General features: G+C 34.6%; 1 protein-coding gene across 1 annotated transcript; it reads right to left on the reverse strand.

The window, feature by feature from the left end:
* Positions 1–5,005: 5,005 nt before the first annotated feature.
* Positions 5,006–52,525, reverse strand: LOC117318267 (nonsense-mediated mRNA decay protein 2-like). Its single transcript, XM_033873272.1, has 3 exons — positions 51,823–52,525; positions 51,555–51,702; positions 5,006–5,219 (listed from the first exon to the last, which is right to left on the reverse strand). Exons 1-3 carry the CDS (start codon positions 52,424–52,426, stop codon positions 5,006–5,008), a joined length of 966 nt encoding a protein of 321 aa, XP_033729163.1. The 5' UTR covers positions 52,427–52,525.
* Between the last annotated feature and the right edge of the window lie 19,564 nt (positions 52,526–72,089).

Raw genomic sequence — 72,089 nt, forward strand, 5'->3', positions numbered from 1 at the left:
ATATGGCCGACAGGCAGCCATCTTGGATTTTGTCAATTGAAGTTTGTTATTGCTATTTCTCAGAAAGTGCTGAAGGGATCTTTCTCAAATTTGATATGTAGGTTCCCCTTGGTGGGTGGTTATGCATATTGCATTTTGAGACCAATCGGAAGGAAAACAATATGGCCGACAGGCAGCCATCTTAGGTTTTGACAATTGAAGTTTGTTATTGCTATTTCTCAGAAAGCACTGAATTGATCTTTCTCAAATTTCATATGTAGGTTCCTCTTGGTGCTTACATTAGTTATGCATATTGCATTTTGAGACCAATCGGAAAACAATATGGCCGACAGGCAGCCATATTGGATTTGGACAATTGAAGTTTGTTATTGCTATTTCTCAGAAAGTGCTGAAGGGATCTTTCTCAAATTTTATATGTAGGTTCCCCTTGTTCCCTAGGTATGGATATTGAATTTTGAGACTAATCGGAAAACAAAATGGCCGACAGGCAGCCATATTGTATTTTGACAATTGAAGTTTGTTATCGCTATTTTACAGAAGGTACTGAAGGGATAGAACAATCTGCCACAAAATATCATTCAAAACCTTGACATTACATCATTCAAACCAGGGCTCACACACACGATAAAATCCTAAAACAATCACACAAGAGTTTTTAACCTGAGCTCTCTCTTATCTAAAAGCTGGTAGCTAGATGGGGCGCTACATCAAATGTATAAAGATCTTTTCAATGGCTAATGATAATGATAATTTGTGAAACGCTTATAGGCATGGGATCCTCAAAAGTTTGAAAAGAAAGGCCTCATTAATTTTACAGGTAATCTAGGACCTTCATATTACATCTACAACTACGTATACATTAACCCATTGAAGATGTCAAATAAGATTACCTGAGTACCTATTCTGACAATTAGCTGCCAAGATGCACTTGCAATCAAAAGTAGATATGAATTTCTTTTCTTGCCAATATTTTGTCCTAGTCCTAATCAGGTATTGGTGATGTTCCATACAAAGTTGACCATGTTTCCACTAAACAAAAGCAGTTAAAATAATTTGTTTTCGTTTGTGTCTTCAGGACTTTCAGTACTTTGATTTCTATTTTTTCTTGCCAATTTTGTTCTAACATGTTTTTTGTTTGAAGCCCAAAGAAAATCCCTAATGCTTTAATTGATGATTCACACCATTCAATATTTTCAAATTTGTCATTTATTGTTGTTTGGTTCCCTAGTCTTAACTCTTTAGATTTTTCCCTATTTAATATTAGTCCTGAGTATGTACCAAAAGTTTCAATTATATTTAAGGCTTTCTTTATGTCATCTTTAGATCTTAGAAAAAGTGTCGTGTCATCTGCTAGTTGTGATATCTTGTGTGGCCTTTTTTGTTTATTGCTTATTTTTATTCCTTCTATCTCTCTATGTTGTCTTATATTAATTGCCATTATTTGTACAGTAATGACGAAGATCAATGCGGATGCGGGGCAACCTTGGCGTATTCCGCGGCTTATATTGATCTGTTCTGAAATCCAGCCATTGTTACATATTGAGCAAGTAATATCTTTATAGAGTAGCTTAATCCAGTCAATAAATATTTTATCAAAGCCAAATTTTTCTAAAGTATCATAAGTGAAATTCCATTCAATAGTATCGAATGCTTTTTCAAAATCTAGGAATAGGATTGCACTATTAATATTTAACTTCTCTACATTATCTAAAATATCTTGGATCTGTCGAATATTATATCCTATGTATCTATTTTTTAAAAAACCATTGATCTGAATAAAATAATTGATCTGAGTTGATAATTTTTGGTAAAACTTTTTTTAGTCTCTCAGCTAGGCATTTAGCAATTATTTTATAATCAACATTGAGGAGCGTAATTGGACGCCAGCTTTTTAAAATCTAATGGATCATCTTTTTTATAAATAAGGGAGAACATACCTTCTCGTTGAGATTTTATCATTTTTCCATTTTTGTAACATTCATTTATACATTTTGGTAGAAGAAGTTTGATATATGTCCAAAATGTTCTGTAAAATTCTACAGTCAGTCCATCTGACCCCGGTGATGTGTTGAGTTTCATAGAGTTTATAGCCTGCATGCATTCATTTTCAGTAATTGGGCCATTACATGATTGACTTTCCTCAAGTGTTAGGTTTTTTTTCTAATTTTGTTTGCTTTAAGTAGTTTTTTTTATTTCTGATGGTTTGATATTTTTTGATCTATATAACTTACCGTAGAATTGTTTGAGTCTGTCTAGGATATCTCCCTGTTCATCAAGTACATTTCCATTTCCATTTTTTATTTTTGATATAAGTTTTTGTGATTGTTTTTTATTTTCTAGTGAGAGGAAGAATTTAGTATTTTTTCGCCTTCTAACCATTTGGCTCGATACCTTATTTGTGCACCATGTGCTTTTATTTTATATAGGTTTTCAAGTTTGTTTTCAGTTTCAGTTATTTCTTCATAGTTATTATGAATATACAACTGTTTTAGTTTTTCTTCAAGTTCTTCTATTTCATCTTTTCTTTCTTTTGCTATTTGTTTACTAAAGGAGATACTTTTTTCTCTTATTTCTATTTTACATAATTCCCAAGCTTTCTCAATGTTATAGTCATTTGTCTCAGTTAGTGTTGTGCATTTATTGAAGATATTTTCTATGATCTTTTTTATACCTTTCATTTTGTAGAAGGCTATTGTTAATTTTCCAGCAGCCAGGACCCCTATTGGTTCCTGTATCCATTGTAAATGAGGCTGCTTGGTGGTCTGTGTGTTTTATAATTGTTGGTCTAATATCAGACTTAGAGACTTTGGGTATTATTTCTTTAGAGATCAAGAAGTAATCTATTCTGCTTGCTTCTCTATTAGAGTTTTTTCTTCTCCATGTATATTGTAGTGTATTTGGATTTTTTAAGCGCAAAGGATCAACTAATTTATGTTCTCTTCGTAATAATTTCAGGTTATGAATAGGTTTTAAGGGTTTAGATTTCTTAAATGTTTTTCTGTCAAGATTATTGTCTTGGATTTCATTCCAGTCCCCTCCAGCTATTATGAGTCCTTGTGAAAATTCTGTTATTTTTAATTTGAGTTTGTTAATGAACGTGTTTTTTTATGTCTGTCATTTGGTGCGTATATGTTAACTAATGTGAATGTATTATTATTTATTTTTGTATTAATCATTGCAATTCTTCCATCTTTATCTACCCAGGTGTTGATGATATCATGGTTTAGACAGTTTCTAATTAGAATTGCAACTCCTCTACTTTGACTCGTTCCAAAACTTTGTATTGTGTAACTTTCCATGTCTATGTGTGATTGTGTACTTTCAGTAAGATGTGTTTCTTGTAAAAATATAATGTTTGGTCTCTGTTGTTTGATCCTTTGTTGTAGCTTTCTGCATTTTTGTTTATCCCCAATTCCTTGAGTATTTAGTGTTATACAGTGTATTTTGTTCATTTGGTGTGTCCTTGATTAAATGTATACATTTACTTATAATATATATACTATTTGCATTATTGTAAAAAAACGTCTTGTAAATATATATGATAGCGATATAGCCTATGTATATATATACATATAACATTTGTATTGCATGTAAAATATGCAGTGTAAATGTGTATATCAACTTAGATATATAATAACAATATTTGTCTGAAGTATTTGAGTATTCCATGTATATACCTGTATATATATGTAATATATATATGGGGCAAAGAAGTAATTCAAACAGTGTAAACAGTAAGGTTTGTTAAATTTTCGAGGCAATCCGCCCCTTTATCAAAACACAAAGAAAATACAAATACAATCACATAATATATACAAGAAGCACCGGAAATACAGTAAAATACAACAAGAATAATGTTTTAGTAACCGGAGAAACCACAATGAACCCCTCGGCAAACGTAGGCTGAAGGCGGATACTAGTGTGACTGCATCATGTTCAACACTAAAACGCTATGCGACCAACGGCAGAGATATTTTGAATTCCCCAGCACGTGAATAATTCAAAATATCTCTGCCGTTGGTCGCATAGCGTTCTAGTGTTGAACATGATGCAGTCACACTAGTATCCGCCTTCGGCCCACGTTTGCCGAGGGGTTCATTGTGGTTTCTCCAGTTACTAAAACATTATTCTTGTTGTATTTTACTGTATTTCCGGTGCTTCTTGTATATATTATGTGATTGTATTTGTAATTTTTTGTGTTTTGATAAAGGGGCGGATTGCCTCAAAAATTTTACAAACCTTACTGTTTACACTGTTTGAATTACTTCTTTGCCCCATATACATTGTAATCATTACAAGTAATTCGTATCCTCCATACATTTATGTGAGGATCCAGTGTTATCTGGATTATACTGTTCATATTACGTCGTTGACACTTATGTAATATATATATATATATATAGATATTATTTGCTAAAGTACTAAAGTATTTCTTCATGTATACATATATAATACATTTGTATATGCAATTGTTGCATCATACTCTTTATATTTACAGGTATACTTTTTACCTAAAGTACTTAAGTATTCCATGGATATATACATATATAATATATAAATCATTTGCCTCGTACCTTTCATAGTCATAGGTATATGTCTACATATAGTTTTAGGTATATGTCTACTTAAATATTCCATGCATACATACATACATACATGTATATAATATAAATATATTATTTGCATCATGCTCTTTATAGTTGTAGATATACTTACATACATTGTACCATGCATATATACATATGTTATATACATATATTATATATAATATTTTTTATCATTGTATGTTATTGTTTGTTTCCTCAATAAATGTCACTTTATTTATTTTTTTGTGTCATATTTTTACTTACTCTTCTTTGGAGGATTTTTAATGTCCTCCAGAGGGGATCGAATACTTGGACACAACTGACTAGATTTCCGTGATGGAGTTCCTTTCAGAAAAGTGTCAATGCGTCTTTGATTATCTTGATTTTGTCCTTTCACTGTCTCATCATCCGCGTTCTTTTTAATGTTCTTGTTTTTCTTTGGGGGCACTTCTTCGTTTGGGAGGTTTTGAATTATCATGATCTTTTATATCAGCTGTGACCCGGGTGGCTGGAGGCGCTGACGCACTTTCCTCGCGTTGCTGTTCATCATCCTGTTTCTCGGTGGATTTTTGCGCGTCTTCATCAGCTTCATCAGAATCTTCATCAGAGTCTGAGGTTTCACTGTCGTCATTGCTTTGCCATAATTGTGGGCAATTTGTTTTTAACAAAATGACGGATTAAAAAAAGACACCAAATGAAATATATTCCGTGCAAACAAGCACTGCTCGGAAATATGATCCTTATATCAAACAACACTCATACACCGGGTTTAAGGAGTACAGAGAACGTTTTTAAAAGTTTCTACATTAATCAAAATTATACTATACAATTATAGCAGTCTGTCTTACTTGCAAATGTGTACATAATTCATCTTTCCTTGTCTGGTATGTAGAGGTAAATTCATATATTTTATATATTTGATTGATTTTTGTAGTTATTTCACAGGAGAAATGAACTTTTTAGTTCCACATCGGTTTTTAAAGTTGAGTATAGCTCAACTCTGTTTTATCTCTGTCAATGCCGGATTAATGTACAAAAAAAAATGTAGTGTCCAAATAAATTCTAAATACCATGGGTATGTTTCTGACAGGTTTTTAACGTCCTACTTTAGATTTCTTAAGATTTAAGTTGGACTTAGAGATTTTTTTGATAATTTTAGAATTTGGTTTTTTGCTGTTCATAACATGATTGTCTATAGATGATATTTATTATTAAGGACATCAATTCCATTTTAAATGTGTATGCTCATTATATACCGTATTTGTTCTTACTGTGCATTTTATTACTCTTATGATATACATTTTTAACTTGTTATCAATTCTGCAATTGGACCTTTTGGTCTGTTGAAATTGAAATAGTTTAGAAATAACTCAATAGAAATAGATCTCAATGGCATCTCCATTAAAGTTTGAAGTTTTATGAAGAAGTATATAGCCTTACCTGTAATTATCTCCTGTTGTTCCACCTTTCACACCTTGTATCACTTGGCGAAAAAAAACCTTATCTGTATACCTCAAACTTCAGAATGTTGGCTAAGTGACAAGACCCCATTAGTGTATGTTGCGTATTTGCTGATGACCAGCTACATACGGTATACCAAGGTACACTGTATATACACACTTGGACTCGTCAGGAAGCAGGGGTGATTACTTCTCTGGGTCTATTTTCGGACTAACTGTGCTTTCATGGCTGTATATTGTGATGCCAGATAATAAGTAATATAGTTGTTGTGTTGATAACAATTAAAATTATTCAATGTCAACTGGAACTCTTCTAATATAAGCAAATTTAAGACTTAATGTCTATTTTTAGTAACAACGGGAAAGAAAGAATGTATACCAGTGTATGTACACGTAGCCGCAGCCAACCCTAGTAATATACGGTGTTATGAACATACACCTAATTGATAATTACAAACAATTATTTCCGATATAGTATAGATTCATTCTCACTTAGCCAACATTCTGAAATTTACCTGTATTACATGGCAAACATGTCAAATTAAACACCCGAGTAAGTTTCAGCTTTAGTCTGATCTTGCTTTTGGTGAAAGGAAATATGAAATGACAAGTTGAATATGACTTACATGTATATAATAAATATTTAAATTAATTAATGTAAGCTACTTATCATGATAAATCTTAAATGTTTGCGGTAAATACTTAAACTATACCCAATTTTATTTATTCGACATAATATTATGAAACCTAGCTTCATCTCTAGTTTCAAGTTTAAACTGTGCTTTTAATAATATACGTTTTGAGTACAATTTTCTTTAATCACTGTTACTTAAATCTGTGTGAAAATTTCTTTTTTGTTTCTGTTTTTAACAAAATGACGGATTTAGAAAAGACACCACATGAAATATATTCCGTACATACCAGTACTACTCTGGAATATACACCAGGTTGAAATAGTACATACAAATGTAGAACGTTTTTAAAAGTTTCTGCATTAAATCAAAATTATACTCTACTACTGTAGCAGTCTATCTTACTTGCAAATGTGTAGACAGTTCAACTTTCCTAGTCTGGTATGTAGAGGTAAATTCTTATATTTTATATGTTAAAAGGAGAAATGAATTTTTTAGTTCAACATCGATTAAAACTCGTTTATAACGAACTCCAAGGGACCTTGAAATTGAATTCCTTATACAAGTAGTTCGTTGTATAAATAAAACGAAGGGGAATAAAAGTTGATAAAATATTCGTTATACGTGTCAATCCTACTGTAACTAGCGAATTTGTAGACTAGTACTGTAAAAACAAACAAGTGAACAAACAGGTAAATTAACGGTCCTTTAATTACAGAAAATACATTTTTACTATTTCGTAAAAACAGTCCAAAATGGACTTTTACTCGACGAAACATCGCAATTGTCCACGTTTTCGACTTGGTGAGGCCAAATTAAAATTCATTTATTATCTCAACACCTGTACAAAAAAGGTATACAGAGATAGACTACAAAATGCAATACATGTAAATTTACAGTAATGTGAAATTTGGTGAACATGCGTGGATATACAGAGGGATGAAAGTATCATAAAGATGTAAACCTATATTTGAATTAAAATATCTACTCAGGGGAACATACGAAATCGATTTTGTTGATAAAGTTACATAACTTTTTTAAGGAAGAGAGTCTTTTGGACATGATGATATCTTTTAATGAAATTACCCTATGTCGGATGATTAATTTTTCAGGTAAAAAACTTCTCCTTTCAATATCTAAGGTCGAACATAAAAAAAATATAGTGATATTCGTCTCCAATATCTCTTTTGTTGTAATATATCTAGATGTTCTATCATGCTGTTGATTTTTTCCACACATATGGCACTAACAAACTCGGCCTTTTTAGTGTTATCCCATGGTTTAAGAACCTCTGGGTAATCATTGTTTTGAGTTGGTGAATAATCTATAGGTACATGTGATTGGATAGACAATGTAATTGGTGAATGTACATCTGAGAAAAGTATATCTATACAGACATATTTGATATATGTTGTAAAAGATTATAGCTAGAGATAAAATAGTCAACTACGCTTGTACTTTTACATGTTAGATTTCCACTTGTGGCGTCGCAAATACGACCATTTACTATATATAAGTATAGTATATACTGGACACATTTCCAGTAGTAGTTTTTCAAACGGATTTATGGTATTGTTTGAAGTGTTTCTGTGTTTGTTCACTCCTATAGTTTCAAGATCAAAAGACTGAGGGAAAAAATCAACATCATTTTCATCTTGGTTAAAATTATAAAAATAATTTGCTGTATCGGTTCTAGCATTAAAGTCTCCAAATAGTAACACATAACTTTCTGAATTCATTAGATGCATTTCCGTTTCAATACTGTTAAAAGCATATCTACTACTGTACTTTGAATTTTCCAGTGGGATGTATACTGTACCAACAATAAGCTTTTTATCTAGGCTTATCACATTTTTGACAATTCAATCCATAAAACAAAGCTATTTTCATTTTCATGTAAATGTAAATACTGCTTCATCTCAGATTTATAACCTAATACAATTCCTTCCGACCTTTTCTTTTACTATATTTTGTTCTGTTTTTCATGACAAATTCATAACCCTCTAGTTCCAGTATATCAATATCATCAGTTTTAGTTTCGTGGAAACATATCAAATCATACTGTGTAACTAAGTTTTGAAATTCAGGATAATGCAGTGTGCGTTTTATTCCGCAGCAGTTGAGCGAAAGTACCTTTAAACATTTTAATTGGGGGCTAGTCTTAGAGCTCATGCTGTTCCCCACGCGTCCCTAGCGATTTTTGGTGGTGGAGTCAAAACCGCCTCGTTTTGGACACCGACGTCGATTGGGTGTTTCATACACATCACGCGTACGTTGAACGTTTCCTGTAGACTGCGATGTCGGTGATCTTCTTTCTTCGTAGGGACGTCCGTTTACCGATGACCATAATATCATCCTTGTGTTTAAGATTAGTAGTCACCTGCAATGTCTTTCCTACATTCCTTCCCTTCTCCTACAGCTGTCACTATCATACATTTCATCTCCAACGTTAGAGCCTTACGCTTTCTCCACGGCGAAGCCATATCAACACTGACACGACACAGCCTAAGACATACATTCAATTCATTTCATGATACATGTAAATCGTGTACCTACAAAACCGTACCTACTTGTTAACACACTAATAATTCCCCTTGGGGATCCCGGCAAGCTGGCCTGAACCTTCGACGGCTGTGTAAACAAACCCTGTACAGGTACGTCACAGGTGATTTGCGATGCGTTATGTGAGTGCTTATTAGTTGAATTTTTTCCATATTATGGACTGAACTATTTCCCCTGTATTCTTCAGGTTTAAGTATTGTAATGGCTCTCCATTCACTTAATAACGGTATTACTACCATGCTGTGCTATGCAGAATCTTGTTTATATTTCAATCCAAGGCTGTTATTAGCTCACCGGTTACGAGTAACCGAGAGCTAATGCTGTCACCCCTGCGTCGGCGTCGGCGTCGGCGTCGGCGTCTCACCCCAAAACTTTAAAGTTTTTGGAGTAAGTTTTGGAAAGCGTCTAAGTCCAAAAGTATACACCTCATACCCTTTTAATTTGGTTTATACATTTATTAGAGGTCTAGGAGTGATGTTATGGCAAAATAATGCAGAAAAAAATTGTGATTTTTTCGCATTTTACCATTTTGTGGACTTAACTTTTTTGACACCAAAACTCACTTTAAAGTTTTTGGAATAAGTTTTTGGAAAGCTTGTAAGTCCAAAAGTATACAACTCGTGCCCTTCTAAGTTGGTTTATACATTCATTAGAGGTCTAGGAGTGATGTTATGGCAAAATAATGCAGAAAACAAATTGTGATTTTTTCGCATTTTACCATTTTGTGGACTTAACTTTTTTTGACTCCAAAACTCACTTTAAAGTATTAGGGGTAAGTCCAAAAGTATACACCTATCACCCTTCTAATTTGGTTTATACATTCATTAGAGATCCAGGAGTGATGCTGTGGCAAATCATGCAGAAAAAATTGCATTTTGGCATTTTACCATTTTGTGGACTTTGACACAAAAACTCACTTTAAAGATTTTGGGGGTTAGATTTGAAAAGCTTGTAAGTCCACACCCTTCCTATTTGGTTTATACATCCATTAGAGGTCTAGGAGCAATATTATGTGACATACAATTTCAAAATGACATGCTTATGCATACATAAAAAATGAATGCATAGTGTGACTGCTGCCGCCGGTGAGCTTTCGCAATCATTGATTGCACTTGTTACACATTTCACTTTACATTCACTTAAGATTCTTTTACTCTGTACAGTAGAGATACCAAAAGAATAGCTGGATATCTTTTAGGGGCAGGAAACATTGTTTATTCAACCCAATAGAGTTGAATTTACACATTGTTTGGAATGAACTTATTTTCATGAAATGATCATGTTTCAGCTTTGGCTAAACCTTTTTACTCAAATTTAGGCAAAGTTTTAACTTGAGGGCACCGGTAGGGGACATGTATTAGTTTAGCAATACTCACAGAATGCTTGTTTACTAAGACAGAGATGAAGGGACCCAGGAATTAGTTCGTTATGTACATTTGTTATATAAATTTCGCTGTACAAGTGGTTACATTACTAATATTATATAGTACTACAGTCCGGAATTTTTTTCTTTTTCGTTATATGTGAAAATTCGTCCTAACCGATTTCATTAGTTTTATTGTATACAACTTTGATACATCATAATAGCAATTGTTCAAAACAGATCATTCGGTGATCATTTATTGATTTTCTTCAGTTATCATTTTTTTATTGATGATGAAATTTAATCGATTATTCGGTTACAGATTTTACGGTTGCCGACAGAGCGGAAAATTTGTTGTAAAAACTGCGCTATAAAAGATCGTTAACAGTTGAGATGTATGATTTACTATGGTGAGGCTGTCCCCTGCTGTATGCCTTCTATATATAAGATATTTATATATTACTGAATGTTAGATAAATTATGATTGGTTAAATCAATTTAGGATTGCTAATTTTCGACATTTCACTTGGTAAAATCGTAATAAAAGTGATAACAACATTCGCTTTACTGCTCTGCAGCGCTGCTGCTTCCAGAATGACCCCTTTTCCCGAAGTTTCTGACTCTCAGCTTGGTCGTGCTTCAGAATATATACATGCCATAGACACGATAAACCGCCGTCCTTGACATAATGTAAAATAGTCAAATTATTTAGGGCATAAGACAATAGAAATCTTCTAACAATTGCCATGTCCTGTCTCCAATGTTAACGAAAATAAATCAATGTTTAGCTGTATAAGGCAAAATAAAAACAAATTCACATTTATCTTGCTGTATTTTAAACGTTTATGGAATATTAAAATATGGGTTTTAGATATCGTAAAAACAAGTAAATGCAACAATGTTTTCGGTGACATTTAAATAAGAAACCTGATCGTTCTTTCTTTTTGTTTAGAAAACACATGAAAATGTTTACGTGTTTTAAGTATATACAAGTATAATATATACGATTCTACAATGCTATGTCATTAGATATATAAATACCTTTAACGACCAGCTGTCGACTGGGTACGTGTGAAAACATCTATACATGTGTTGACTTGTAAATTGCAAAAAAACATACTCTTTGTCTTTGCTTTAAAACACTACCATCAAAGTTAAAGAATATACCTAGATATGTATAACCTTCAACTTTGTCTAACTCTGTACCACACAATGTAAAATGGTTAATTGGTAGACATTTCCGTTTCGAAAAGATTACAACTTTTGATTTTCTTATATTTAGTTCAAGTTTCCATTTATTAAAATATTGTTCAAATTCATTTAATAATTGTTGTAGACCATCTGGTGTTTCTGATAACAAAACTGTGTCATCAGCGTATAAAATGATAAAAAGTTTTAGATACATCCCGATATTGTCGATACATAATTTGTCTAAAGTTTGAAGACAGTTAACATTTTTTCAACAATACACGTTTCTAAATCATTAAGATAAATTCAAAACAAAAAAGGCGACAAATTTTCCCCTGGTTTTAAACCGATCTTACAATTGAATAAATCTGACTGTTCACATCCATTTTTAACACATGATTTGGCATCTTCATATAACATTTAAAATAACATTAAAAATGTTTCCAGTGACATTGCTCTTGAGTAGCTTGTCCATAGGCCAACTCTCCACACTGTATCGAATGCATTATTTGAAATCAATGAAAGTACAATAAAGCTTCTTTCCTAAGTTAAAGTTAAAGAGTAGAGTACAAATATATTATCTGTTGTTATTTATGACTTGAGGTGAACACCTTTCCGTGACAAGATACTAAGGTGATCGCTCTATAATTATCCGGATCTTTGGGATCACCTTTATTTTTATACACTGGTTTTATAATACCGGTTTTCCAAACATTTGGTATTTATGCTGTATTTAATATAAGATTAAACACATTTTGGTAAATTGGTGTGAAAACATCCATAGTACTCTAAAGGTATTCATGTAAAATGTGATCTACACCTGAAGCTTTGTAATTTTTCAAGTTAGCTAATGTAAACTTAATTTCAGCAGCTGTTATTTCCCCCATTCAAAAAATCATCAAAAATACTATCATTAGGATTCAGTCATCAGAATGAGCGGATTCGTTCAACTTTTTTAAGTATTCGTATAATTTTTAATGCATATATAAGCATTTCCTTTCTTCACTGACCAGTCACATTTATTCAAACTATTCCAAAACTTTTTTGAATCATTTTTAGCGATGTTGAGTAAGTGTGACTGACATGGTCTTTTTGGGCACAACTTTTTCTCTATTTTTGTTTTACATCTATGATTTTGTTTGCCATTTTTTTGCATATTAATGCTAATTTGTTTATTACGTATTAAAGTTTGATAGAAATAATAGAGATAGAGATACATTAGTTCCTTTGTGGTATCTTTGTACTATTTGATATCTTGACCCCATAACTATATACAGAATTGCTCGGCATAAAGATATAAACACAATTATGACGTAAAAAAAGGGACCAGTGGTCGTTTTTCACCACAAGGGATTAAGTTACATAATCATGTTGTAAAAGCAATCCCTGGGGTCTTTTCACAACCTAGGGAGTTTGGCCTTCGTTTCTGGGTTTTAATTTCGAAGCAGTTGATATCCCTTCCCCATAACCATATGTAGTCTTTTTTGACATCAACAAATAATTCCTTAACGAATCGAACATGAACTTATTTCGATATTCTGTCAAGTTCAACCAGATGTCTGTTTTGTTCTGAAAACGATTACCATACGATATGGGAATGCGCTTGTGAACTCTCAGATGGCTGCCAAATGTGTGTATTGTACGAGCAGAGACTGCTGATTGTTTGTATTCGAAAATAATTCGGTAAATGTTATGCCACGTATAGCGATATTAGACTTGTTAAATGAATAATATATATAAATTTTAAAACAAAATCAACACAAATTTATATATTTACATTTGGATGGCAAAGCCATGATATAAACAAACTAAACAAATTTGCAGTCTATGAGAGTATAACTGACACCCAAAGCGTGACACCATTCTATGCATAACTGACACCCAAATCGTGCATTCGGGTGTTATTCATACGCGACCGGATCCCCCGGAACTACTTGCAACCAATGTAAACAAATGGCATCTTATCATTGCTCATCATGCTATCGGATAGAGTACGAGACCAGAAAACAAATCTTAAAATGTAAAACGAAAGTAAAGGTAAGAATGGTTAACAATCACGAAAATGGAAATAAAACAAGATTTAATAAACACATATGTTGACAGATATTTGCTCCGGGGCCAGAGTGGAAAATCATTACACACATTGTTTGCGCGCCACCGCCATCCAGTGTTTGAATGACAAAAATTTTGAAACCCGACACATCATGTTTATGTCAAATCATAAGAACGAGGCTTCTCTCCGGTCGTACAATAGAACAGTTTCTTCTTCACAAAAGAAAGCATCAAGTGGTGCATTATCGTGTCTAACGCATCCTAAACTTGAAACAGCCATGGTACCCGTCACAAGCAACGTTGTCACTGAAGCTCGTCTTACTCCCTCGGCCACTGTCACTTCTCTCATTGGTCGTATCCCTGACACCGGTGCTGTTGTAGCTACTATAAACTGTAATGCTGTTTCCATGCAATCAAAGAACATGTTTACACCTGGTTTTTTGGCGAATTCCACTTCCTCCCACTGCACATTCAACTTTCATAGCTAAACAGTAAACTCTGTCAATGCTGTCAGCCGTTGCGTGCGCGTGGTGACGGGTGAAATTTCCATCCGCATAATTGTTCCGGATGGTAAATTAAAAAAAAAAAATCCGAAATCGTTAACAAACTGAATAATTCATCCGTATATTCTGAAATACTGACTACCAATATTATTGATATTGTTATTAAAATATCTGATGATGTTTTCAGTATTTTTTTTAATTATTTCCACGCACTATTTTTATTTTTTTTTGCCAATCAGCACGTGAATCACAATAGGCTGTTCAATTTCTTGACCTCTGACAATGGAAACGTCGGTAAAAGTAAGATTTTAAATTATAATGAAAATTAAAGTTGAAATCGAAAAGAAACTAATATAGAAAACGTAAATATAAGCATTAAACTGTCTTTTTATGGATTATATGGTGTATATAGATGCCAGAGCTTTGCAGACAATCATTTCATAATGCGCTAGCGCGCATTATGAAGATTGTCTGCAAAGCTCTGGCATCTATATACACCATATAATCCATAAAAAGACAGTTTAATGCTTAAATAAGACATCATATATATGTAGCGTTCCACTCGGGTATACACGAAACTATGGTGTTCCGTTAGGGCCAAATTTCCAATATCGCTCCTGCGTTCTTTCGACCTAAACGCGAAGGAGTGAAGAAGAGAAAACACGATGGCGAAGGAGCGAACGCACGATGGGAAAGGAGCGATGGAACTTCTCTCCTTCGCCATCGTGTTTTCGCTTCTTCACCATCGTATTTTCGCTCCTTCGCGTTCGGAAGTTCGATAGAGATAGTTTCGAAAAGCGTCCGTATTTTCCATTCCCTGATTAATGTTCAGTGGTTTCAGAAATTAGAAAAATGTCTCTAGTACACTATATATTGATATACGACATTTTTCTGATGAATTAAGTTGCACAAAATTGACCTACAGGGACTTCAAATCCATGTGCATACATGTATATTTGAATGTACATAACTTTAAGGTTCAAAATTTATTTTGTGATTGACTCTTTGATTCTGAAGGAAAATAATGTTGCAAAGAACAGGAACAAAATGTAATCGGAAACCACAATGAAATACATACAGCTTTCAAACATTCTGAAATCTTACTTTTCTATCTATGATTGATCCGTAATGAAAGATATTACTCTACTTGTATATATATTAATAACGACCATATATTATATTTCGAAACACTGATATAGCCACGTGACGCCACCAGAAAGCCACAGGAAAACAATCATTTCAGAATAACACCAACTATATAAGTATATATACCCCCTGCAACTATAACGAACTTAGAGTTTTACATAAAAAATAATTACGCAAACACAAAATTTGAGTTAGATATTGTTGTTTTCTCATATAGATTCTACAATTTAAAAAAATGGTTAATCAACACTTTCTATTCAGTGAGTTTTAGTCCTATTTTTCTGTCGACTTTCAGTACAGTTTCCCCAAGACAAAAGAAGTTGTTTTCCAAAACATTCCGTGGTACATGTATGTTCCCAAATGGAAAACAGTAATAAGATAACTACTAAGAATATCAAGATGAAAGAAAAATGAAGTGTGGGCGGAGAGTTTTCATAAATAGTTCGGTTCATTGAGCCACTTTTTCAACTTTAAGATGGATAAGATACATATATACATACTATAGGATCAGTCGAAATACTATAAGACGTGGAACATACTATTGGAGAGATGATATCTTAACCTTAATAGCGGTGACAATTTCACTTAAACTCCAATTTCCCCGTTTCTTGAGACCAACATTCTTTAAACGTCTCTTCAAGGTACGGTAGCTGCAAAATCATTTTGGAATACTTATGCTTACATCACATGAAATACAAGAAATAAATTACTCCCCATCGAACCTCCGAACGCGAACTAAATACTAATACTAAATATAATACTAAACCAAACCAAACAACAACAAAAAACGTTTGTACAACGTGAAGACCTTTTGAAACGATTTCTGTTAAGGAATCACATCTTTAAGTGTTGATACACATGATAAAATGTCCCTATCAGTTTTCAAATAAGTAATTATCTGATAATCCTACTAAACAAAAAGTATTCTGAGCAGAATACACGTAATCAGGTTTCAGGGTATTGCAGAAACGGCACGGTATACTGATCGGTACTTGTGACTTTAAAATGACAATGAGCCAGTGTTCAACCCGAATCTGTTTAAAATCAGCATGGGCACGCTTAGTCCATTCAAGTTTTCTTCAACTGTAACTCAAGAGCAACAAAGGTGACATTAGGAGGACGAAATATGTTTAGAGAGAAAAGAGAAGATACAAATCAATATTAACCTGGATACACGTGTTCATACTACAAAATATTCACTGAATATACGTGATGGTAATTAAAGACATGTTTATTTGCAAGACATCTGACATTTATATAAAAACTGAACTCTCCGGTGTGACATTGGAGTTTGCGTGTTGTCTCTCATTAAAGATAAACCGTCTTGATGATATATAACCTTATTGAAAGGCCATATGTAGCTGGATGTAATGAAGCATATATATATCACTTATGCTTTAGAATTGCTATACTGGACGCCGTAAGTCAGCGACGCATCATCAGGCGTCCTACCTTACCGGGACCGGGGTCATCGTGGACCATAAAGATAGATACCTCGTCTGTACTTAAAGCGATGCATTTTACTTTTTCATTTACATATAAACGTGAAGTCTCTAAGTTTATATCGAACTGATTCTAAGTTGAGTTCTTTATTACCTGAAACCGTTTGGTTATTCAGTACAGTGCACATTCATTTCCAGACAGTAAATTACAGTGTCCACAAAGTGAATTGCAGTATTCAGACAGTGAATTACAGCGTCCATAAAGTGAATTACAGTATTCAGACAGTAAATTACAGTGTCCACAGAGTGAAATACATTATTCAGACAGTGAATTACAGTGTTCAGCTTTTTCTCTACGACCTAAATGTTACAGAATTTATGCACAAACATACAGTACGTGATACGATAATTAATCAATCTCAAATACATGTAATAAATTATGATCGGTAATTAACATCATTAACACTTGTATTGGGTAAACACGGATATCGGCTTTGTAACAACGTTACGTGAAACTACGACTCATTGAAAGATGCATATTATTAATTACATACACATTTACGTATTAAGCAGTGATCACAAGAACTGGGTTGATTACCCACAAATTAGTCAATAGTCGTCTGATACTTAACTAAGCGTCACATTGTTAAGTGAATACGGGTTTAATAATTATCGGACATCTTGGGTAGTTCTCGCTGGTGTCGCGTACTTTTAAATATATAGCTTGGGGTTTCTGGTACGTAAAAATCATAAAAAAACATGGACTGACAGACAATGAATCACAGTGTTCAGACCGTGAATTACAGTGTTCAGACAGTGAATTGTAGTGTCAAGAAAGTGAATTACAGTGTTCAGACAATGATTCACAGTGTTCAGACAGTGAATTATAGTATCCAGCCAGTGAATTACAGTATTCAGACAGTGACTTACAGTGTTCAGACAGTAAATTACAGTGTTCAGACTGTGAACTACAGTATTCAGACAGTGAATTACAGTGTTCAGACAGTGAATTCCAGCGTCCAGACAGTGAATTACAATATTCAGACAGTGAATTGCAGTGTTCAGACAGTGAATTTCAGTGTTCAGACAGTAAATTACAGTGTTAAGACAGTGAATTTCAGCGTCCAGACAGTGAATTACAATATTCAGACAGTGAATTGTAGTGTCAAGACAGTGGATTACAGTGTTCAAACAATGAATTAAAGTGTTCAGACAGTGAATTGCAGTGTTCAGACAGTGAATAACAGTGTCCAGACAGTGAATAACAGTGTCCAGACAGTGAATTACAATATTCAGACAGTGAATTGCAGTGAATGGCAGTGTTCAGACAGTGAATAAGGTATTCAGACAGTACATTACAATATCCAGACAGTGAATTACAGTATTCAGAGAGTGAATAACGGTATTCAGACAGTGAATTGCAGTGTTCAGACAGTGAATTGTAGTGTCCAGACAGTGAATTACAATATTCAGACAGTGAATTGCAGTGAATGGCAGTGTTCAGACAGTGAATAAGGTATTCAGACAGTACATTACAATATCCAGACAGTGAATTACAGTGTTCAGACAGTGAATTACAGTATTCAGACAGTGAATTGTAGTGTCCAGACAGTGAATTACAGTGTTCAGAGAGTGAATTACAGTGTTCAGACAGTGAATTACAGTGTCCAGACAGTGAATTACAGTGTTCAAACAATGAATCACAGTGTTCATACAGTGAATTTGTGTTCAGACAGTAAATTACAGTGTTCAGACAGTAAATTACAGTGTTCAGACAGTGAATAACGGTATTCAGACTGCGAGTTACAGTGTTCAGACAGTGAATTACAATATTCAGACAGTGAATTGCAGCGTCCAGACAGTGAATTACAATATTCAGACAGTGAATTACAATATTCAGACAGCGAGTTACAGTGTTCAGACAGTGAACAACGGTATTCAGACAGCGAGTTACAGTGTTCAGACAGTGAATTACAGTATTCAGACAGTGAATTGTAGTGTCCAGACAGTGAATTACAATATTCAGACAGTGAATTACAGTGTTCAGACAGTGAATTACAGTGTTCAGACAATGAATCATAGTGTTCAGAAAGTGAATTACAGTATTCAGACAGTGAGTTGCAGTGTTCAGACAGTGAATTACAATATTCAGACAGTGAATTACAGTGTTCAGACAGTGAATTACAGTTTCAGACAGTGAATTGCAGTGTTCAGACAGTGAATTCCAGTGTTCAGACAGTGAATTAGTGTTCAGGCAGTGAATTACAGTATTCAGACAGTGAATTACAGTGTTCAGACAGTGAATTGCAGCGTCCAGACAGTGAATTACAATATTCAGACAGTGAATTACAATATTCAGACAGCGAGTTACAGTTGTTCAGACAGTGAATTACAGTGTCCAGACAGTGAATTATAGTGTTCTGACAGTGAATAACGGTATTCAGACAGCGAGTTACAGTGTTCAGACAGTGAATTACAGTATTCAGACAGTGAATTGTAGTGTCCAGACAGTGAATTACAATATTCAGACAATGAATTACAGTGTTCAGACAGTGAATTCCAGCGTCCAGACAGTGAATTACAATATTCAGACAGTGAATTGCAGTGTTCAGACTGTGAATTGCAACATCCAGACAGTGAATTGCAGTGTTCAGACAGTGAATTGCAGTGTTCAGACTGTGAATTGCAGCATCCAGACAGTGAATTACAGTATTCAGACAGTGAATTGCAGTGTTCAGACAGTGAATGCCAGTCTTCAGATAGTACATTTCAATTTCCAGACAGTGAATGACAGTATTAAGACAGTGAATACGGTATTTAGACAGCGAATTACAGTATTCAGACAGTGAATCACAGTATTCAGACAGTGAATTGTAGTGTCCAGACCGTGAATTACAGTGTTCAGAAAATGAATCACAGTGTTCAGACAGTGAATTACAGTGTTCAGACAGTAAATTACAGAATTCAGAGAGTGAATCACAGTATTCAGACAGTGAATTGTAGTGTCAAGACAGTGAATTACAGTGTTCATACCGTGAACTGCAGTGTTCAGACAGTGATTTACAGCGTCCAGACAGTGAATTACAATATTCAGACAGTGAATTGCAGTGTTCAGACAGTGATTTTCAGTGTTCAGACAGTAAATTACAGTGTTCAGACAGTAAATTACAGTGTTCAGACAGTGAATTACAGTATTCAGACAGTGAATTGTAGTGTCCAGACAGTGAATAACAGTATTCAGACAGTGAATTACAGTGTTCAGACAGTGAATTACAGTGTCCAGACAGTGAATTACAGTGTTCAAACAATGAATCACAGTGTTCATACAGTGAATTTGTGTTCAGACAGTAAATTACAGTGTTCAGACAGTAAATTACAGTGTTCAGACAGTGAATAACGGTATTCAGACTGCGAGTTACAGTGTTCAGACAGTGAATTACAATATTCAGACAGTGAATTGCAGCGTCCAGACAGTGAATTACAATATTCAGACAGTGAATTACAATATTCAGACAGCGAGTTACAGTGTTCAGACAGTGAACAACGGTATTCAGACAGTGAATTACAGTGTTCAGACAGTGAATTACAGTGTTCAGACAATGAATCATAGTGTTCAGAAAGTGAATTACAGTATTCAGACAGTGAGTTGCAGTGTTCAGACAGTGAATTACAATATTCAGACAGTGAATTACAGTGTTCAGACAGTGAATTACAGTTTCAGACAGTGAATTGCAGTGTTCAGACAGTGAATTCCAGTGTTCAGACAGTGAATTAGTGTTCAGGCAGTGAATTACAGTATTCAGACAGTGAATTACAGTGTTCAGACAGTGAATTGCAGCGTCCAGACAGTGAATTACAATATTCAGACAGTGAATTACAATATTCAGACAGCGAGTTACAGTGTTCAGACAGTGAACAACGGTATTCAGACAGCGAGTTACAGTGTTCAGACAGTGAATTACAGTATTCAGACAGTGAATTGTAGTGTCCAGACAGTGAATTACAATATTCAGACAGTGAATTACAGTGTTCAGACAGTGAATTACAGTGTTCAGACAATGAATCATAGTGTTCAGAAAGTGAATTACAGTATTCAGACAGTGAGTTGCAGTGTTCAGACAGTGAATTACAATATTCAGACAGTGAATTACAGTGTTCAGGCAGTGAATTACAGTTTCAGACAGTGAATTGCAGTGTTCAGACAGTGAATTCCAGTGTTCAGACAGTGAATTAGTGTTCAGGCAGTGAATTATAGTATTCAGACAGTGAATGACAGTGTTCAGACAGTGAATTGCAGCGTCCAGACAGTGAATTACAATATTCAGACAGTGAATTACAATATTCAGACAGCGAGTTACAGTTGTTCAGACAGTGAATTACAGTATTCAGACAGTGAATTGTAGTGTCCAGACAGTGAATTACAATATTCAGACAATGAATTACAGTGTTCAGACAGTGAATTCCAGCGTACAGACAGTGAATTACAGTATTCAGACAGTGAATTGCAGTGTTCAGACTGTGAATTGCAACATCAGACAGTGAATTGCAGTGTTCAGACAGTAAATTACAGTGTTCAGACTGTAAATTACAGTGCACAGACAGTGAATTGTAGTGTCAAGACAGTGAATTACAGTGTTCAGACAATGAATCACAGTGTTCAGACAGTGAATTATAGTATCCAGCCAGTGAATTACAGTATTTAGACAGTGAATTACAGTGTTCAGACAGTAAATTACAGTGTTCAGACAGTGAACTACAGTATTCAGACAGTGAATTACAGTGTTCCGACAGTGAATTCCAGCGTCCAGACAGTGAATTACAATATTCAGACAGTGAATTGCAGTGTTCAGACAGTGAATTACAGTGTCCAGACAGTGAATTCCAGTGTTCAGACAGTGAATTAATGTTCAGGCAGTGAATTACAGTATTCAGACAGTGAATTACAGTGTTCAGACAGTGAATTGCAGCGTCCAGACAGTGAATTACAATATTCAGACAGTGAATTACAATATTCAGACAGCGAGTTACAGTGTTCAGATAGTGAATTACAGTGTCCAGACAGTGAATTATAGTGTTCTGACAGTGAATAACGGTATTCAGACAGCGAGTTACAGTGTTCAGACAGTGAATTACAGTATTCAGACAGTGAATTGTAGTGTCCAGACAGTGTATTTCAGCGTCCAGACAGTGAATTACAATATTCAGACAGTGAATTGTAGTGTCAAGACAGTGGATTACAGTGTTCAAACAATGAATTAAAGTGTGCAGACAGTGAATTACAATATTCAGACAGTGAATTGCAGTGTTCAGACAGTAAATTACAGTGTCCAGACAGTGAATTACAATATTCAGACAGTGAATTGCAGTGAATGGCAGTGTTCAGACAGTGAATAAGGTATTCAGACAGTAGATTACAATATCCAGACAGTGAATTACAGTATTCAGAGAGTGAATAACGGTATTCAGACAGTGAATTGTAGTGTCCAGACAGTGAATTACTATATTCAGAGGGTGAATTGCAGTGAATGGCAGTGTTCAGACAGTGAATAAGGTATACAGACAGTACATTACAATATCCAGACAATGAATTACAGTGTTCAGACAGTGAATTACAGTATTCAGACAGTGAATTATAGTGCCCAGACAGTGAATTACAGTATTCAGAGAGTGAATTACAGTGTTCAGACAGTGAATCACAGTGTTCAGACAATGAATCACAGTGTTCAGACAGTGAACTACAGTGTTTAGACAGTGACTTACAGTATTAAGACAGTGAATTGCAGTGTTCAGACAGTGCATTCCAGCGTCCAGAAAGTGAATTACAATATTCAGACAGTGAAATACAGTGTTCAGACAGTGAATTACAGTATTCAGACAGTGAATTGCAGTGTTCAGACAGTGAATTCCAGTCTTCAGATAGTACATTTCAATTTCCAGACAGTGAATGACAGTATTAAGACAGTGAATACGGTATTTAGACAGCGAATTACAGTATTCAGACAGTGAATTGTAGTGTCCAGACAGTGAATTACAGTGTTCAGAAAATGAATCACAGTGTTCAGACAGTGAATTACAGTGTTCAGACAGTAAATTACAGAATTCAGACAGTGAATCACAGTATTCAGACAGTGAATTATAGTGTCAAGACAGTGAATTACAGTGTTCATACAGTGAACTGCAGTGTCCAGACAGTGATTTCCAGCGTCCAGACAGTGAATTACAATATTCAGACAGTGAATTGCAGTGTTCAGACAGTGATTTTCAGTGTTCAGACAGTAAATTACAGTGCACAGACATTGAATTGTAGTGTCAAGACAGTGAATTACAGTGTTCAGACAATGAATCACAGTGTTCAGACAGTGAATTATAGTATCCAGCCAGTGAATTACAGTATTTAGACAGTGAATTACAGTGTTCAGACAGTAAATTACAGTGTTCAGACAGTGAACTACAGTATTCAGACAGTGAATTACAGTGTTCCGACAGTGAATTCCAGCGTCCAGACAGTGAATTACAATATTCAGACAGTGAATTGCAGTGTTCAGACAGTGAATTACAGTGTCCAGACAGTGAATTCCAGTGTTCAGACAGTGAATTAGTGTTCAGGCAGTGAATTACAGTATTCAGGCAGTGAATTACAGTGTTCAGACAGTGAATTGCAGCGTCCAGACAGTGAATTACAATATTCAGACAGTGAATTACAATATTCAGACAGCGAGTTACAGTGTTCAGACAGTGAATTACAGTGTCCAGACAGTGAATTATAGTGTTCTGACAGTGAATAACGGTATTCAGACAGCGAGTTACAGTGTTCAGACAGTGAATTACAGTATTCAGACAGTGAATTGTAGTGTTCAGACAGTGAATTACAGTTTCAGACAGTGAATTACAGTGTCCAGACAGTGAATTACAGTGTTCAGACAATGAATCATAGTGTTCAGAAAGTGAATTACAGTATTCAGACAGTGAATTTCAGTATTCAGACAGTGAGTTGCAGTGTTCAGACAGTGAATTACAATATTCAGACAGTGAATTACAGTTTTCAGACAGTGAATTACAGTTTCAGACAGTGAATTGCAGTGTTCAGACAGTGAATTCAGCGTCCAGACAGTGAATTACATTATTCAGAGGTGAATTGCAGTGTTTAGACAGTGAATTGCAGTGTTCAGACTGTGAATTGCAGCATCCAGACAGTGAATTACAGTATTCAGACAGTGAATTGCAGTGTTCAGACAGTGAATAAGGTATTCAGACAGTACATTACAATATCCAGACAGTGAATTACAGTATTCAGAGAGTGAATAACGGTATTCAGACAGTGAATTGTAGTGTCCAGACAGTGAATTACAATATTCAGAGGGTGAATTGCAGTGAATGGCAGTGTTCAGACAGTGAATAAGGTATTCAGACAGTACATTACAATATACAGACAATGAATTACAGTGTTCAGACAGTGAATTACAGTATTCAGACAGTGAATTGTAGTGTCCAGACAGTGAATTACAGTATTCAGAGAGTGAATTCCAGTGTTCAGACAGTGAATCACAGTGTTCAGACAATGAATCACAGTGTTCAGACAGTGAACTACAGTGTTCAGACAGTGACTTACAGTATTAAGACAGTGAATTGCAGTGTTCAGACAGTGCATTCCAGCGTCCAGAAAGTGAATTACAATATTCAGACAGTGAAATACAGTGTTCAGACAGTGAATTACAGTATTCAGACAGTGAATTGCAGTGTTCAGACAGTGAATTCCAGTCTTCAGATAGTACATTTCAATTTCCAGACAGTGAATGACAGTATTAAGACAGTGAATACGGTATTTAGACAGCGAATTACAGTATTCAGACAGTGAATTATAGTGCCCAGACAGTGAATTACAGTATTCAGAGAGTGAATTACAGTGTTCAGACAGTGAATCACAGTGTTCAGACAATGAATCACAGTGTTCAGACAGTGAACTACAGTGTTTAGACAGTGACTTACAGTATTAAGACAGTGAATTGCAGTGTTCAGACAGTGCATTCCAGCGTCCAGAAAGTGAATTACAATATTCAGACAGTGAAATACAGTGTTCAGACAGTGAATTACAGTATTCAGACAGTGAATTGCAGTGTTCAGACAGTGAATTCCAGTCTTCAGATAGTACATTTCAATTTCCAGACAGTAAATGACAGTATTAAGACAGTGAATACGGTATTTAGACAGCGAATTACAGTATTCAGACAGTGAATTGTAGTGTCCAGACAGTGAATTACAGTGTTCAGAAAATGAATCACAGTGTTCAGACAGTGAATTACAGTGTTCAGACAGTAAATTACAGAATTCAGACAGTGAATCACAGTATTCAGACAGTGAATTGTAGTGTCAAGACAGTGAATCACAGTGTTCATACAGTGAACTGCAGTGTTCAGACAGTGATTTCCAGCGTCCAGACAGTGAATTACAATATTCAGACAGTGAATTGCAGTGTTCAGACAGTGATTTTCAGTGTTCAGACAGTAAATTACAGTGCACAGACAGTGAATTGTAGTGTCAAGACAGTGAATTACAGTGTTCAGACAATGAATCACAGTGTTCAGACAGTGAATTATAGTATCCAGCCAGTGAATTACAGTATTTAGACAGTGAATTACAGTGTTCAGACAGTAAATTACAGTGTTCAGACAGTGAACTACAGTATTCAGACAGTGAATTACAGTGTTCCGACAGTGAATTCCAGCGTCCAGACAGTGAATTACAATATTCAGACAGTGAATTGCAGTGTTCAGACAGTGAATTACAGTGTCCAGACAGTGAATTCCAGTGTTCAGACAGTGAATTACAGTATTCAGACAGTGAATTACAGTATTCAGACAGTGAATTACATTGTTCAGACAGTGAATTGCAGCGTCCAGACAGTGAATTACAATATTCAGACAGTGAATTACAATATTCAGACAGCGAGTTACAGTGTTCAGACAGTGAATTACAGTGTCCAGACAGTGAATTATAGTGTTCTGACAGTGAATAACGGTATTCAGACAGCGAGTTACAGTGTTCAGACAGTGAATTACAGTATTCAGACAGTGAATTGTAGTGTCCAGACAGTGAATTACAATATTCAGACAATGAATTACAGTGTTCAGACAGTGAATTACAGTTTCAGACAGTGAATTACAGTGTCCAGACAGTGAATTCCAGTGTTCAGACAGTGAATTAGTGTTCAGACAGTGAATTACAGTGTCCAGACAGTGAATTATAGTGTTCTAACAGTGAATAACGGTATTCAGACAGCGAGTTACAGTGTTCAGACAGTGAATTACAGTATTCAGACAGTGAATTGTAGTGTCCAGACAGTGTATTTCAGCGTCCAGACAGTGAATTACAATATTCAGACAGTGAATTGTAGTGTCAAGACAGTGGATTACAGTGTTCAAACAATGAATTAAAGTGTGCAGACAGTGAATTACAATATTCAGACAGTGAATTGCAGTGTTCAGACAGTGAATTACAGTGTCCAGACAGTGAATTACAATATTCAGACAGTGAATTGCAGTGAATGGCAGTGTTCAGACAGTGAATAAGGTATTCAGACAGTAGATTACAATATCCAGACAGTGAATTACAGTATTCAGAGAGTGAATAACGGTATTCAGACAGTGAATTGTAGTGTCCAGACAGTGAATTACAATATTCAGAGGGTGAATTGCAGTGAATGGCAGTGTTCAGACAGTGAATAAGGTATTCAGACAGTACATTACAATATCCAGACAGTGAATTACAGTGTTCAGACAGTGAATTACAGTATTCAGACAGTGAATTATAGTGCCCAGACAGTGAATTACAGTATTCAGAGAGTGTATTACAGTGTTCAGACAGTGAATCACAGTGTTCAGACAATGAATCACAGTGTTCAGACAGTGAACTACAGTGTTTAGACAGTGACTTACAGTATTAAGACAGTGAATTGCAGTGTTCAGACAGTGCATTCCAGCGTCCAGAAAGTGAATTACAATATTCAGACAGTGAAATACAGTGTTCAGACAGTGAATTACAGTATTCAGACAGTGAATTGCAGTGTTCAGACAGTGAATTCCAGTCTTCAGATAGTACATTTCAATTTCCAGACAGTGAATGACAGTATTAAGACAGTGAATACGGTATTTAGACAGCGAATTACAGTATTCAGACAGTGAATTGTAGTGTCCAGACAGTGAATTACAGTGTTCAGAAAATGAATCACAGTGTTCAGACAGTGAATTACAGTGTTCAGACAGTAAATTACAGAATTCAGACAGTGAATCACAGTATTCAGACAGTGAATTGTAGTGTCAAGACAGTGAATTACAGTGTTCATACAGTGAACTGCAGTGTTCAGACAGTGATTTCCAGCGTCCAGACAGTGAATTACAATATTCAGACAGTGAATTGCAGTGTTCAGACAGTGATTTTCAGTGTTCAGACAGTAAATTACAGTGCACAGACAGTGAATTGTAGTGTCAAGACAGTGAATTACAGTGTTCAGACAATGAATCACAGTGTTCAGACAGTGAATTATAGTATCCAGCCAGTGAATTACAGTATTTAGACAGTGAATTACAGTGTTCAGACAGTAAATTACAGTGTTCAGACAGTGAACTACAGTATTCAGACAGTGAATTACAGTGTTCCGACAGTGAATTCCAGCGTCCAGACAGTGAATTACAATATTCAGACAGTGAATTGCAGTGTTCAGACAGTGAATTACAGTGTCCAGACAGTGAATTCCAGTGTTCAGACAGTGAATTAGTGTTCAGGCAGTGAATTACAGTATTCAGGCAGTGAATTACAGTGTTCAGACAGTGAATTGCAGCGTCCAGACAGTGAATTACAATATTCAGACAGTGAATTACAATATTCAGACAGCGAGTTACAGTGTTCAGACAGTGAATTACAGTGTCCAGACAGTGAATTATAGTGTTCTGACAGTGAATAACGGTATTCAGACAGCGAGTTACAGTGTTCAGACAGTGAATTACAGTATTCAGACAGTGAATTGTAGTGTCCAGACAGTGAATTACAATATTCAGACAATGAATTACAGTGTTCAGACAGTGAATTACAGTTTCAGACAGTGAATTACAGTGTCCAGACAGTGAATTACAGTGTTCAGACAATGAATCATAGTGTTCAGAAAGTGAATTACAGTATTCAGACAGTGAATTTCAGTATTCAGACAGTGAGTTGCAGTGTTCAGACAGTGAATTACAATATTCAGACAGTGAATTACAGTTTTCAGACAGTGAATTACAGTTTCAGACAGTGAATTGCAGTGTTCAGACAGTGAATTCAGCGTCCAGACAGTGAATTACATTATTCAGAGGTGAATTGCAGTGTTCAGACAGTGAATTGCAGTGTTCAGACTGTGAATTGCAGCATCCAGACAGTGAATTACAGTATTCAGACAGTGAATTGCAGTGTTCAGACAGTGAATAAGGTATTCAGACAGTACATTACAATATCCAGACAGTGAATTACAGTATTCAGAGAGTGAATAACGGTATTCAGACAGTGAATTGTAGTGTCCAGACAGTGAATTACAATATTCAGAGGGTGAATTGCAGTGAATGGCAGTGTTCAGACAGTGAATAAGGTATTCAGACAGTACATTACAATATACAGACAATGAATTACAGTGTTCAGACAGTGAATTACAGTATTCAGACAGTGAATTGTAGTGTCCAGACAGTGAATTACAGTATTCAGAGAGTGAATTCCAGTGTTCAGACAGTGAATCACAGTGTTCAGACAATGAATCACAGTGTTCAGACAATGAACTACAGTGTTCAGACAGTGACTTACAGTATTAAGACAGTGAATTGCAGTGTTCAGACAGTGCATTCCAGGGTCCAGAAAGTGAATTACAATATTCAGACAGTGAAATACAGTGTTCAGACAGTGAATTACAGTATTCAGACAGTGAATTGCAGTGTTCAGACAGTGAATTCCAGTCTTCAGATAGTACATTTCAATTTCCAGACAGTGAATGACAGTATTAAGACAGTGAATACGGTATTTAGACAGCGAATTACAGTATTCAGACAGTGAATTGTAGTGTCCAGACAGTGAATTACAGTGTTCAGAAAATGAATCACAGTGTTCAGACAGTGAATTACAGTGTTCAGACAGTAAATTACAGAATTCAGACAGTGAATCACAGTATTCAGACAGTGAATTGTAGTGTCAAGACAGTGAATTACAGTGTTCATACAGTGAACTGCAGTGTTCAGACAGTGATTTCCAGCGTCCAGACAGTGAATTACAATATTCAGACAGTGAATTGCAGTGTTCATACAGTGAACTGCAGTGTTCAGACAGTAAATTACAGTGCACAGACAGTGAATTGTAGTGTCAAGACAGTGAATTACAGTGTTCAGACAATGAATCACAGTGTTCAGACAGTGAATTATAGTATCCAGCCAGTGAATTACAGTATTTAGACAGTGAATTACAGTGTTCAGACAGTAAATTACAGTGTTCAGACAGTGAACTACAGTATTCAGACAGTGAATTACAGTGTTCCGACAGTGAATTCCAGTGTCCAGACAGTGAATTACAATATTCAGACAGTGAATTGCAGTGTTCAGACAGTGAATTACAGTGTCCAGACAGTGAATTCCAGTGTTCAGACAGTGAATTAGTGTTCAGGCAGTGAATTACAGTATTCAGACAGTGAATTACAGTGTTCAGACAGTGAATTGCAGCGTCCAGACAGTGAATTACAATATTCAGACAGTGAATTACAATATTCAGACAGCGAGTTACAGTGTTCAGACAGTGAATTACAGTGTCCAGACAGTGAATTATAGTGTTCTGACAGTGAATAACGGTATTCAGACAGCGAGTTACAGTGTTCAGACAGTGAATTACAGTATTCAGACAGTGAATTGTAGTGTCCAGACAGTGAATTACAATATTCAGACAATGAATTACAGTGTTCAGACAGTGAATTACAGTTTCAGACAGTGAATTACAGTGTCCAGACAGTGAATTACAGTGTTCAGACAATGAATCATAGTGTTCAGAAAGTGAATTACAGTATTCAGACAGTGAATTTCAGTATTCAGACAGTGAGTTGCAGTGTTCAGACAGTGAATTACAATATTCAGACAGTGAATTACAGTTTTCAGACAGTGAATTACAGTTTCAGACAGTGAATTGCAGTGTTCAGACAGTGAATTCAGCGTCCAGACAGTGAATTACATTATTCAGAGGTGAATTGCAGTGTTCAGACAGTGAATTGCAGTGTTCAGACTGTGAATTGCAGCATCCAGACAGTGAATTACAGTATTCAGACAGTGAATTGCAGTTTTCAGACAGTGAATAAGGTATTCAGACAGTACATTACAATATCCAGACAGTGAATTACAGTATTCAGAGAGTGAATAACGGTATTCAGACAGTGAAATACAGTGTTCAGACAGTGAATTACAGTATTCAGGCAGTGAATTGCAGTGTTCAGACAGTGAATTCCAGTCTTCCGATAGTACATTTCAATTTCCAGACAGTGAATGACAGTATTAAGACAGTGAATACGGTATTTAGACAGCGAATTACAGTATTCAGACAGTGAATTATAGTGCCCAGACAGTGAATTACAGTATTCAGAGAGTGAATTACAGTGTTCAGACAGTGAATCACAGTGTTCAGACAATGAATCACAGTGTTCAGACAGTGAACTACAGTGTTTAGACAGTGACTTACAGTATTAAGACAGTGAATTGCAGTGTTCAGACAGTGCATTCCAGCGTCCAGAAAGTGAATTACAATATTCAGACAGTGAAATACAGTGTTCAGACAGTGAATTACAGTATTCAGACAGTGAATTGCAGTGTTCAGACAGTGAATTCCAGTCTTCAGATAGTACATTTCAATTTCCAGACAGTGAATGACAGTATTAAGACAGTGAATACGGTATTTAGACAGCGAATTACAGTATTCAGACAGTGAATTGTAGTGTCCAGACAGTGAATTACAGTGTTCAGAAAATGAATCACAGTGTTCAGACAGTGAATTACAGTGTTCAGACAGTAAATTACAGAATTCAGACAGTGAATCACAGTATTCAGACAGTGAATTGTAGTGTCAAGACAGTGAATTACAGTGTTCATACAGTGAACTGCAGTGTTCAGACAGTGATTTCCAGCGTCCAGACAGTGAATTACAATATTCAGACAGTGAATTGCAGTGTTCATACAGTGAACTGCAGTGTTCAGACAGTAAATTACAGTGCACAGACAGTGAATTGTAGTGTCAAGACAGTGAATTACAGTGTTCAGACAATGAATCACAGTGTTCAGACAGTGAATTATAGTATCCAGCCAGTGAATTACAGTATTTAGACAGTGAATTACAGTGTTCAGACAGTAAATTACAGTGTTCAGACAGTGAACTACAGTATTCAGACAGTGAATTACAGTGTTCCGACAGTGAATTCCAGCGTCCAGACAGTGAATTACAATATTCAGACAGTGAATTGCAGTGTTCAGACAGTGAATTACAGTGTCCAGACAGTGAATTCCAGTGTTCAGACAGTGAATTAGTGTTCAGGCAGTGAATTACAGTATTCAGACAGTGAATTACAGTGTTCAGACAGTGAATTGCAGCGTCCAGACAGTGAATTACAATATCCAGACAATGAATTACAGTGTTCAGACAGTGAATTACAGTTTCAGACAGTGAATTACAGTGTCCAGACAGTGAATTACAGTGTTCAGACAATGAATCATAGTGTTCAGAAAGTGAATTACAGTATTCAGACAGTGAATTTCAGTATTCAGACAGTGAGTTGCAGTGTTCAGACAGTGAATTACAATATTCAGACAGTGAATTACAGTTTTCAGACAGTGAATTACAGTTTCAGACAGTGAATTGCAGTGTTCAGACAGTGAATTCAGCGTCCAGACAGTGAATTACATTATTCATAGGTGAATTGCAGTGTTCAGACAGTGAATTGCAGTGTTCAGACTGTGAATTGCAGCATCCAGACAGTGAATTACAGTATTCAGACAGTGAATTGCAGTGTTCAGACAGTGAATTACAGTATTCAGACAGTAAATTACAGTGTTCAGACAGTGCATTACAGTTTTCAGATGGTATATTTTAATTTCCAGACAATGAATTACAGTATTCAGACAGTGAACTACAGTTTTCAGACAGTGAATTACAGTGTTCAGACAGTGAATTCCAGCGTCCAGAGAGTGAATTACAATATTCAGACAGTGAATTGCAGTGTTCAGACAGTGAATTTCAGTGTTCAGACAGTAAATAACAGTGTTAAGACAGTGAATTTCAGCGTGCAGACAGTGAATTACAATATTCAGACAGTGAATTGCAGTGAATGGCAGTGTTCAGACAGTGAATAAGGTATTCAGACAGTACATTACAATATCCAGACAGTGAATTACAGTATTCAGAGAGTGAATAACGGTATTCAGACAGTGAATTGTAGTGTCCAGACAGTGAATTACAATATTCAGAGGGTGAATTGCAGTGAATGGCAGTGTTCAGACAGTGAATAAGGTATTCAGACAGTACATTACAATATCCAGACAGTGAATTACAGTGTTCAGACAGTGAATTACAGTATTCAGACAGTAAATTACAGTGTTCAGACAGTGATTTACAGTATTCAGGCAGAGAATCTAAGTGTTCAAACAGTGCATTACAGTCTTCAGATAGTATATTTCAATTTCCAGACAGTGAATTACAGTATTCAGACAGTGAACTACAGTATTCAGACAGTGAATTACAGTGTTCAGACAGTGAATTCCAGCGTCCAGAGAGTGAATTACAATATTCAGACAGTGAATTGCAGTGTTCAGACAGTGAATTTCAGTGTTCAGACAGTAAATTACAGTGTTAAGACAGTGAATTTCAGCGTGCAGACAGTGAATTACAATATTCAGACAGTGAATTGCAGTGAATGGCAGTGTTCAGACAGTGAATAAGGTATTCAGACAGTACATTACAATATCCAGACAGTGAATTACAGTATTCAGAGAGTGAATAACGGTATTCAGACAGTGAATTGTAGTTTCCAGACAGTGAATTACAATATTCAGAGGGTGAATTGCAGTGAATGGCAGTGTTCAGACAATGAATAAGGTATTCAGACAGTACATTACAATATTCAGACAATGAATTACAGTGTTCAGACAGTGAATTACAGTATTCAGACAGTGAATTGTAGTGTCCAGACAGTGAATTACAGTATTCAGAGAGTGAATTCCAGTGTTCAGACAGTGAATCACAGTGTTCAGACAATGAATCACAGTGTTCAGACAGTGAACTACAGTGTTCAGACAGTGACTTACAGTATTAAGACAGTGAATTGCAGTGTTCAGACAGTGCATTCCAGCGTCCAGAAAGTGAATTACAATATTCAGACAGTGAAATACAGTGTTCAGACAGTGAATTACAGTATTCAGACAGTGAATTGCAGTGTTCAGACAGTGAATTCCAGTCTTCAGATAGTACATTTCAATTTCCAGACAGTGAATGACAGTTTTAAGACAGTGAATACGGTATTGAGACAGCGAATTACAGTATTCAGACAGTGAATTGTAGTGTCCAGACAGTGAATTACAGTGTTCAGAAAATGAATCACAGTGTTCAGACAGTGAATTACAGTGTTCAGACAGTAAATTACAGAATTCAGACAGTGAATTAGAGTATTCAGACAGTGAATTGTAGTGTCAAGACAGTGAATTACAGTGTTCATACAGTGAACTGCAGTGTTCAGACAGTGATTTCCAGCGTCCAGACAGTGAATTACAATATTCAGACAGTGAATATCAGTGTTCAGACAGTGATTTTCAGTGTTCAGACAGTAAATTACAGTGCACAGACAGTGAATTGTAGTGTCAAGACAGTGAATTACAGTGTTCAGACAATGAATCACAGTGTTCAGACAGTGAATTATAGTGTCAAGACAGTAAATTACAGTGTTCAGACGGTGAACTACAGTATTCAGACAGTGAATACAGTGTTCCGACAGTGAATTCCAGCGTCCAGACAGTGAATTACAATATTCAGACAGTGAATTGCAGTGTTCAGACAGTGAATTACAGTGTCCAGACAGTGAATTCCAGTGTTCAGACAGTGAATTAGTGTTCAGGCAGTGAATTACAGTATTCAGACAGTGAATTACAATGTTCAGACAGTGAATTGCAGCGTCCAGACAGTGAATTACAATATTCCGACAGTGAATTGCAGTGTTCAGACAGTGAATTACAGTATTCAGACAGTGAATAACGGTATTCAGACAGCGAGTTACAGTGTTCAGACAGTGAATTACAGTGTTCAGACAGTGAATTAGTGTTCAGTCAGTGAATTACAGTATTCAGACAGTGAATTACAGTGTTCAGACAGTGAATTGCAGCGTCCAGACAGTGAATTACAATATTCCGACAGTGAATTACAGTATTTAGACAGTGAATTGTAGTGTCAAGACAGTGGGTTACAGTGTTCAAACAATGAATTAAAGTGTTCAGACAGTGAATTACAATATTCAGACAGTGAATTGCAGTGTTCAGACAGTGAATTACAGTGTCCAGACAGTGAATCACAGTGTTCATACAGTGAATTTGTGTTCAGACAGTAAATTACAGTGTTCAGACAGTAAATTACAGTGTTCAGACAGTGAATAACGGTATTCAGACTGCGAGTTACAGTGTTCAGACAGTGAATTACAATATTCAAACAGTGAATTACAGTGTCCAGACAGTGAATTACAGTGTTCAGACAGTGAATTAGTGTTCAGTCAGTGAATTACAGTATTCAGACAGTGAATTACAATGTTCAGACAGTGAATTGCAGCGTCCAGACAGTGAATTACAATATTCCGACAGTGAATTGCAGTGTTCAGACAGTGAATTACAGTATTCAGACAGTGAATAACGGTATTCAGACAGCGAGTTACAGTGTTCAGACAGTGAATTACAGTGTTCAGACAGTGAATTAGTGTTCAGTCAGTGAATTACAGTATTCAGACAGTGAATTACAGTGTTCAGACAGTGAATTGCAGCGTCCAGACAGTGAATTACAATATTCCGACAGTGAATTACAGTATTCAGACAGTGAATTACAGTGTCCAGACAGTGAATTACAGTGTTCAGACAATGAATCATAGTGTTCAGAAAGTGAATTACAGTATTCAGACAGTGAATTTCAGTATTCAGACAGTGAGTTGCAGTGTTCAGACAGTGAATTACAATATTCAGACAATGAATTACAGTGTTCAGACAGTGAATTACAGTTTAAGACAGTGAATTGCAGTGTTCAGACAGTGAATTCAGCGTCCAGACAGTGAATTACATTATTCAGAGGTGAATTGCAGTGTTCAGACAGTGAATTGCAGTGTTCAGACTGTGAATTGCAGCATCCAGACAGTTAATTACAGTATTCAGACAGTGAATTGCAATGTTCAGACAGTGAAATACAGTATTCAGACAGTAAATTACAGTGTTCAGACAGTGATTTACAGTATTCAGGCAGAGAATTTAAGTGTTCAAACAGTGCATTACAGTCTTCAGATAGTATATTTCAATTTCCAGACAGTGAATTACAGTATTCAGACAGTGAATAACGGTATTCAGACAGCGAGTTACAGTGTTCAGACAGTGAATTACAGTATTCAGACAGTGAATTGAAGTGTCTAGACGGTGAATCACAGTGTTCAGAAAGTGAATTACAGTGTTCAGACAGTGAATTACAGTGTTCAGACAGTGAATCAAAGTGTTCAGACAGTGAATTACAGTATTCAGATAGTGAATCACGGTATTCAGACAGTGAAGTGTAGTGTCCAGACAGTGAATTACCGAGTTCAGACAATGAATCACAGTGTTCAGACAGTGAATTACAGTGTTCAGAAAGTAAATTACAGTATTCAGACAGTAAATAACAGTGTTTCTAGAGTGAACTACAGAATTCAGATAGTGAATTACAGCGTCTACAATGACAGTGATCGTTTAAAAAACCCAATGTTAATTATGGTGACAGATATAGACACGGCGCATGGTAGAATTTTTCGGAATGCAATTAATGAAATTAATTCACTTTGCATTCAAAAGATAAAAGACAAAAGTCCCAACTTTTAGAAGGTTTTGTGTTGTATAAAATTACACAGCGGTCAATTCTTTTGTCGGCGACGTAACGTTATTAATATCCTCTTTCCAAAAAGAAAGAAAAAATAAAAAATAAAAAAACAACAAAAATGCAATACATTGATGCTATGAAAAAAATTAGTAGGTGAATCTAAGTGAAATACAAGAAAAAAGAGATAAAGATAAAAAGAACGTACATAAAGAAGAAAATTGGTGATGTTATAATTTCCGTCGTAATGTGGTTACGTCAAAAGCAATTAGTTATGGCTAGAAGAGTTATGTCCCTTCGCAAAAACTGTAGGCCAAAACGTTGATATCGTGCATATGAAAAAGTGTACCCAATAGCTTTGATAAACTTATAATGTAAATATGTAAGTGATATCCTTGATACTCCAGGGGTTATGGTCCCATTCAAGTAAAATATGAACAAAACTTATTCAGAAACTTTATATCCTCTATATTCCTACGAAAATGGACGTAACCCATGGAGTATCGATAATGGAAGTTGTATGCGTTTAATGTTCTTACAGTATGATAATAGATAATGGATGCATGCAGGTACGTTGGTTATGTATGCATATCTCAATATATTGTTAACGTATTCAGAAAAGTTTATTTATTTCCAGAAATTTCTAATTGTTATTGTTTATGTATGACTTTTTATAACATAACAGATAAGTGTTTATACGGGATGTTTCAATTGGCTGTGTTACGATATTCCTTACATAACCCATACTTTCCAACCTGAAAAAAAAATGTTTAGAAATATTCAAATTAATGTATTTCAACGCAAATTGTTCCATTGAGTATCAAAGTCCTTAATTGTTGGTGAGGAAATAACATATTCGGGTATTGTTACAGATTCCCCCTAACGATATTTCCGAATATTATACTTGTTATGTTTTCCCATTTCTTTTCGTTTCAACTTGTTCTAGCTGATGTCTCTACGAAGCTCCAGGAATCCTTTTGTTACGTGCTGGTCATGTCGGTTGACCATTGTCTCAATCTGCGGTATACCAGGGTTCACGAACCTATCCTTTTCGTACGATCTCGGTATCATAACTCTTTTCTGGTGACTATAATTCGCACTTTTTTCTGTACATTCAAGATCCTTTACTTTCCGCAGACTCTATACACTGGCTGTATTTTATAGATGAGGAATTCCTAATGTTTTCAAAAGTTTGAAAGAAATCCTATCTGGACACTATGGGTGCAAAAATGATTTCTTCTGGCATCACAGAGAAATGCGTTTTGATCACATCGAGTTTCCCCATACAATGTTGTGTTGCAGCATGAATACGTATATAGTATTGTGTGGGGACATCCATTATGTTCAATTATGATAATTCCACCCCACCTGTTACTATTGTTAATCTAATGTAACTGTCACGTCACTTTTATTATTTCTCATTTCTTGTTTCAACAATCCTGGCGCCGTTATGACAAAACAATATGAGAAATGATATTTTAATATAGGATTAGATTAAAATAATACATTTACTAAAACAAAAATATGTATCTCTGTATCTTTGTTTTACTGCTCTTACCGGTCCATCGACACAGAATACGCTCATAGGGGTCAATAAATGGTGGGTGGAGATAGAACAAAGGAAAACATTTAACGCCATTCCATAGATATAAGTTTAAAAAAGGGAACAAATATCAACACGGTCACACATAGTTGTTAAATAAGCTTAGAGTTTTGTTTATTTTTTTTCCTCAAAGATATAGATATAAATCTGAGATTTATTTAGTTTTGGCAAAAGAACTGGTATTGGTTGTAGGTCGTTTCAGTCCAATTACAAGTGTTATACTGACAACATATGAACCTTACCACAACTTTTAAAGCTGATCGAATGTCAAGTGGAAAGCAGCATATACCAATAGATATTATCGACCAGGGACAAGAACCTAGCGCCTTCCTCAGGAAGGACGAATCTTCAAAGTCTTTATCACAGGCACGAACACTTAACGGTCAGGGGACATAATCCAAAGCTTCCCCACAGCGGCGAACGCTCAACTAACGGTAATGGGACATAACCCAAAGCTTCCCCACAGCGGCGAATGCTCAACCAACGGTCATGGGATATAAACCAAAGCTTCCCCCACAGCGGCGAACGTTCAATTAAAGGCCAAGGGACATAACCCAAAGCCTTCCTAAGAGGGACAATGTTCAAAGCCGTTCTCATAGGAAGAAATGCTCAACTACAGGCCAAGAGAGAGAACCCAAAGCCTTCCTCATGGAGCCGAACACTGAACTAACGGCCAGGGACAATTCTACCTAAAGCCTTCGTCACAGGGACGAATGTTCAAAGTCTTCTTCATAGCGGCGAACACTCTAATAAAAACCAAGGGACAAACCCCAAAGCCTTTCTCACAGGGACGAACGCTCATTTAACGACCAGGGGACAGAACCAAATGTCTTCCAAATGCTCAATCGATGGCCTACAGTAAGGCAGTGTCAAGGGAGATATTAAGAAGACATGGGTTATTTAGAAAGAAGAGATAAAATTAGCATCGTCATTCCCACGACTTAAATGCAGGAAAACGTAATATGTGTGCCTGATGCATGTAATAGTTGTGTGATTTGGGAGGATGCGGTATATTTGTGTATGTGTCCTTATGGTAGTGTGAACGTGATGTCGACTTTATAGTGCTACCTCACTGACAGACAAAGCAGTCGTCGCACTCTCAAAATCTGAGCGATAAGCGGGAGTATCTACTGCTATTTTTTAAACTGGGAAAAAAGACTGGTATGTCCCGACCAGATGACAGAACCTAACGCCTTCCTCACAGGGGCGAACGCTGAACTAAATGCCAAAAGTGAGGTATTTTCAAGGACACATTACCTAGAGGAAAGTTGTATAGAAAGAAGAGCAAATGTATGATTCCAGTCGCTTCTGTCCACAATGCATTTTGGGCAGCAGTTGCAAGTCTTTCGCACGACCGACAGGGAGAGTTCGGGAGATTTGACCGAGAAATTAGTGTATGGACTTATCATTTATTATATTTGAAATATCTTTCTTTTTTCGGGGAGTCTTTTGTATATTTATAGTGTCTTTTGGTAAAATGTTTTTTTCTTGAAATAAAACATGGCGTTATAATTCACCATTGAACAACGACAAATGGCACAGAAGAACAAGGAAATAAATCTAATTAACAAAAGGAATAAACAACTATAATAACACCATACAAATTATATAACTTTTGACATTTGTGAATTAACAGCCTTTTCGTTGTTCAAGATTACTCTTTATTGCAGTATGGTATACATATTGTATTTTGATATACAGTATTACTGTGAGATCAGATCACAAAAAAACAAAGACACAACGACAAACGACAAACCGTTTAATTATTGCATTTTGATGTCTTGAATCAATGAATACAAAAATGGAAAATGACGTCAAACGTCTCGGATGGAAATTGATGAAATACCAAATTTGGTTGTTAGATAACACATTCTGTTATACAGAAATAATCTCTTTTAAAACAATCACAAAATAGTTCATACCATAACAAAATAGCTAAATCGCATGTCTTCGTTCAATTGACCATATCATAGAAAGCAAATCTACATTTCTAAAGGATTAGTTTAAAATAGACAACACATCATTTAGAAGCATTTGGACGTCTTTGATATCAACATACTATATCATTAAAGGAGCAAAGGATCAAAAGGAAAACAGTTTGGAAAACCTTTTATCTAACCAAGGTAGACAGCGGAGTGTCCATTTTGTCACTCTCTGAGACTTTACGCAAATTCCAAATCCTATGAAATTTCTCATCATCAAGGGGGAAGTAATGTGCAAAATCAAATAATACCTTTGCATTTACTATAAGTAAACGATATGCCCCACCCCCCCATCCCCAAAAAAGTTGAGACGAATAATTCATGATTTTATCAACAGAAAACTTTACAGAGGAAACAACACCGGTACGATGGTTTGGTTGGTTTTCTAGTTAGAAATAATTTAAATATACATTATTCCACATTTAGATATCACAAATGATAATATTGCAACGCTGAAGTTAATACATATAACGCTGCAGGCTCTACTTCATCTTTTCCTTTTGCAGCTTTTATACATATTAAAAACAGCGAGTCAGTAAAATGATTTTATCTAAATCTAACCTTTCTTAGATTTACTAGAGATTTACACTATGATAAATTATTCGTTACTGAACGTGTAATTGTTTAGGTTAGACAGTTATTATAATGATGGCCCATCGTCGTCGTCCCCATGGTTACTGTACTGATGTTATGATTGGTCACTGTAGACGACATTTTCTTTATCACACTTCTTCCTTGTAAATTTATGTATTGAATTTTAAATACAATTTTGAGTGTTTTGTCATTGAAAAGAATCACCAGAAGACGTCGTGATCCGATTGTTTCTACTTATGATGAAGGGGACACTGTCCTGCTCAGCCGAGGAAACGCATCACGTCCTAAAATGTATAAAACAACCTGTCACAGCTTTCTTAACTTCAACGTAGGGTAGTGATGTCGATGACGGTTTTATCGTTTACTAAGAACATATCTCCATTTTTGAGTTCACTATAAAGTGCGATAGAAAAAATACTTCAGAAACTGTAATAGTAAAGATAGTATTGTAAAAACACATACATTTGTGGTCTACATGCTTTGACTTAAATTCTGCCGTGCATAACACCGTAACAATGTAAGTATAGGTATCACGCACCTTTTCAACAATGACAGAAACATTTCACGATTTTGCATTCCACCATAGATATAATTGAATATAAAACTAAGCTTGTATTAAACAAATCTATGCAACCGAGGAGGTTGAATTCACCTGACATTTTAAACAGTAATCGTACGCTACTTGTTTTCGTTTCTTTTGACACTGATCAAGGCGTATAACAGTATAGTATGTACCTGATACGTGTATCCATTCATCTACAAGATCGGCGGGGAACATTTGACGAAGGTGTTGATAAGGATCTGGATAACCTGTCTCCTGTATAGGTAACTTTTCACCTTTTAAAGAAATGCATGCTAAAGATGGAAGATGGAAATAATTACACCGACTGTCCAAAATAGCTCAATTTACACGAACATATCAAAAACAAGTTATGACAGCGTCCTGTTAATGATTAGCCATGACCGTACACAATAAAGACACGGAATACGAAAGAATTTCCTCGAGATGTTATTGTTAATATTTATCTGGGATTGAAATGAAAAGAATAATAAGATTCTCAAAGGTGTTGAGTGTGGTAAATGTGTGAAGTGTGTAACTTTTGTTTTTGTATATCATTCTACAGTAATATTTTTGCGTCTAAGATGTTTTTTGTTTAGATATGTCGGCAAGATAAAATGACATGCTTACCTCCCTGGGAAAACTACAGATATCTTATTACTCAAATATGTCTTCATCTCAGTATATCGTTTACCTGATACTTGTTGTTGTATCCATTCATCCACGAGATCGGCGGGGAATCGTTGTTGCAGGTGTTGATAAGGATCCGGATAGCCAGTCTCCTGTGTTGGTAGCTTGTTACCTTTTGAAGAAAAACATGTTAAAAAATCACATTTACATCGCCGACTGGATGTACAGTCTGTTTTTTTTTTATAGAAAAATACATAAAATAACACCCGCTGAATGGTCATAGATATATAGGCGGAGGATGAACGAATTTTCTTGTGGGGTTATTTATCATTTATCTACAGGAAGTTTTAAAACTGAAAAAAAATCGAGTTGCTGAGGGTGATAATTGTGTAATGTACAGTTGAGTGTAGACTAAAGGTTACACCCAAGTGCACTCCGAGTGCACTCCATTTGGACTTGGAGTGCACTCCGTTTGGACTCGAGGTAAACTTGTAGTGCACTCCAAGTGGACTCCGAGTCTACCTGGAGTCCTATATAAGACACCATGCCTACCCCAGTTCTATAATCAGACTATAATATATATATATATCAATACTTTGATGCTTTTAATATAATTTACATAATATTATAAATAAATAAATACATGATGTATTTACAAATTACTTTTGTTCTGTTAATATTACTATTAACATTTGTTTAGTCTACTAGGAATATTTCTTTTATTGTTAATACATGGTAATGCCTACATGTTAAATTTATATTTATTAAGATCCATAAAAGAGTTATACAATTTATGCTATAATCAGGTTTCTATGAAAGTTAATTGATTATTATTTCATATTTCATTAAGATGTAAGTAAATTATATTTCATTTTATTAAGGAATCGAAAATTAATTCAATTAGAATATTCATTACTGTACATATATTATGACTGTAAAGGAAGTTCAGATAATATATCTATTTTATGTTATTGATTATTCAAAATATTGAAAGTTTACAGTATTTAATGAATTTTGTGTTTTTTTATATAAGACATTATCTACATATGTGTACAAATGTACTCAATTCAGGCAAGTAATTATAAAATAAACAATCATTTTAGCTTATATAGGTTATATTAAATGTATCATTAGAAAAATATACATTTACAACTGTACATATTTACGAGCATTACCTGGTTAAATTAATATTCTGACATAACGTACACCCAAGTATGTAGTTCTGGACTACCCATAATAAATGACAGTATCTGTTTAATTGCTATTATTATTGGCCATGCATGACTGACTCTGGCCTGACACCCCTGATACTGTGCCAGGTGAGTTTTAGGAGCCAGCTACAGGTACTGTCCTGGGTTCACAGAAATACCTGTGTCAATACTGTCACTGTATGGCTTCAAATGATAAAGCTGTGCAAAGCAGGGTCACAGTGTTATAACGTTTAACCTCAGGCCAATTAACAGAACAGTAAGAATATCTCCTGACTTGATGAAGGAAAGGATTGTAGCTGTCCATTTGAGAGGCCATAATCAGACCAAAATTACATGTATAAACGAAATACCAGGGTAATTAAGGTGGAAATGTCAAAATAAGTTGTAAAACCATTAACAAATTGGTTAACAGGTTTAAGAAGACAAACTCTACTGAAATGAAGTCATTCTTTACTGAAATTAGAAAGTAAAAATAAGCTGTTTCTTATTACATTATAACCTGTTTAAACCGTAAGTCATTGAGACCAAACATATTGGCTGGTTTATGCAGGTGTCCGGTATGTAGAGGTACAATGTTGAATGATATAAGTTAAAAGAAAATTAATGCAAATCAAATTAAGAAATGATGCAGTTCTTATCTTGTTATATTCAAAAATATAAAGACATTACTTTAAAAAATTAATTGTAAAGAAAGAGATTAAAATAAAGAAAAACAAAAATTCAGTGAATTCAAAATGGTATAATGAATGTAAATTCACCATTTCCCAAAACCAACCTATAGCCTTATACCCGTATTAAAATTAGTACACATTGTTCTCATCCAGGAAATAAGATTATAGAGCCTGATGTACAAATTGCCTCAGGGCAGTTGGACACGGCAACCAATGTACCATTTACCTGTAAAACTGACCTGTTGGAACTACATCGTTTTCTATCCCCATTCAGTCAATATCTATCATGATGTGTGTCACTCATACATTGTATGTAACAGATACAGGTCATGAATGTACAATGGTTGTTCAAGCCAATTATAAAATCATAAAGTTAAATGTTCAAACTTTAAAAAAAATGCATAAGGCCCGCTGCAATTGGTGTATGGAATGTTTGATAAGTATTTACTTAACTCAAACATGGAAATCATATTTATCTATGTTGATTTATATAGTGACCTCTAATACTGTATACATGCTTCCAATATAACATCAAAGACATAAAGTAATAGTACGAGTTTGAATTTTTTTTTTTTTTTTATATTAATGACTTATAACTGTTTTAATATTATAATACTGTAATAGGAATGAACAATCATATAATTTCAAAAGTGTCAGGTATCGACCGTCACAAGCTTAAGTCTGTACCTATATTCTATATGACCTTAGGTCAGCCTGAGTTTCCTCTAGCCTTGACACCGTACCAGGTGTCAATACCAGAGGAAACTCGGGCTAGGTAAAGGTAAGGTGTGATGACCAGTTTCCATCTAACAATTAAGAGGGTCTTTATCTATGTAGATGACTGTGTGTACACCTGTCCAGATCTTCACACCTTATGAGGTAAACATGGAGGAAGGGGTCATTATTGGGGTCAGTGTAAGTCTGTCTTTTCTCCACACCCCTGTAATCACGCTTGATATACAGGTAAATATTGACCTGGAAGTTGGGGGGGGGGGGGGGGGGGGGGGGGATGTATCTGATATACCTGTTAAAAGAACTCCATGTATGACCTGGATTTAATGAGGCAGGAATAACAAAAAAAGTTGGTTTACCAAATAAAAATGTAAGTCTGATGTTAAACTGCAAATCAAAATTAGACATTAGATCCGGAATATGCTATCATGGTGATAAAAAAAACTTTCTTTTTTGTTGTATGTTAAGATAAATATAAACTGTTGGAAGAAAAGTATTTGAAATATATCTAAAACAGTACTTAGTACTTCGAGTACAAGTTATGTCCAGTACACAATCAAACTCTACATTTTGAGAGACCACAAACAACTTGCCAAATACATTTTTGTTTATTGCCAATTTTCTACTAATTGACATGGCTTGTTAAAACTCTTCAAATCAAAGGAATGCTCTCATACATTTTTTCAACAAAGTGCCAGATCTATTCATTTTATATAGGGTTAACTAATAGAAAAAATCAATTATATTAGATGCTGTTATATAATTAGTTAACCAACGAAAAATGAACCAAAAAAATAAGATGATATATTCAAATATAAAATAGTAACACATATCTTATTGTTACATGTTTAAGGAGTCAAAATGTATAAGATTATACATCTATCTATAAACATTATGTATATATGTACTTGGTTACAGGTACATGTGATACATGTGGACCAAGGTAGGATTGGGGCCTGATAGGACTCCGAGTGCACTCCAAGTCCAAACGGAGTGCACTCGGAGTGCACTTTGTGTAACCTTTAGTCTACACTCAACTGTATGTAACTTATAATTTTGTGTCAAACTACACAGAAACCTACTCTTGTTTACATTCGGTGATAATTGTATAAAGTATGTAACTTATAATTTTGTGTTAAACTACACAGAAACCTACTCTTGTTTACATTCGATGCTATCTTTACATATATCGGTAAGATAACCAATCGATATGATAAAATCGAATGATTACCTCCCTTGAGCCACTACATATCGTATTACTCATAGTATACATTATATACTATTAGAGGTTTACACGACAGGAAACTTTTGACAGGCTGTCATGTAACCTCTAATCACCACCGCAGATAAAACCTGTGGCTGTGACCCACCTAATTAAAGTCGTTTAAAAGTTATCTTTACTCACATTTCATATGATCTGACCTATCTAATTCTATTTATCTATCATAAATACACAAAGTCACACAAAGTGTGTCCATATTTATATCAAAGATCAGTGATTATTAGCCTCTATGGTCATTTAAGCGTAGGTCCCATTTGTATATACCGCCATACTTGTTTTGATTGTGACCTCTCGAGGTTAATTCCGGTTTATCCAAATATGGAGTTGAAATAGACGAAACAAACGAAACGCTGTGAAAACGCTACGTTTTCCGTTTTATTTGAATTCCGTATTTTATAATAACCGGAACAGCAAAGTTGTTTTAGTGACCCAATATTTGAACACAGTAGGTTGCAAGTGAATTATTGTGGATATAATAATATTTAAGAGGTTTCCATCAACAGTTTATGCATAAATGGATTGATACTTCATCAACAAGTAAGCGTACACATATTTGTTAACATGAATTATCGTTTTAGATGGTTTAGGACACTTTTTGTCGCGCCCTAGAATCAGGGCGCTGGCAGCTACAAAAAAAAACACGCTGATGGGATATGAGGTCGCAATATCCACCAATGCAATCAGGTGGAATAAGACCTCATATACGTATAGGAGTAAGTATACATATGATTTGATTGATTGTAAATTATAACATTATTTCATTCATATCTTGAATAATTGATAACAAATCAAGAATGGTATTTTTGTTGCTTGACCCGTGCTAGATTTTTGTTTTTATCAGTTATAAATATACACCAAATACTGCATACAATTTTGATATTTTCGTGAAGTGAATTATTCCAAATATACCGACGACTTTGGTATATAAGTCAATAATTTTATTTCATCTGTTACACTCATTTTCATTGGATGGAAAATTAAGGTTATTTCTTCATAGCCCGAAAAAAATTGCGTCATTTACAATGACGTAATACACGTAGAACTACTTTTGACGTCGTCTGCTTGCGACTATCAATGTGTCGTTCAACGTCGGATATTTTCGGATTGGTTATCGAACAGAATTCAATATCCATTATAAAGTCATCGGAGATACGAAAGCTGTACCAGAAGCTACAGTCGAGAATGTTCTGCAAACCAAAAACGTGTAATCAGCAACACTTTAGCTTCGATAATCAATAAAAACTGCGGCCATAATCAAAATGGCGTAGGCCCACTTGTGGCGGCTGAAAATACAACTTGCCTCTGATACCGTCCAACTCACACGCCTCCTCGATTAGCAATGTTCTGTCATTGGGGATGTTTTCCAATTCATCTTTCAATAACTGAGTGCTTAATTTTCCTCACAAGGCTCTTACATATAAACAAACATTCCGGTGTTTCTGATTTTTTTTTCCATAGATGCGCTTCGCGGGAAATTTTAAAAGCGGCACAGACATCTGCCTCAACGAACCGCTGGTGTAATATCGATGCGTCGCACATCAATCTGTTAATTTGTTAAAATAAATTGAATAAATGATGGTTTATGTCTAATAAGCATTGTTTTTAGTTATAACAATAAAATTATAAGTATTATTCTCAATTTATTTTTGGTTTATGAAGTCATTGACTTCATAAACCAAAAATAAATTGAGAATAATGCTTAAATAATATTTTTGTTTTTGACAAACAGTTATGATCATTTATCACTATTTCCTTTTCATCAACCAATCCTAACTAAACATTTTTACGTTCATTAATCAGTGATGTAGGTAAGACTTCGTATAAACCAAGAATTCTCGGTTTTTGAAAAAATGAACTTTGACTTACAGTAAGGACCTTAGCTTTTAATACGTTGACCTTTTCCCCCGCGATTTATGGTGACGCGTGTTCATGGAGAAATAATCACCGTGTTTCCTGGTGATAGACCAAATTATGCCGATTGATCACCGGGGTTAAATCATCAAAGATCGCGGTGACCACGCGTGCCGCGGTGAACCTCCGCGATCGAGACACTGAGGACCACAGAGGATCACAGAGGATCAACAGGACTCATCGGTGCTGACTCATGCGATAAAATTTACCTGTAATATGAATCGGTATGGAGTAATTACATGTATATAACTGACACCCATCAACGCTATGATCGATGTGACCAGGGACGTACGGTATAACCATTTGCCATTGGTTTTAATTGTTTCCATCTCTTATAAATGCCGTAGAATTAAAAATCAGTTTTACTTAGCTTTTTATTTGTCACTATAGTCGTAGTCTAGCGGGGACATAGATAATGTGTAGTATATTTAGATATATAAAGAACTATAAAAATTCCGCTGTGTGTCGCTGACAGGTAAAAGAAAGTAGATTTGATGGAAATTATTTCTTGAGTAGTAGTTCTAAAAGAATCACTGTGTGATGATCATTTATCATTTCAAACAACTTTGATCCAAGTAAGGATATAATTTGCATACATTTCTGGTGTAGGGCCAGAACGCACTAGCCTACTATATGAAAACATTGAATGTTCAGTCACCGTTTGGTGTCGCTAAGATTATAAGGTGTAAATACAATAAAACCGATGTGAAATCGCACGTATCTTACCAATAGGGATAAATGAGATATTTATTTACCCCAGATCACCCATTTAGTCCCACCTAGGTGTTTTATTCCGTCAGTATAGATCCTTGCTTTACGCTAGTCAAAATTTCACGCTGTTGATCTGCCATTTTGTAAGTGACAGTACGACTAACAACCCGAATCGGAACGCAATGGACCGAAAAGACCACATATAATTTATTGTTTTTCTTCTAACGTAGTTTGAATCAAGAAAACAAAGCTTATTATTTTACAAAACATGTTATATTAAATTCAAAAATTCATAATTTCTTAATTATAAGCGGTAAAATCTATAGAATTAAAAGTTGTAGCATCGCACATGGATTAGGTAATTAGGCCGACCGCGACCTACAATGTATAGTTAGCAACATGGCGTCGCATCCAGAATGAAATATTGACTAGCGTAAAGCGAGGGTCTATAAGGACTGAATTAAACACCTAGATGGGACTAAATGGGTATACTGGGGTAAATAAATATCTCATTTATCCATATATGTAAGTGTTATGTCATTCCCGATTTTATTGTATTAGGACCAAAATCTTAGCGACATGCCACATATCAGCTGTCGGAGAATTTCACGTTTTCATATCGTAGTGTGCCAGAGGAGGCCAATAGAAACTCTGGCTAACTGATCAAAAGTGGGAATAACACTAATTATGTGTAATGATACTGGTTGCATAGTCAAAAACCTGCAATATATCGTATCTTAAATGTACCGGCTGTTTCATGTCTTCACATTAATATCATGTCACTGAGTATTTTTTTTTTACTCTGGCCTATTTTATGGTTACTGTTTCTATCAAAAATGTGATTTCAATGATTTTTATAAAATCATAATACTTGTACATTTTATTACGTAGCGTCTTATAGAATACAACACGTTTTCATTTTGTGATGAATCAACATGATAGCCGTCATTGGTGGATAGTATCCATCTTGGCTGTCTGTCAATCAAACGCAATAGAAATGGGTACCTGGCCGTACACGAATTTCATCGGTTGGATTGTCAAGTCACCTTATACAAAGCAGATGACACTGAAGTTCGTCACACCTCAGTGAGCATTGTTGCGGAAAGGCTTTGCGCGTATTTCATTGGTTGATAAGAATGATTGACAAGTCATTCTCCGTGCACAGGTAAGATTTACAAGACAGTTACGAAATGTCTTGTTGTTACTATGTATCAATCTTTTACAGATAAATATATTTGCAAATAAATGATAACTATTCTTTTAAAGTTTTGCTATCAGAAAGTTAGTTTTATCACGTTTATGACCATAACGAGTTAAATACATGTTTATCAATCCATAATTTTACCATCGATCATTGGAATTGTGGAAGTTATTTAATTCATGTTACGGTGTTTGTCTTGTTGAGTACGGCAATAAGATGCATGTTAAAAGCACACGATTTGTAAATGATCTCCATTTCGATAGTGATACTTCACGTATACTTCTACATATACAGGTTTTATCCCGAGGGTATTTTACATGTCATGGTCTCAGGGACAACGGACGATTACATTCTTGAGAAAGAATTTTTATATGATCGTTGTCATTGAAATTAAATAAAAGTGATTCGCAACAATTATAATATAATTGATACTTTATGTACAGGTACATAGTATAGGTTCTTATTAAAACCATAATTTTCGCTCCGTTTTTTATATATATATAGAAAACAAACAATCACTTAAAACAGGACTTTAGAAGATTAGAAACATGTTCGGAGAATTACGAATTGAGTGGGTTAGTATAACCGCTAAACAATTACCAGGTGTGAAATTATGATCCACAAGCTGGTCACACCTGTCACTGCACTACATGTGTCTGGTGTTCTAATCGGCACACGCCGATAATTCTTGTGAGTTCTCGCGTTTGGTTTCTATGTACTTCAAACAAATTTTCAAATTCAAATTCAAATTGGTTTATTTCTCTTTTCATAACATAATGCATAGAGAAAACATATTTACAATATTATATACAATCATTATTCGTGTAGTGTTCGTTTGAAGATATACAGCACATTCATAATATACATAACTTGTTTTAAGGAGGACAAATAATATTATTGATTATTCTTATTAATGTACACAATTTTTTAAGTGTTTTTATATTAGTAGCATTCATAAGTTCATTAAATTTAATTACATTCGGTCGTAACCAAAAATACTTGTCTATATACAAATTTCTTTCTGTAGCTAAATTTGTACATTCAAGTAAGTAATGAAATTCATCACCAATCTGTTGACTAATGCAATGTGGACATTTTCTATCAATATATTCAATCTGGTGCCATCTGCCTGTTTCAACAATAAATTTATGATTAGTTGTTCGAAATTTACAAAGAGTGATCCTGTCTTTATCATCTAAAATATCTAAATAATCTTCAAAATTAAAATTATTTTTAAAAATTCTATAACATATAGATTTTGATGAGTTATTAACATCACTCTCCCAGTTCTGTAAGTACTGGTCATTTAGTCTTAGCTTAATAACATGTCTAATCCATACAGGATTACATTCGGATGTAAACTGGTTATTCCATAAATAGCTCATTCCACATTCGTTAAGTATAGATTTAACAAAACTGACATATGTAACAGGCCTATTTTCAATATGATGACAGTAACAAAGGAGTTTGTATAAAGTTATATTATATTTACTATCTTTAGAATGTGTCAACTGTGACCAATATGATATTAGTCTTGTTTTAACTGATATTGCAAGTGGGGGTAATACCTAACTCCCCATATATCATGTAATTTGGAGTACTGTTTTTTAATCCAAGTAATAATTTACAAAATTTTAAATGTACACGTTCAATTGATTGAAGATTAGTAAAACCCCAGACTTCACAACCATATAATAGAACTGGTTTAACAATCTTGTCAAATAGATCATATATACAATGGACTGATAAATTGTGTTGTCTACCTTTCTTAATAACATCGTACATGGCTATAGTGGCTTTTTTAATGTTGTATTTTTTTGCGTCGTTAAAAGAACCAGTGCGACTGAAAACCGTGCCTAAATAAGTAAAACTATCCACACACTCTATCCTCTCATTATTGAGTAGAAATTCAACTCTATTACATCTGCGTCCTTTACTAAAGACCATACATTTAGTTTTTTCTATGTTAACTTTCAGTTTCCATTGTTTACAATATTCATTAAAAACATTCAATTGCAGTTGAAAATCGTTTGGACAGTCTGAAAGAATTAAGGTATCATCAGCGTACAGCATCATAAAAAGCTTAAAATAAATATTCAAATCAGTTTGTAATTTGGTACTGATATTATTAAGACCCTGAACATTATTTTGGGCCATAAACTCCTCTAAGTCGTTGAGATATAGACTAAATATAAAGGGTGATAAATTTTCCCCCTGTCTTAAGCCGTTTCCACAAGGGAAATAATCAGAAAATTCACCATTAAAAGATACATTTGATTTAATGCTTTGATACATGTTAAAAATTATATTAAATATTTTCCCATTAATGCCACTCATTAACATTTTATTCCAAAGACCTTTTCGCCATACTCTATCGAAGGCTTTTTCAAAGTCAACGAATATACAGTACAATTTACTTTTCGTCATCGGCAGAGCATTTGATGTATTCATTGGTTATATTGTCATCAGAGCATGATTTGTTGTTTTTCAAAGATCTAATAGCCTTTTCAACCTCATCTTTGGTTATATCAGAATTTAAAAATTCATTAATAGGGCCATCATGACCTTCATGTACATCAGTAATACCATCATGACCTTCATGTACATCAGTAATACCATCATGACCTTCATGTACATCAGTTATACCATCATGACCTTCATGTAAATCAGTAATACCATCATGACCTTCATGTACATCAGTTATACCATCATGACCTTCATGTAAATCAGTAATACCATCATCAACACTTGCGTTGAGGTCTTTATAAAAATTGAAAAAAGTATCTAGAGGAATTTTTCCTTTAGGTTTTCTATTTCCATTACCTTTCAGCAGCTTCCAATAATCTCTTGGATTCTTGCTTTTCATAGTTTTCAACTTTTTTCGTACATCATATTTATAAGTTTTAATACTTTTATTCATAGTATATTTATAAGCTTTTTCAGATTCTTTGTATTTATTATAAAAATACTCGTTACGACGCCGTCTGTACTGACCTTTACATTGTCTGTATGTTTTTCTAGCTTTTTTGCAATTAAGATCAAACCAGGGTTTATTGGAAGCGACTGACTTGTTATTCACATTACGTTTCTTAATATTAATGCCAAGTGAATTTTTAGCTGCATGCAATAATACATTACAACATTTATCTATCAGCTCGTCAATATTAAGTTCCAATGGGTCATTACAGTTATTAATCAAATCAGTAATATATTTGATCGAGTCATCGTCAATATTATTAACGAAATCCACCGCTTTTTCAGCCTTCCATTTGTTAATTCCCTCCTCCATTTTTGTTGGATTATTACATGAAATAGTAGTATTTAAAACATCGTCAAAATGTAAGGTAAATGAAATTGGACAATGTACATCAGATAATAAGGAATTAAAATCTAAGATATCAAAATCATCGATATTTTTAACAAGCTTTGACGAGCATAATACATAATCAACCACACTAGCGTTTTTACAAGTGAGTTTACCAACACTTTTATCGTGACCGGTTCTACCATTGCATATAAATAAGTCATTGAATTTACAGAAATCAATCAACCGGTTACCTGCATTGTTCTTTTTATCATCACAGTTTACTCTATGTTTTATAAACATATTATCAAAAACACTAGCATCTTGAGAGTCGTTAAGAATCTCATCAGTATGGTCAACATTATTTTCTATTTCACTTACATCAATAAAATCGTGTGCAGTTGAGGTTCGCGCGTTAAAATCACCTAAAAGGCAAACATATTTGTGGTTGTTGGAAAAATGTAAGTACTCATTTTCGAGTTCTGAATATGGGTCACCTGTATGATATTTTGAATTTTCAGGAGGTATATAAACTATACCAAATAACAAATCTTCTTCACATTTATAAGCATTACCATTGATCTTAAACCAACTTACATATTTACTATCACTTTCTACTAAACTGATATAATTTTCCATTTCACACTTGAAGGCAAGTGTTATTCCACCAGCTTTGACTTTTCTAATTATGAAACGATTTTTCATCTTAACTACAAAACCAGGTAAGTCAATAACATCTAAATCATCCGTTTTTGTTTCACAAAGACATAATACATCAAAATTATTTACAAATTCAAAAAAATCTGGATATTGGATTTTTCTTAAAATACCACCAACATTCAAAACCAGTATTTTGATTTTAGAAACTGTCTGTGAATTCAGGCTTGAACCGATGTTTACATCATTAGGCGAGTTCCGAAGATATACTTTCACATGTTGTACGAAAATTGAGCTTGAATTTTATTAAGAATGAAGTGTTACTTCAGGGAATGCATTTTTAAGTTGTTGAAATCAAACATATTATTTTTGGAATTCAGTGGGTTTCGTTTTCCTTTCAAGCTAAAAAAAAATGTATCTTAAAGGTTTGTCTATAGAATGATTAACCTAAGTTGCCTCATTCATAAACCCACGATGTTGAAAATTTACTCTATGAATCTTTCCGAAAATCACAAATAACGGTATCTTCAAGTGTATTTGCAACATATCTATTGCTGTTTTGGCTAATAAAAATTCCAATTTTTTAACTTTTATTTCACATCGTGTATGAATAGTATTTTAAACTTCTATTACTAGAAGTATTATAACCGAAATCAATATTGGTATGTAACAACCCGCAAATGCCCCCATAATAAAGGCTATATGATGTAAGTCGTTATAAACGGCCAATTATTCAAATGCCATACAGCGACCCGTTAAAATAGAAAATTATTCAAATGTTACATGTTATATACGACCTGTTATAAAAGAAAATTATATGCCCCTGGTTTCGGTAACATTTGTTATTAACTTACTCACAAATATAAGTCAAAAAGTTTATTCAGCACTTTCATTATTGTTGTCTCATTCGCATTAATTGCAGGCACGTGTTTCTATATATATTTCCTATATGACGGCTCTGATCCCATTAAACCTCTGACGTCACAGGTCAGAGGTCACCGAAACGTAGTCAACGGCTCCGGGTTCGAGAAAAATCGCAATTACTCTAAAACTAAAGTCGCTGTGAAAGTCGGCCTTTCAGCATTTTTAGTTTCATCCTAAATCACATTTAAACTTGAAATAGCACATCGTTACGGGTACACTTTAAGACCACCACGTAATTAAGTCAATTACGCTATGAAGGCTATTTTCACTCCATTCAATTTCATCTCATCTTAAATTGTCCTTATTTGTATTAATTACGAAAGAAATGCATTAAACCTCATAATTTTATAAAAACCTAGCATGTTCAAATTAATAGAGCTGTTCACAAGAAATAATAGAAATGATATCTCAAATCTTGCTAAATATATTAAATTTGCAAGGAAGAGAAAATTAGAATGGCTTAATAACCAATAATTATGTATAGTCATATAATGTTTCTCATACATATGTTGTATCACTTTTATTAGTAGTTGAATTGTCTGTATGTGCAATTCCAGCACAAATCTATGATTGGATATTGTTTATGATGTAAATAGTAAATTAATTGTTATATACATGTATATAATCATATATCACTATGTGTATATGTATACAATAAAAGACCTGGATTTTACAACTTACCATCGGCCCATGTTTTTTTTATGATTTTTACGTACCAGAAACCCCAAGCTATCTATTTAAAAGTACGCGGCACCAGCGAGAACTACCCAAGATGTCCGATAATTATTCAAGCCGTATTCACTTAACAATGTGACGCTTATATAATTAATTATCAGACGACTATTGACTAATTTGTGTGTAATCAACCCAGTTCTTGTGATCACTGCTTAATACGTAAATGTGTATGTAATTAATAACATGCATCTTTCAATGAGTCGTCGTTTCACGTAACGGTGTTACAAGCCGATATCCGTGTTTACCAAATACAAGCGTTAATGATGTTAATTACCGATCATAAATCTATTACATGCATTTGAGATTGATTAATTATCGTATCACGCACTGTATGTTTGTGCATACATTCTTACTAACCAGAAATAGCAATATGTGTTCTTATAAAAGTTGCCGTCTGTAAAATAACTATCATAGATATTGTCCGTCAAGTTGATAAAAGCAAGACCAGGCTATACTATAAAATCCTTTAATACTGTAACATTTAGGTCGTAGAGAAAAAGCAATGTACCGTTATGAAAACAAAAGCTACACATTGTAACACAGGTAAACACCCGGGGCTATGTCCTGGCAGCGGTCGCTATGACTACGCACAGTGTCAAGCGATAGTCTATACGGGGTCTTCCCCGAACACCAACTCTGGTTAGGGTGGGGTGTTTACATAGGGGTTAAGATGTGTTGATAGGGAGTTATAGTCTGTTACAGAAATGTTCTCTGTGTTAGAACACAGGTAAATCAACTCACCTGTTAGGTGATCAGAAAATCATTTTGCTATTAGCTGCTAATCAATTTTTTTTTTTTGTATAAAGGATCCAAACTGTTTCAGAAATAGTGTATAAAACTGAAGCACACTTTGGAAAATCATCATATTTTGCTTTGATATTTGAAGTATCAACATCTTGGCATACATATGTACTTACTGAATCTTGAATTGTAAAACAATTGTATCGTTGGATACTTTTGAATCATATTTTCTGTAAAAACGTGCCATATTGATTTAATTTGTGCTTGTTTTCAGATTTTATTGTAAATATTTTAAAAATACTCTTACTAATGCGATTATTTAATTTACATTCTTTTAGATTATTTCAGCAAATTCAGCCTGGTATCATTTTTCATTTATGGTGTAAATATATATCTGATTATCAACATGTAAATACTTACAGAATCTTAAACTAATACTTTTTCATCGTAAAGTAGTAAAACAAATTAGTTAGACTTTGTATTTTTTTCATATTGATTAACTTTTTACGTATTTCAGATTTGTATAGATAATTAAATTATTGTAGAATTATTGCAAAATTCTTTAAAAGTTATATATGTTTCAGGTTTAGTTAGTAGTAACAGTTTTAGTTTATATTTCATTTTACCTAGAATAGCTATACACGTACATTTGTAATGTATTGGATTTTTTTCGGAATAGCCGTATAATACTCTTTTGGCCCCGGATATGACGCGAAAGGTGGCGTTACTGGTCAAGATGAAGTATGTGATTGGTCAATGTACCGCTAAATGCAAAATGCAGATATGCAGTTAAAAACGAAACAAAGTTAAGATAGAATGCAAGCTGTGTAAGTGCTTACATATTTTCAAATTACAAATTGATAAAATTATATTCCTGATTCAAATGCAGTCCAAAAATGATTCAAACTGATGTAATTTTGTTACCGTGCTGAAACCCATAAGTTCATTTTTTTCACCAGCAGTTTTACATTATAACCACCAGCATAAAACTATGCCGTTTATCTTTTTAAAAGATATTTCTTGTTTATATTTGTTATTATATAACACAATATAGATCAGTAACTGCAGAACTATTGTAATATTCTTGTAAAGTTGTATCTATTTCAGGTTTAAATTAGTACAGGTTTTCTTCAGATATATTTTTTAGCTATACATATATTGCTTTTTTCCAGATTTGTTTAGATCATTATATAATTACTTTTATATATTATTTTTATATATCAGTTCTGGTAGAACAATCTTCTTGTGTATATCTGTTTCAGGATTCTTTAATAGAAATATTTTTTGTTTATCATACAAGGAATGGCGAATGCACAGGTCAACATTAACTTCGTCATCAACAGATATTGTCATTATATTAATAGTTAACATCTAAAATAAGTGCTTTGAATTTAGAAAACAATTTTTATTTTATTGATTTTTTATTTGTATATTTATTCTGATATACAATAGCAAAATATCTAGTTAGGCATAGTGCTTTGAAAATTAGATTTTTTATTTATTTCATATATATTTATTTATATAATATTGTCATTTCATTATTACCAGAGACTATATATGTCTCTGTTATTACTATTAAAATTTTCTATATGATAGTGCTTTGAATTTAGAAAACTATATCTGATTCATATACCTGAGCTGCCTGACTCTATTTTTTTTTTACCTGAGTTGGTATTTCATATTGAAACAGACTATAACTAAACTTCAAAGAACTTCCTACATAAACACCTTCCTTTGTGTTTACCAGAGTTGGTGTTCGGGGAATGAGCCGTCTATACAGCTGTCGACACGAGTGACTTGCCCCGATTTTTTTTTCTCCTCGTGTGAAAATTTTTTCCGGATTATTGAGGGAAATTTACTAATGAAAAGTACGCTACGTTCCCAAAAAGGGCTTCCGGAATCGGAATCCGAATTTCCGGACTGGTGAGTACAAATAACGTTACGGAAATCCGTTCCCGTGCATTTCCGTCCGGACTGTGAGTTTTCCGGATTATCGGCGTCCGGATTATCGCGGGTCCACTGAACACGTGTTGTAGTTTAAGTTTAAACATATTTTATTGATATACAGAAATGACAAAGGGGTTAGTCAGCAAATTTTACCAACTTATAAACGACTTCTCCCGTAAAATTAACAAAACACTGTCCGTACCTCGAATATTCATATGCCCACAGTGGAGCCGAAAGGCTTAGTATAAAGAACTTAAACTCGTCTTCGGTATTATTAATAACGATATTTAAAGAAACGATCATTTAGGGATACAAAGTGAAACATGTGCAAGGATGAGGATTTTTTTAGTGTGTCTTATTTAAATATCACAGACATGTACATAAATTAACCCACCATAGGATCTTTCTCCCAATATTTTTTTTCTATGCATATTATTCTCGGTTTTGATTTTCCTGCTAGTGCTTGATAATACCGCTGAAAAAAAAAGACGTTTGATACATGAAATTAGCTACAGACAATTACACAACTATCAAATTATTAGGAACATGTGTGAATTTAGTTGTGTACTCATCACCGTTTGTCAGCATGTCACCCGATCACAGCCAGGTAAGTCGTGATTTTTATCACAGGTAAGTTGCAAGGTTCCTTTGAACTGCAGCCAGAAAACTTTAGATCACAGTCCTACCACAGGCGCTAACAGATTACACATACCACTGTCATATAAAAAAAATGAAAGTAATATTTTCTATGCAAGCGTCTGTGGGCTCACATGAGGGTACGTTATAAATATAAATGAAAATATCTGAATGCGTACCACTTTTATATTGGGAATGACGACGTGGCTAGCAACAACTAAGTTTTATGCCACATGATATATATGTTTTAGCAGAGACATATATATGTCTTTGGTTTTAGTAACGACATATTATGTTTATGTCCGATAACACAGTATTTTATGTAGCAAATAAATGACCACGACAATGGTACACAGATGAAGATCCGGCCGGAGACAGATGTCTGCTTATTGTAATGTTCAAGTCAACAATGTGTCTGTGATTTAAATGCGTTAATTGAACGACATATGGTAATCAATAAATAATCACATGCACCCTAATTAAATTACACTGCGGTCGGTACTAACGATCTGCGGTGTCTGATTTTTGCCGAGTCTCTACGAGTTCGCTATTGTACAGGTAACTGTCTTCTGATTAAATATATCAATCAATGTACGATAACAAGCGAATCTATATGTCTGCTTATAGCCTTTACATTAATTTCACGAACGTGCAGTGACATCAGCAAACAATTGAAACTTCGACGATGTCCTTTGTAAAAATCATCTAGACATGTCAATCACACCTGTGGCAACAAATCTGAGAGTATGTGGGCGGAGCTATAGTAGGCTGTGCCTGATTATGGTGTGTCATCAGGTAAACTGTCCACCCCATTCGATACAGGTATCCCAGCAATCTATTGTCTAATTAATTGGCTGTAAAAAAGTCTTACGCTAGGATTTATGAGAGTGTCGCCCAAAACATAAGGGTATAATTTCACAATATTTAGTTTATATTTACTTAAATAATTACGGTAGCTGTTATCCCGTGTATTTGTTATTAATTATTGAGATAATACACGAACACTAATTGTTGCGATTTAAAACGTGTAATTTCATTTATTTATTTAAAAAAAAAAAATCCTACAGTAAGATGTGAGATACAGGTAGTAGACATGGACCAACTACAGCCTCAAATCCTTCTGGATAACAACATATACTCCCCCCAGGTAAAAAAAAACACATAGGGGTCCCACGGGGTCATTGCGAAACAGGTATACTCTCTATTGTAATTAAAATATGTGATTGACAGGTGTTAACAGTTGGTGAAAACATTTCTATAACGGTAATTACACGGCATGTAATTGTTCTGTGTATAGAGAATTAATCTATACCGCTGTCACTAACTTCAATTATGATTATATTACGCGATATAGAGATTTTTTTCTAGAAAATAATGATACACCATTTATAACTCATTTATAAGTATGACCGTTTAACAGATCATTCAGTTTGATTTCATTTGGTTTTAAACGGTAATGATTTGGAATATATGATTTCCTAGCGAATTTTCAATGATTGCGGTAAAACAAAACCACGATAGTGATATAATATATCTATTATATACTCATCTCCGACATTCTCTTCACAGAAGCTAAATGTTTTCTTCTGGAACTCCTTTGTTACCTACCAGTTCAATGGAAAATTTCAAATTACATGATCTATCATCAGGCTTCGTTGGACGTAAAATAGACTGGTCTATAGATAGAGAAAGGACGAAATAGTTCACATTGTTTGGACGTTAGGTCTTGATCGTAATGGTGACGTCTGTACGTTATTTTGTTTTGCTTCCAAAATAAAAGGGACGGGAAAGATTCCCATGTTATGCTTATAATTAATTGAAATATGTTAAAATGTATTTTATTGATTTCTTTATTACATACACCAATGTATTGTTTTCTCACAATAAAGAGAGCACATCGGACTATACATACACATCATTCTGCAGTCTATGTATTTCAAACAATATTTATTTGACAATTTCCATTTAACAATATACACAATATTTATAGTATACACACATAGATTCCAATCATGCATGTAATCGAAAAAAAGAGAGACCTCGCATAATGATTTTGCTGTGACAATTTGGCTGTTAATGAAATATTGAAGTTGATTAACTACTATATATATATAGTTTGGAAAATATGAGCATGGATTTCTATATCTACAGGTAATTTGAATGCACCCAAGTGTATGTCTATGCTATTAGCCACGCCGGAATCGTCCCTGTAAACTGCAAGTAGCATATATATCAACATAAATAATGATAGTAAGAAAACACACAACGTCTTTAAGTCGTGTATTTAAACTACGAAATGTTTAAATAATTGTACAGTCTATGTATGAAACCCGCTACAAAAAGTCAGACGAAATAATTATAAGCTTTAGTATTCAGGATAAAATTTGGTTTTCTTCAAACAATTACGAAACAAAAAACATACATTATGTCCCCGCGAGGACAAGTAATGATCTTATCAATGTCTATCGTCTTCTCATCCGGCACAGGTCGTACACGTATATGGATCAATTTCTCAAACAGACATCTTACTAGCTAGATACTTCAGATATATGTGATGACTAAATTATGCAATTAAGGACTTTGCTAGATCACGTAAAAATAAGTCCGAGATCTTTCACTAAAAAACGAGCCCCTTATGTGGCCTCTCCGAGGTCATGGCATCTGAGGTCATGCACAAAGCGCCATCTATAAACAGGTCAGCTAAATCAGTAGTGACTAAATGCATAGGCCTATATACAAGTATTGAATTGCAGATCATTTAAACCACATCATTTATCAACAGCAGCAATTGAGACGTTAACGGAATTTCGTAGACTCACTATACGGTATCCAGATGTTTTTTTTTATTTAGTTATACCCATGATCGTCACGGAGAACCGTAACGTGTTATCACTTCGAATTCGAGTCTTACATTAGGGTAGGACACTTGCATGTAAGTCACAAAATCTACCAATCGTCTCGACTGCTAGCGGTAAAAAAATCGGTACACGTACAACGATAAGGGTCGATAATGGTCAACTGTGAATGAATGTTTTTTAGTTGGTAAAAATTTATTACTGCCTGCCTTATGTACATTATTTAATAAAATTTTGGACTCCGGATGCTTCCCTACTGACTGGTCCGTCGCTATTATAACTCCGGTCTATAAAAAAGGTGTAAAAACAAACCCTAATAATTTTAGAGGCATTAGCCTGTTGAGTTGTCTTGGTAAATTGTTCACATCTATTTTAAATACGAGACTCCTGAAGTGGTCTGAATCATATGATGTTATCACGGATGCTCAGTTTGGATTTCGCAGTGGTCTCAGTACGGTAGATGCGATTTTTGCTCTACATTCAATTATAACAAAAACTTTTAGTGAAAATAAACGCTTGTATTGTTGTTTTGTTGATTTTCGTAAAGCGTTTGATAGTGTAGACAGAATAAACCTGTGGTATAAACTGTCAAAATTAGGAGTCAGAGGCAAGCTTTTACATGTTATTAAATCAATTTATAGTAATGTTAAATCCTGTGTAAAATTCAAAGGATACTTATCTGAATTTTTTGAAAACAAGGTCGGTTTATTACAAGGCGAAATTTTGTCGCCAATACTTTTCTCTATGTACGTTAATGATTTTGAGTCTTTTTTCATCTCTAAATGCAACAGCAAATATGATTTTGAAGAGTTAAGTTTATTTCTTATGTTATATGCTGATGATTTAGTCCTGTTTTCGGAATCTGTCGAAGGTCTACAGAACCTACTAGATAACCTGGACGATTATTGCTCACAATGGAAATTAACTGTGAATAGTGAAAAAACAAAAGTTGTGGTTTTCCGTAAAGGCGGTAAAATTCGAAATAATGAATCGTGGACTTACCACGGGAAAAAACTTGATAGTGTTGACGAATTTTCTTACCTTGGTGTAAACCTTAGATACAACAATAAATTCACGAATTTACAAAAAAAATTGGCGGACCAAGGACGTAAAGCCATGTTTGCTTTATTTTCTAAATGTTCAAATATGAGTTTAAATTGTAAAACCATGTTGAGCTTGTTTGATACTTATGTAAGTAGTATTCTGTTTTATGCATGTGAAGTGTGGGGCTCGACCAAAGGACCAGATATTGAAAATGTACATGTTCTTTTTTGTAAGAAATTACTTAAGGTTAAAAAATCAACAAATAATGTAACAGTTTACTGGGAACTTGGTCGTTTGCCCTTAGAATATACACGCAGATATAGAATTATTAAATATTGGTTCAAACTACTCGACACAAAAAACTGTATTTTGAATACTGCATATGATTTTTTATTAAGTAAAAACACTGGTTTATGTTTTAATTGGGTACACGGTGTAAAGGAGTTATTATGCTCTTTAGGTTTCGGCGAAATATGGTTCTGTCAATCACCAAATAACTCTGAAACTATTTTACCTTGTATACGACAAAGAATTTTTGACCAAGCCCAACAGTATTTGAGAGATGCATTAGAAAAGTCCTCGAAATGTGTTTTATATAAACATATTGTGGATAATTTTTCTATTCAGTTTTATTTAACTAAGTATATACCTATGAAATTCAGAATATGTTTATCAAAACTACGCATGTCTGCGCATTCCTTAGCAATCGAAACTGGCCGCTTTAACAATATTGATCGAATTTTGAGACACTGTTTAATTTGTAAATCAACGACTGAGATAGAAGATGAATACCATTTTGTATTAATATGTAATAAGTATACCAATTTAAGAAGACGCCTCATTAAGAAATACTATTGGCAAAAGCCTTCAATGTTCAAATTGATACAGTTATTAAGTGTACAAAATATCAAAGAATTAAGTCGCTTAGGCAAATTTATATTTGAAGCAAACAAAATCCGATCTTTATATCTTTAATCCGTACTCCACTTTGTATTTGTACTGTAGCATTGCTGTTCTATGCCATTATCATGTATTGTTTTGTTTATGATATGTACTTATGGGCCGTATGGCCTACAGTCAATAAAGAAATTGAGAGCCACACCACCACAGGTAAAACCGAAGGCTGAATCATCAGGATTCGCGGCGGACAAATTGCTTTGATGTTTCGCGGAGAAACGATCACCGCGGATTTTGATGAACACATTACCACCGGGGATCGTGATGACAATTTTCAATTCAATTTTGTTTATTCAGTAAGCCTTACGGCTTATGAGATTCATGACATATAACATGATAATAATAGTACACAATTGATGCAGCAATTAACAGGAGAGTGACAAATATATATAAACGCACCCTTACAAGGATACCTTCACAGTTACTCACACATGATCACATCCTCACGGGTACGCATGCGCACGCAACCTCGCCCACGTACACCAATACACATACAATATACCAAACAGTACTTGTAGTGAATGCACAAGAGAGTAACATGGCTATACATTGTCCTAATATTATAGATATTAAGATGTACATAGATAATATTTTTCAAGATTTTCATAAATAAATTTACCTAAATTATGATGCATTTGAGCGTTGCTTAAATGCAAAATGTATAAATTTCCCCAGATTATTCAACTCCTTGACATTATTTACGCTAAGTAGTTGAACAAGTTTAAATACACTAGGTTTACGAAAATAGTATGGCTTCAGGTATTTAGCACGTAGATTTGAATAAAAAGGACATTTAAGAATAAAATGAAACTCGTCCTCAATATCACGGTTATTACATACCGTACACAATCTATCTGATCTAGCGATATTCGTATATCTTCCACTTTCTATATTAAGCTGATGTGAGGACAATCGTATTCTTGAAATACCTTTCTTATATAATTTATCAATAGGTTTTCTTAAATAGAATTGCAGACCGTCATTATCTATCAAATGTTGATACAAAACACCTTTCGGAGAGTTTCTAATATTTGACAACATTTCATGTGTGTGAATTTCATGGAATTTGTTTTCAATCAATTTATACATTGTTTTCCCTTCGTAATTACTGTTCCATAGGTATCCCAACCCTAACTTATCCAATTCTAATCTGATATTTACAGTCCATTCATCATTATCTGACAACCTTTGCTCATAGCATGCTTTCACCACACAATTATCTGTATCTTTAACTTTGATCCAATATTTCAATATTTTTAATTTTCTAACAATATACATTGGCAGTCTACCTAATTCAAAATAAACTAGGTCATTACATGTATTTTTGGTAACACCTAAGACATATTTACAGAAGCGTGTATGCACTCTCTCAACTTCTACAGCTCTGTGAAAACCCCATATTTCACTTGCATACCCTAATACACTACTTACATATGTGTCAAAAACTGAACATAAAGTTTCAACATTAAAGTTATGATTTTTCATCTTATTTAATAATGAAAAATATGATTTTCTTCCCTTTTCTGCCGCATGTTGCTGTGTTTTGTTGAATTTGCCGTTAAAATTAAAAAGCATACCCAAATAATTAAACTCATTTACAGCTTTAATTTCAATGTTATTATAAAACCATTTTTCATCTTCTCTTACCCGTCCACCATTTCTAAAAATCATTATTTTCGTTTTATTTACATTAAGTGTAAGTTTCCATTTGTTGTTGTACATGAGCAGTGCATTTAACATAGATTGCAAATCACCTGGTGATTCTGCTAATAAAACCGAGTCATCCGCGTACATAAGCAAAAATATTGTAATCAAACCTATTTCAACAGATGGACTGTTTTCAGTAATAAAATTCATTCCACAATCATTGACAAAAAGACTATATAAAATCGGCGAGAGGACTTCCCCTTGAAAGAGACCGATTTGGTTATTGAAATAATCTGAAATATGACCATTGTACTTAACACATGATTTTACATTATCGTACAAAGATTTTATAATCTTTAATAATTTCCCCTGGACTCCCTGCTTTACAAGTTTACACCAAAGACTACTTCTGTCAATAAGATCAAATGCTTTTTTGTAGTCTACAAAACAGTAATACAATCTCTTTTTATTTTTTAATGTTTTGTTAACCAGAGATTGGAGCGCAAATATTGCGTCGACAGTTGAACTACCCTCTTTAAAACCAAATTGGGCATCAGAAATAACGTTATTGTCTTTATCCCATTTCAAAAGTCTTCTATTCAGGACCGATGTAAATAGTTTCCCCATACAGCTAACCAGGGTTATGCCTCTATACTTTCCTGTGTCGTTAACATCGCCCTTTTTATGAATCGGTACTATACAACCACGTGACCAAATTTCCGGGAAATAACCAAATTCAAATAAACTAGAGTATAATTTCGTAATACACGGAAGCATGATTTCCTCAAATTCTAAAAATAACTCATTAAAGATACAATCTTCGCTACAACTTTTATCTCTTTTTAGATTTCGAATGGCGATATGTACCTCATCTTCAGTAAATGGTTGATCTAGTTCTTCAAACACAGCGAAACCTGTGTTTTCATTTGACATATCTAGAGGAATACTGTCTAAAATAGAATTACTGTCTCCGCCCAAGTTTTTGAAGTGTTCTACGAATTCCTCCATATTAATATTAGAATTTGAGGCGTTATTTCGACGTTTTGAGAAATATTTGTAAAATTGTTTGGGGTTAGACTTTCTAAGAAAATCAACCATATTACCTTCTTGACGCATATATTGCCTTTTTAATCTAAATTCTATTTTTTTTGTACGCAGCCTTTTTTCTTATGAGAATAGTGTGATTTGAAACAGACTTACATATATTATAGTCAAATAAGGCCTTTTTATATTCCCCGTATTTTCTTTTACACTCTTCTGAAAACCATGGTTTGTCCTCCGTCTTTGTTTTCGCCTTATTTGATGCACTACATTTCGATTGATAGTTCGAAGTTTTAATATCACAATTAGGTAATACTATATCATTTACAATGCCACAAAAGTTGGCTATACATACATCAACATCTTCTTTAGTATTAAAAGGTATACCACAGGTATTCATAAGTACTTCCGCCATTTCGTTAAGACCATTAGATATATTATCAACATTATCTCCATTCCATCGGACATTTGGTAGAGTACTACCTGTACATGATTTATCACCATGGTTCACATTTTCATTCAAATAACTACATTCAAGAGTAAAAGACAATGGTGAATGATCAGACAGAGTATTAAACTCGCCGGAAGAAAAATGTCGAACACGTGACATATATTCACAGTCCACAAGCAGATAATCAATTAGGCTTGTGCCATTTGTGCTATAAAAAGTAAAACTCCCTTGCTTTAATATCATCTGCATGACGCCCATTTACAATACGTATGCTGGTAGATTTACATACGGATAATAATTTTCTTCCATAATTGTTTACGCTTTTGTCCATATTCATACGTTTAGAAGTAGTTGAATCGTTACTATAGTTAAAAACATTACTGATATCTGATCTGTTAAGACCATCATTTGCAATAAAATCGTCCCTAGTTCCTGTTCTAGCATTAAGGTCACCGGTAACATAGATGTTTCCGTTCGTTTTATAACGGATAATAGAATCTTCAAGATTTTGAAAAATATCGATATCACGATTATGATAAAACACACTATTTTCCGGTGGAAAGTAACAAAAACATAGAAATAAAGGTTCTAATAAATTACATGTACTAACTTCTACCCAGTATATACACTCATATATATTTTCAACAAGTCGAACATAATTGGCGCAATTACTTTTATAAAAAATCACTATACCGCCTCCTTTCCCAGTAGTTCTTGGGAAAACGTATGTACAATACCCAGGTAAATCTACTTCATCCGTGTTGGAGATCCAACATTCTGAGAGGAATATAATGTCATGTTTATTAACAATTTCTAAAAAGTCAGGGTCATTGAGCTTGTTGACAAGTCCTTTGCCTATGTTCCACGATAATGACGCCGTTTTCATGATCCCTGATAGGGATTTAGGGTGATCGGTCGCGGTGATTTACCCCTTGAATAGAAAATCAAACGCCGGCAGATGGTGACTTTGTGTTCACTCCTAATGCTTGCACTGTACATCAATGGACCGGATAAGATTGTTGAAATGTGGTGTGAGGAGGTAACACCTTATACGTTTGAAAAACACATTTAAATAAGCATTGAAGAGTTAATAACTTACCTTCAGCCATAACGTGGTATTGTTCGATGATAACTTGAGGTTGCAAACCTGTTGGGGGTAATATAGAGTTACAGGATATCTTTTCTTCACATTCTGTTCTGACATACACAATTTAAATAAAATCTAGATGGTCATTCGCACTACTTTATGTGTAACGTAGTGAGAATGACCATCTGGATTTTAATCAGATTGGGACACATATATTCGATGGTCCCGATCAGCAATAGGATGTGTTAAAAGTCCATGCATAACAAAATAAGTGAATTAAATGTATTTGTAGGATTATTGTACCTCTGAACTCTATCATCCCGCTTTGGCTAAACATGTTTTATTTTAATAAAGAGCGAGGAGTTCACGTACTTGTTATAAAAATGTATTGCATCAATTACAGACAAATCGTTCCTTAGTCTGATCTCGTTTCTCAAAGGTTTCTCTACATAACATCTGACGACCTATGAGTTATCTAATAAGTAATTATCTAAAGGCGAGTCGCTTTGAAGCTATGTGACGTTTACAATACAATCTGTATGTGTCACGTGACGTAATGCGTCAGGTTACAGGTAGTACCGTGCTACCATTGTAATATGTGCATGTTCCCTGTGGTTTGTTCCATTTAATATATTAATGATTGGTGTCTGTGTTGTGGGTTATAACTGATATTTCATGTTTTTCAAGGAAAATTGTGAATGCTACAATAAGCTCGTGAATATCATATAGCAGTATTTTCACTTATAAAGAGAAAGTTTTTAACATGTTGACAGATTATGCAAAAGTTCCAAATTTATGTGACCAACATTGAAACAAAATACAGAAATATCCAGGAAACGAACACTAAACTGCTTCGTGACGAGTAATGGCGTGAGAATCTGCATTGAGTATATATAATGACATAGAAAGCGGGGTGTAATGTACGCTAGCTTTTACCTGTATTGTGCAAACGTGTGTTACCTGTATTGTTACCTGTTAAGGATTGCGTCTTATTATGTGAGTTCACCATGCGTATATATACCGCTAGCCGTACGCGTGGCCCGGTCTCGTAGTCCGTCAATTCAATTCAATTCAATTCAATTTATTTCTCTTTAACCATACATAACAGTACAGAGAAAACATATTTACACAATACAAAAGTTATATACAGTTGTTCAGCCAGTGTATAAAGTATGCACACGCAGACTGTATCAATTAGTTTATCAAAACATCTGATATTTAACCATATCGTTACGCATGATACCATTTTATATAATTTCAAATCAACAAAACGATCAAGTCAAGATGAACATGATGTGTAACATCATGCTATGGAGGACACATTGCTAAAGATAATACTAATGAATTTACAGAGTTTTTTCAATGTATTTACGTGGTTTGAGTTCATAAGATCTCTAAATTTTAATATGTTCGGCCTTGTATAATAATATTTATTTAGATATAATTTTCTATGCGCAGCTAATGACTGGCATTCTAGCAGATAATGGAATTCATCTCCTATTTGTTGACTATTACAAAAAATACATATTCTTTCGTGGCGTTCAATATTATTCCACCTTCCAGTTTCAATAATCAGTCTATGATTTGTAGTTCTGAACTTACAAAAAGTATTTCTTTCTTTATCTGTAAGAACGTCTAGATAGCATTCAAAACCAAATTTGTTTTTAAAAATTCTGTAACAACCAGACTTAGAAGAATTAAATACATCATTATCCCACTGCTGTATAAACTGATCATGGAGTGTTTGTTTTACATATGACTTTATCCAAGAAGTATCTAATTCCTGGATATACTGGATATTCCACACATAGCTAATACCACATTCATCTAATAATTGTTGTATATAACGTATATAGGGAACATTATTATTACGGTATTACGGTATCCGTCGGATGGGACTTAAAACGGTGCCCCGTGTAAGAATGTCCAACTTGCACGATAACGATCCCTTTGTGGTCTTTCGTTGAAGAGTAGGTGTGATAACGCCGGCCCAGAGGATAGTTTTTAGGCCAATGTTATATTTTTCATATTATTTAATAGGTATTAATTAGACGGACGTCAAAAACTTCGATAAACCAAATTTATAGATGATTCCTCTATTCCCATGGCAAGCTTGTTAGACTTGTAACACATAATAAATTAACAAACACCAAATTGAATTGAAATAAGGCCGTTTTATTAACGACGTAATAAAGGATATCAATAATGTACATATACATTTTACATACATTGTTACATCAAGTCTAAGATGGGGATATGCTAAACGCCCATCAAAAAATATGTTTACATAAATTGTTTCATAAAGTCACGCCCCATGGGTCTAGGCGGATTGAAGGGGAGGTGGTGGGAAAAGATATAGAGCTTCCAGCTAAACTATAATAAGTAAACACTAATTATAAAAATAAACAAACGTGTACAGACCTTGTTCCTCCATATCTCAGCGGCCTCTGATCTCTGCGACCAGTGGCACTGTATTTATATAGGAGCTATAAATAGAGGCAGACTAACTCTGCATCCTTAGCCAATCACCTCACTTCAAATTCTAAAATGGTCAGCATCCATATGATGCACAAAAACTTGAAATAATTACGAATGGAATAATCCATAAAATAAATGACACGATAAAGTGGAACATATATATGTAACAATGTGAAAATTTGACAGTGTATTGGTTTTTATTATGTTTGATATATTTTACCTCAGGTACGCGCCGCTCGCTGTTTTAGTCAACGTTTTCGCGGTGCGCGCGGACTTGTGTACGACTGTGCTGTTTACCTGTGTACGTTACCTGTCTTACATGTATGTTGTGAATTGTTATGTAAATGTAGTGTTGGAATGTTTCCTTATATGGTCATGTCCAGTGTCGTCTCGTTTTGGGTTTTGGCGGTCAATTTGGTGTCTTTGTCTTGTATAGTTTGATCAGACATAAAGCCGCCGAGGTGAAAGGATGTGTGTTTGAGTTGGTCCGTTAAAGGTTAGTTCTTTTAAACTCTAGAAGTCATATATTATATTTTGTTATTTGGTATTTATTGGACGCGGTCGATTTCGTTTTGGTGTTCATTATCTAATATATTATTAATTTAGGAAATTATCATTTGTTCTAGCAGAATACTGACCGGCACTGGCCGAGAGTTTTTTTTTTATGCAACATCTGACACCCCAAACCCATTGTTCGGGTACGTATGTACATGTATTATGTTGTATCATCAATGGAATTATACTTACCATAGATATAATAGGGAATATTTTATTTGTGTAAATTATTCTATTTATATGAGCAAAGTACATGCACGCCAAATTTTTTTTTTTGTATTTCCTCGTACCTGTTGGTAAATAGTATCACTCGATTCACGTTAAAACTTCGCATTCTTATTCATGTTGTGTTTCTGTCTTGTTTTCATTATGAACTCAATTAACTTCACAAATTATCATCAACTTATTGAATCTATGTGATGAAGCTAAGCAAAATTCGTGTTTTTCCCCTTTTTTAGATTTTGGATGCCTGTTTGCGTATCAATCTAGTGGAAAATAGGTGCGAGGTGTTGATTTTTGTCTCAAAATATCGCGTTAACTGCTCAATAACTTCTTAACCATATACTGTCAGCAAATATATCGTACATGATTGGAAACTGCAAACATTTTGTCACCGAAACGCAATCTCCATTAATCTGTCATATTCTATGTTAACAAAATATCAAGGATTTTGTACTCGCCGGTGGGGTCTGAAGCGGTGTTTGTCAGCCATATTGATCTTCTCATACCAAAATGCGTGCTCATCATACCAAACACGTTGGACCCCCTGTTAGTACTACAACTGAAGTGTACAGTACACGTAATAGTGCGTCGCCGGTATATACCACTTCTAATCTATATATAGTTTTGTATTAGCGATCACAAAATTGTCACACTGTGACGTCGTATATACCACCCCTAATCTAAATATAGATTTGTATTAGCTAACAACCCGAGTTCAATACACAACTGATTTGTCACGGAAGTAGCATGGGTAATCTAAATATAGATGTTCAACCGCAATGTCTATTCCACTGATAGTTGTGCAAACTATATGTCACGTGACTCCGGGGATTCTTTTCACTCACGACACAAGTCTTGAATACATTTCATTATACATTTATTTATTCCTTCATCTCGACAACCTAAAACAATAATACAAATAATAAAAGACAATGACAAACTCTAAATACGGAAATACATAGACGAACACTAGGTATATCGCGGTACATGTACAAAATCACGCGGACAAAGTATTGTAAAAGGATCGGCTTTTCACCTCAAACCGACACCTTTAAAATATTTATACTGTAGAGAAAACTGGTGTAGGGTTCTCACCAGCCTTCTCTAGAAGACTAATGAATGCTCCCGTATCCCAAAACCCATACAATACAGTGACGAGTACTCACGTTTAGTGGCTGTATGTGTGCATTGCAGGGTTCAGGATCAAAGAGACCGCTCTCTGACACCCCGCGGGATTTTATACTAGCTCACGTGCGGAATGAGCTCCAACCAAGGGAGATAACTCCCCCGATTTTCACTACACTCCTCCCTGTTTTATGAAGGCCCCCTCCTGGACTCTGTACACTCCCTGGGAAGAATTGGTGGGTGTCCTAACATTCATGGATCCGATGGCATGGAGGGCTCCAGATTCCAGGGTTGATGATCTTCCGAGGGACGACGAAGGCGTGGGCCTCCTTAAGCTAGATCTAATCCTATGTCTGTTGTCTAACTCCCATGACTGGAAACGGTGCACTTTGGAACCGTTACTCACATGGGAGATTCTTTCAGAATAGCCGAGATCCTAATTTCTGAAATTCTATTTTTGTTTTCCTAATAGCAGCTATGTATATAACTGCTGTGTTAGACGACGGTCAGAGGGGTTTTATCCTCAGACTTCCTAACTAACATTTG

Source organism: Pecten maximus, unplaced genomic scaffold (genome assembly GCF_902652985.1).
Source record: "Pecten maximus unplaced genomic scaffold, xPecMax1.1, whole genome shotgun sequence".
Lineage (NCBI taxonomy): Eukaryota > Metazoa > Mollusca > Bivalvia > Pectinida > Pectinidae > Pecten > Pecten maximus.

Bases quoted from the DNA above. Each gene is read 5' to 3' on its own strand.
- LOC117318267 (XM_033873272.1), bottom strand. From the start codon at position 52,426: ATGGAGGAGGGAATTAACAAATGGAAGGCTGAAAAAGCGGTGGATTTC. The intron at 51,703-51,822 runs GTCATGATGGTA...ATGTACATGAAG, and splicing joins TATAACTGATGTACATGAAG to GTCATGATGGCCCTATTAAT. The intron at 5,220-51,554 runs GTAAATTGTACT...ATTATGGCAAAG, and splicing joins TGCTCTGCCGATGACGAAAA to CAATGACGACAGTGAAACCT.